The sequence below is a fragment of the Phocoena phocoena genome, chromosome 15, assembly GCF_963924675.1.
Source record: "Phocoena phocoena chromosome 15, mPhoPho1.1, whole genome shotgun sequence".
Lineage (NCBI taxonomy): Eukaryota > Metazoa > Chordata > Mammalia > Artiodactyla > Phocoenidae > Phocoena > Phocoena phocoena.
In genome coordinates, this window is record NC_089233.1 from 34,556,068 (window position 1) to 34,627,770 (window position 71,703).

The 71,703-nt window shown below is 49.5% G+C and overlaps 1 protein-coding gene across 1 annotated transcript; it reads right to left on the bottom strand.

Moving 5' to 3' along the window:
• Positions 1-495: 495 nt before the first annotated feature.
• Positions 496-38,554, bottom strand: C15H16orf96 (chromosome 15 C16orf96 homolog). Its single transcript, XM_065893214.1, is given in 19 exon segments — positions 496-693; positions 1,315-1,616; positions 6,232-6,334; positions 6,429-6,503; positions 6,505-6,612; positions 7,735-7,831; positions 10,094-10,171; positions 10,881-10,999; positions 16,006-16,170; positions 17,181-17,255; positions 21,286-21,396; positions 21,760-21,845; positions 24,194-24,812; positions 24,962-25,210; positions 25,270-25,383; positions 25,508-25,594; positions 25,804-25,884; positions 27,278-27,382; positions 38,138-38,554. Coding segments are annotated over 19 exon segments (3,189 nt in total).
• Between the last annotated feature and the right edge of the window lie 33,149 nt (positions 38,555-71,703).

The window sequence follows — 71,703 nt, forward strand, 5'->3', positions numbered from 1 at the left end:
AAACAATCAGGTTCTTTAAATATCCAACTCATAACAGTAATTACTGGTGGGAACAATCAACAGACAATAAAAAACCATGCATGCAATAAAATTTGGTTCCCATGAGAAAATTGGTCCTGGTAGAAATAATGGTCCCCAAAGAAAATGGACAGTGGCGTTAGCTGTAATTGGAACTGATTCTGATAAAATCATTTCAGCAAAATAAAAAGGAAAGTGATTGTTTTTAAAACCACTTTGTGTTGTATTGAAAATTGGTCAAGGAATTAAATTGGTTTAGTGGGAAATTCAATCTAGAAAGCTGTGTTCTCCATGAAACATAGCATGAGAAGGATTGTGTTACAGGTATTTATATGAGAGTTAAAACAGCTACTGGATCAAAATGAGCTCCTTATGGAGACCCTCCCCTAAGTCCAGGGCCCCTGCACCTTCCCCAGACTAGGCTCAGGGCAGGGTCTCCACCTGCTTGGGGGAGGGGGCGACGCTGGCACTGCAGGCTCACAGCTTGGTGGGCTCCTTGGCTGACTGCATGCCGGCTTGGGACTCAAGGCGCAGAGGCCTTGGGTGCCCGGCAGGCCCTGGGGCCGGCTGGGGATCCTGCAGGGATGGCATCAGCTGTGGCAGCAGTGGCAGGGGAGGCAGAGACGGAGACTGAGCTGGCATGTCGGCTGGGGGCCTGAGGTGGCTGAGCCCATGCTGGTTTGGGGGGGCAGGCTGCTGGGGGGCAAGAGAGACCCATGATGTGTCCCAGGAATATTCTGGAGAGAGGCTGGCCCGATGGGGTCATCTTCTCCACTAAGGAGAAGAGAAGCCCCAAGACTGGAAGTGCTCCACCTCTGCTCACCCAGTCCAGGCACCTGACACTTCCTGGGTTTTGGGGGCGGCCCAAGATAAACGAAACCAGAGGTGGACACAGAAGTGGAGCAGGGCAGCCGAGAGGACACAGGACTTGGAGTCCAGGATCTGGGCTTTGGCCCAGCTCTTGCATTCCCCAGTTCGTGGTCGTGTGCCTCAGCTCCCCCACTTTAAAATGGGCTAGCTGTGCTCACCTCAGCATCCTGGTTAACGGGATAAGGACTGGGTGAGATGAGAAGGGAGGAAGTGCTTTGTATGCTGTAAAGTACTCTCAGATGCCTGGTACGTGGTGATGTGACCAGAGGAGTCATGAGCTCAGTTGCCCCCAACTTGGCTCACGGGCCCTCAACAGAGAGGCCCGAGGGAATGAACAGGCTCCCTCATCCCAGCTCTGCAGCCGGCTGGACCCCAGGGCGCAGACACCTGGCTTGGACCCCAGGGATGGCTCCTGGGCCAGGAAACCTGGCTGAAGGGTAAAGGTGGAGCCCAGGACGGCTGGAGGCCCTGGCCAGGGTGCTGGGTGCCAGGTGGGGGCCACTCGAGGGATCTTCTCTGGCCCAGGTCCGAGCAGGGCAGGTGAGATATGGATGAGGTGGGGTAGGAGAGCCCCAGGCTGGGACTGGGGGCCCAGAGACCCTGCAAGAATCCCAGCTGGGCCAGGGAGTTGGGGGGCAGGTACTCACAGGGGTAGATGGCACCAAATAAGGCACTCGGGCGCGCACCCTCATATGGGCTTCGAGCTGGGGGATGCGGAACCTTAACAGCTTGGTGGAAAAGAAAGGGGAAGAGACAGGAGCTGGTGGGGGGCACTTCCAGGGCTCTGCCCCACCCTGGAGGCCCTTTCGCTCTGGTGGGACCTGCCCTGCTGCCCCCCCCCCAACTACCCCCTGCCGCCTCTTCACATACCCAATCCCCACCCAGTCATGCAAGGAAGACCCTTCCTCCCCCCCCACCTTCGTAAGTCTAGCGCTTCTAGAAGCTGAGATGTCAGAAAAGGCTTTTTGAAAGTAACTCAAGGCCAAGGAGGAGAGAGACATTATTTTAGCATGAAAAGATACAGGTGACGTGCTGGCCAGCCTGACAGTTCTTCAGCTGTTCCCACTAGGACCAGGCTACCACAGTGCCCCACCCCACCTTCCTGGCCTTCATCTTCTGTGCATGCACATTTTTCTGAGGTAAACTTCACATAAAATTAACCATTCAAAGTGAACAATTCAGTGGCATTAAGTGTATTCACAAGGCTTTGCAACTGCCGTCTCCTTCTGGTTCCAGAATACTTCATCACGCCCAAAAGAAACCTGTACCCATAAGGCAGTCACACACACCCCCATTCACCCCTCCTCCGAACACCCAGCAACCGCTAATCTGTTTTCTGTCTCTGTAATTTGCCTGTTCTGGACACATCATGGGGGGGCGGGGTCACACAATATGTGGCCTTTGGAGTCTGGCTCCATCCTTCACTTTTGAACCCAAGGCGTCCCTTTCTCCCCGTCCAGCCAAGAGTCACCATGACCGGCCATCCGGACCAGAGACCGCTGTACGAGGTGGGAACGTGCAGGGAAAAGAGGCCATGAGAGCGAATATACAGGAAGGACGGGGGTGGGGGTGGTGTTGGGGGGTCGCAGACGGCTGAGCAGGGCACCAGGTCTGGAGGGGATGGGCCAGGCCTCCCACCTGGGACAAATTACAGGGGCACGAAGCTCCTTCCCATGCAGGACCCCGACGGTTCCTTCTGCTTGGACGACTGTGTCCTTCCCTGGCTGTCTCCTGACCTTCATTTTCAGAGAGTCCTTCAGACCACATGCTCCACAGGGACACCTCCCGACCCCAGTCATTCTCTCCCTTATTTCCATGTTTCATCTTTTTTTCTTTTGGCCACACTGCACAGCTTGTGGGATCTTAGTTCCCCGACCAGGGATTGAACCCACGCCAGAGGTAGGACCTGCCAACCAGTGAGACTGTCATACTGCTTCCCTCCAAGGTGAAGCACATGAGCCTGGGATACAGATTCAAAACCAAGACCCACTGAGGCCTGGGAACCCAGCTCTGAGCCTGCACTCTCCTTGAAGGCCCACAGACACATTGGATGCAGAGGCCCAAACCGGAACTTGCCACCTGACCCCAATATCTGCTTCTCCCACGATCTCCTCCATGGCTTTCCCACCTCTGCAAGAGCCAAAAGCCAAGCAGCTGGGAGGTTCCCGACGGGAGGGGACATTTGAGCCCTGGCAGATGAGAAAGGTTCCCCAGGGATTCCAGGCAGAGCACATGGCACATGCAGGGGCTCAGACGGGGGTAACAGCCTGGATCGTTGAGAGAGCAAGCAAGCAGTTTTGTTTTGTTTTTTGTTTTTGTGGTACACGGGCCTCTCACTGTTGTGGCCTCTCCCGTTGCTGGGACGCGCAGGCTCAGCGGCCATGGCTCACGGTCCTAGCTGCTCCGTGGCATGTGGGATCCTCCCGGACCGGAGCACGAACCCGTGTCCCCTGCATCAGCAGGCGGACTCTCAACCACTGCGCCACCAGGGAAGCCCAAGTAAGCAGTTCTGGGAGGCTGGAGGCAGGGAGCAGACGAGGCTGGGGCGGGGAGTGGCCAAGGGGCCCTGCAGACCAGCCAAGGAGATCGGACTCTGGGGACAATGCACCCCAAGACATCCCTGTCCTAATCCCCAGAAGCTGTGACTATGTCACCTCACATGGCAGAGGGGGCTTTGTAAATGTTATCAAGTTAAGGATCTTGAGATGGGGAAATGATCTTGGATTAACTGGATGGGTCCAATGTAATTGCAAGATTCTTACGAGGGGAGGCCAGAGGGTCAGAGTCAGAGAAGGAGATGTGAGGACAGACACTGAGGTCAGAGAGATGCACTTTGAAGATGGCAGAAGGGGCCACGAGCCAAGGAATGTGGGAGGCCTCTGGAAGGACACAGAGTCTCCCCTTGAGCCTCAGAAGGAACCAGCCCTGCAGACACCTCGATCTTAGCCCTGTAAGATTCCCTTCTGATTTGATCTCCAGAACTAAGATAAAACAAACTTGGATAGTTTTAAGCCCGTTTGTGGTAATGTTACAGCAGCCATAGGACACTCACCCTGCCAGGTTCTGAGCGGGGGAGGGGCCTGGTCAGGAGCAGGTTTGAGACCATTCACTCAGTGCTGGTAAGGACGGTGAGGCTGGTGAGGCATCTCCCCCTCCATCTGCTCCCCTGCTGCCTCTGCCTACCTGAGCCCTGCCTGTACTTAGCCCCCTTCCATTGAGACCTCTCTGGAAGTCCAGCCTCATGCTGGGGGCACTGCTTACTAGGGATCAAGGGTTCCCCTGCCCGGCCTGAGATCCTGACTACTGTGCAGGCATCAGGAGGGCACAGGCTGGCTGGACGGCCCTTGGTGGCCCTGTGGGCAAAGGATGGATGGATGTATCTGGGATCAGGCTGGACCTGGGAGGGGGGCTCACATCAGCTAGTTTAGGTTTAGATATTGAGTGTGTTTTGGATTAGAAATTTCTTTTGAGTAAAAAAATGAGCAATAAGACAAACTGGTCAAAAGATCCAGCCACAGGTGGGTTTCGAATTGATTCCAATTTCTAGTTAGACTTTGTGGCCCCCAAGCAGGATAAAGCAATTGAGGCATCCTGATCCACTCCTGCTTTGCTGCATGGGTCTGGAGAACAAACAAGCCCTGGGGAGAAGAGCCCCTCGCTCTTGATGACAGCCCTGGGGAGCTGGGTGGGGACGCCATCCGATGGATGACTGGAGACGAAGGGCGGGTCTGTAGATGACCCTGACCCCTCCACCAAGGGTGGGCTCCTGGCAAGAGACCCTCACCCGCTCATTTGTGTAATGCCTCACCAGCTGGTGCAGCGTGAGAGGAGGCAGTGCAGGGCCTGGCAAGAAGTTGAGCTCATTAAATATTGGCCACCATTGCTGTTATCCTGCCTGGTGATCCCAGAGGTCCAGCCTGAGTTTCCTCTCGACAGCATCTGCGTCCGGGGGCATCGTCCAGGTGGAGCCATTAACACTGTAAGGGCCACATCTGTGCCCCAGGGGGAATGCAGGGTTCAAGATGGTGACCTGCCCCCTGGACCAGGGCAGGGGCCTGTAGTGGGTTGAATGGCAGCTGCCCAAAAGATGTGTCCCCCTGGAACCTGTGAATGTGACCTTGTTTAAAGAAAAGGTCTCTGCAGATGTAATTAAGTGAAGGATCTTCAGATGAGGGCATCTGAGTTAAGAGACAGAAGAGAAGACGACACAGGGAGAAGCCACACGAAGAAGGAGGCAGAGACAGGGGTGATGCAGCCACAAACCCAGAAATGCCTGGAGCTCCCAGAAGCTGGAAGAGGCAGAAAGGATCCTCCACTAGGGCTTTCAGAGGGAGCACGGCTCTGCCAACACCTTGATTTTGGATTTCTGGCCTCCTGTACTGTGAGAGTTAATTTCTATTGTCTTAAGCCGCCCAATTGGTGGTCAATTGTTGCAGCCCCCGGACACTAAAGCAGGGTGCTGTCCTCTCTGTCCAGCACACCCAGGAAAAGAGTCTCCTTTCCTTTGCTTAGGGGTCTGGTGGTTGTTCTCAAGTCAATGGAGGCAAAGTGGGGTGAGGAGGGACACCATGGGCGGAATTTAACCCGCTGACCACTTTGTGGCTCCTGAACCAGCCCCAGTAGGGCAGTGTGTGGAACTCCTCTTCCCAGAGCAGGGTAACCTCAAAGGGGCAGGCAGAGAAGGTATTGCTGGCCCAGTGCAGGAGTTGAGTCCCGGGGTCCCTGGTCGGAGCCAGCTGGAGCCAGGGCATCAACACTGCAGTAACCAGAGCAATTCATTCCATGTCTCCCTCTGGCCCAACCCTCCCCAACCCGTGACAATTAGGACACAGGTCTCCAGTCTGTCCTGGCGTCCTCCTCATCATGCTCAACCCCAGCCCGACCTTCCCACTCCAGGTAGACTCACCTTCCCGAGTTCCTAAGTGTGCCTGCCTTCCACCCACCACAGGGCCTTTGCACTGCTATTCCCTTCCCCCAGATCACTCTCCTCCCACCTGATCCCTTTATCCAGCTAAGCCTTATTCCCTTTTCAGAGGCCTCAGGACAGCAGTCTAGGACCTCCTCCTTGAACCAGTGTCCCTTGTCACAACTCTCCCATCACCACCCAGCATTCTTCTTTGGGGAGGCCATCCAGTACCCCTCCCCAGCATCCCTTGTCACAAGCTGTCCCAGTACAGTGCCTGGCATACAGCAGGATCCCATGTTTGTGAGTGGCTGTGTGAGGAGCCCCCAGTCTTGGATGTTGCCGGCTCTGGGCCCCACCTGCATCACACTGGGCCTCACAATGCCCAGCAAAGGCAGGGCACGGGTCAGGGGTGCCCAAGAAGGCCTGATGCTCCTCACCTGCCAGCTCCTTCTCTGTGTCGGTCAGAGGCCGCGCCCTGTCCTTGCTGTTCATTCGGCCCTTGTACAGGATCCCGTCCACTCCCAGGATGTCCACCTCGGCCTGTTGGGCGGCCCGGGGCCCCGGGTAAGGGAGTGTTCACAGAGGCAGCAGGGCCTGGCTTACCCCAGGGCTGCCCACCGCCAGAGGCTGCAGCCTGACTCATGGAATCATAGTCCAACAACTCAGGGTCCCTGTAGGGGTAGATTGTCGACAAGTTACATGATTTTGAAATCAAGGTTGGCATCATTTCCGGGGCCGTCACCCCAGTCCTGCTGGGAGCCCAGTGAGTCCAGGCTGCCCTCCAGGGCTGCAAGGTTCTGGAGCTTCTGCAGCTGCTGCTGTTCCCCGGGGCAGGGCAGGGGGGTCAGCAGCCACTTGCAGACCCCTCCACCCCAGAGGAGCCTCAGGTTGGGTCCAAGGGCCTGGCCAGTAGTGAGGGAAGACTGGAATTTCTTCCAGCTTCAGCTTGGGTAATGCAGCCGGGCAGGCCTGGGGCCTGGTGTGTGGATACAGACAGGCACCGTCGGGGCAGAGGGCAATTGAGACCCATGTTCTCCCAGACCTGGAGCCCTGGTCTGGCTTGTCAAATGCGGGCTTTTAACCTCTTTTTTTTTTTTTTGGCCATGCTGAGCGGCATGTAGGATCTTAGTTCCCTGACCAGGGATCAAACCGGCACCCCCTGCAGTGGAAGCGCAGAGTCTTAACCACTGGACCGCCAGGGAAGTCCCTCTTAACCTCTCATCCCAAGAGGGAGTCAGGCGAGTGAGGGTGGGGGCACCAGGCACAGGGCCCCACGTCCCTCCCCTCTTCATGTGGCTGTGGCTGCTATTCAGCCATCACTCCCCACGTGGCCAGACGTACCCTCAGGCCTGGGGGCCTGGGAGCCAGAAGCACCCATGAAGCTGTGGGGTGTCAGGGGATGAGCGGCAGGGCTGGGGCCCAGGGAGCTAGCCGTGGGCAGAGGAAACCTGCAGGTTTAGGTGCCAGAGCCCGCCACTCACTAGCTGTGAGACCTCGGGTGGGTTGCTCAAGCTCTTTGAGCCTCGGTTTCAACTGTGAAATGGGATGATAGCAGAATGACCTCAGAGATAATGTGTAAGGATTCAACGAGGTCAGGTCTGTCACAGAGGTTGGCACAGTGCCTGCCCGGCCGCAGCAAGCCCCACAGAGGACCCAGGGTCATGAGTCACTTCTTCCAGCTGGAAGCAGGCCCATCAACCCTAGCTCACAGGGGGGTGTGAGCTTTAAATGGGGGGTGTGAGCTCCCTCCCTTAACAGTTCTTGGCCCATGACAGATGCCCAATAACCTGTCCGTTCCTCTCCCCATGAGCACCTCACGTGCCCGTCTGCAGCCCCACCACCCAGGACGGCTCCCCTGCAGACGGCTACAGTGCCCCGGACAGCCTTTGCATCTTGGAACTGGAGTTTGCGTCTCTGTTGGCGCCTGGACCCCCACCTGCTCACCTCACCTGTTGCCGCTGCAGGTACTCGTAGCTGTTGGCGCTGGCCGGCCGCAGCCGCGACAGCAGGCGGGCACTGCGGATGGTGATGAGTTGCCTGTGGAGGACAAGAGCTAAGTGGGAGGCGCACGTGGCCAGCAGAGGGCCCAGCTTCCACCTCTTCCAGGAAGCTCGCCCTCAAACACAGCCTTACCTCTAGAAAGATCCACAGCATGGGGCCACCATCCTCTTCATAAATCATAAAGAACAGCTGTTCTGATAATAAAAGGAAAACCCCCGAACAGGTGAGTCCTAGAAGTGGGATGCAGGTTGGAGGTTGGCAGGGGTGGGTGGAGGGGGATGGGGAATGATTGCTTATGGGCACGGGGTTTCCTTCCGGTGGGTGGAAAGGTTCTGGCACTAGATTGTCCGAGGTGGTGGCGGCACAATATTGTCAATGTATTAAATGCCCCTGAACTGTTAACTTTAAAATGGTTAATTTATATTATGTGTATCTGACCTCAGTACAAGAAATAAAAATAGTAAAACATCAGCCTTCTGAGGAGCTGGAACTGTTCTACTTCTTGATCTGAGTGGTGGTTACCAAGGTGTGTACACATGTTAAAACCCATCAAGTTGTAAAACAAACGTTTACATACTTTACTGTATGCATGTTAAGCCTCAATAAAAATTTAGTCATGCATATTGTCAGCATTTTAGAAAGTATAGAAAAACACAAAGAAATCACTGTAACCACTGTGATCAAATATTTTGATATGTGTCCTTCCAGTATTTTTCCATGTTTATGTTTTTTTTTAACAAAAATAGGATCATAACACACATCCTACTTGTTTTTCTCATTTAAGTTACTGCAAACGTTTTTCCAGGTCATTAAACACTCTTTTGTGACTGTGCCATCCAATATGGCAGCCACTGGCCACATGTGGCTATTTAAATTAACTAGATTTATTTTTAAATTTTTAAATTTTTATTAATTAATTAATTTATTTTTGGCCACGCCATGTGGCATGTGGGATCTTAGTTCCCCAACCAGGAATAGAACCTGTGCCCCCTGCAGTGGAAGCACAGAGTACTAACCAATGGACCACCAGGGAATTCCCCATATTAACTAAATTTAAATAAAATTTAAAATTCAGTTTCTCTGTCTCATTAGCCATCTTTCAAGTGCTCCACAGTCAAATGTGGCCAGTGGCTACTTCACTGGACAGCACAGCTATGGAACATACCCCCCCACATCTCAGAAGGTTCTACGTAAGGCCTTCCTCTACGACTTGCCTTAATGGCTGATGTGAACGTACCGTGACTCACTCACCACTTCAGGTTGTTTCCTTTCCTCTTTTTTTGAAAAATAAAAAATATGGGGCAGGGAGGGATAAATTAGGAGTTTGGGATTAACACATACACACCACTATATATAAAACAGATAACCAACAAGGACCTACTGTATAGCACAGGGAACTCTACTCAATAACTTGTAATAACCTATAAGGGAAAATAATCTGAAAAAGTCTGTGTGTGTATATATATATATATATATATATATATATATATCTGAATCACTTTGCTGTACACCTGAAACTAACACAACATTGTAAATCAACTACACTTCAATAAAAATATTATAAATAATGCTGCGATTTTGAAAGAAAAATTCTGGCTGTATCTCCCAACATGGCCAGGTGTGGGGTGGTGAGCTTCACGGGTCACCAGGAACAGCCTAGCAGCGCAGAGGCCATGGGCACTGCAAGATCCTAGGTGTGTCCACACAGTGGGATATTATTCAGCCATAAAATGGAATGAATCACTGACACAGGCTACAATGCAAATGAACCTTGAAAACATCATGCTCAGTGAAAGAAGCCAGACACACAAAGCCACATATTGTATGATTCCATTTATACGAAACGTCTAGAACAGGCCGATCCGTAGAGAGAGTGAGTAGATTGGTGGTTGTCAGGGGCTGGGGGAGGGGAATGGGAGTAAGTGCTGATGGGTCAGGATTTCCTGGGGGAGATGGAAATATTTTTGAATTAGAGGCGAATGTGCACTAAATCCCACTGAACTGTTCACTTTAAAATGGTTGATCTTATAAGTGAATTTCACCTTGATAAATAAACAAAAGTATTAGACTATAAAAATAAGTGCAAGGAAGTCCCACAAAGTTCAGCTTTTCCCCAGAGTTTCCTTTCATCCTTTTCCTTTTGGAGTTGACCCTGCCCCTGGACACAGCAGGCACCAGACAGGGCTGGTGAAGGGAGGGATGCTAGCACCTTGCCCAGGTCGGAGGCTAATGAAATGATGTGTATAGAACGGTGTACACGGATGTACACGTCACAGAACGGTGTACACGGATGTACACGTCACAGATGATCCCCGGCTGGTCATCATCTTCATGGGCCGGTGGCCGGAGATACATTTCACCTGCTCAAACAATTTCCTGGAAGACACCCAGCTCCGTCAGCTGCTGCGCCAAGCCAGGCCCTACAAGGCCACGCCTGCCCCAGGCAGTGCTTGCGGCGGAGGCTGCAGGTCCATCTGTGCCTCAGGGCCAGGGCTTCCCCCACATCCTACACCCACTGGCCCAGCCCCTGCGCTCAGCTCAGCTCTACTGGCCCCTGCTGACCCCCACGTGCGGCCACTTGGGGCAGCAGCAGGCGTAAAAGCGTGTTTAGTTTCTCTCCTTGCCCCAAACACAAAGGAGGTCTTTAAAACCAGGGAAAGCTACTCTTCACAGTGGACATTTGGGAGCATGAGGGGTGATCTGAGGACAGGAACCCCCCCAGGGACATCAAGTCCCTCTGCCTGGGGCTCTGTCTGGAGGGGGTGGGGGCCTGGCTCTAGTCCCAGATCTGCCCAGGTTCCCTCTGGGGAGCCCCTTCCCTCTCTGAGCCTAGGTTTCTTCACATGAGCACCTGGAGCCCCCTCTGCACTCAAGGGCAGGCCTGCCCACCTCTGAGCCCCTGGGTGCTCGCAGCCCCATCGTCCAACCCAGCAGCTGGGAAGCCCCGCCCCCTCTCTCTGGGTCCACAGGTCTGAAATCCTTCCTCCCAGAGTTCAGAATCCACTGGGATACCCCTCTTGTTTCCTCTCTGGAAAGAGAGACTCCTAGCCTCTGGGAGCTGCACCCCTATCCGGGAGAGGCTCACTTCCTAAAGCCGGCAGCACTGTCGGGGTCAAACCAGAAGCCTTCAATCAGCAGCTTCCTGACTACTTTCCAGACCTCATCCATGTCTTTCTTCAGATCGTCCAAATCACTGGGAACCAGCTGTGAACAGCCAAAGGGAAGAAAAGAGACTTTAGTCAATTAATTCACACTCTGCCTTGCTCCAGAAAAGGATTTGCAGCAACTTGCAAAGTTATGTAGACTGTAACAAGATTAATCAAGATAAGTGAAGTGGTGAAGGAAAGGGAAAATGACAACGCTTGGGTTAAGGCTCAGACCCGTAATGCATGCTCTTCCTGGAGGGGAGCTGCAAAGTGAGCTTCCCAGCAGCCAAGGCAAGGAAACACCATCAGTTACTGCCTCCAAAAGACAAACCAACCCCACTGCTATTCTGAGTGCAGGCCCGAGAAACATTCTCCTGATGGTTCCAAGACACCTGACCTTCACGCATTCAACACCTATTTAATGAGTGTAAAGTGTATATTCAGTGGCTTTTAGTACATTCACAGAGCTGTGCAACCATCACCACAATAAGTTTTAAAATGTTTTCATCATCACAAAAGAAATCTCATACCCCTTAGCAGTCACCTTTCTCTTTTCATCCCAAACCCCCAGGCGTAGGCAACCACTAATCTACTTTCTGTCTCTATGGATTTGCCTATTTGTCTTTCTGTCTCTATGGATTTGTCTATATGTCTATTCTGGACACTCCAGATAAACAGAACCACACAATTTGTGTCCTTCTGTGTCTGGGTTCTTTCATTCAGCATCATGTTTTCAAGGTTCATCCATGTTGTAGTGTGTAGCTGTACTTCATTCCTTTTTATGGCTGAATAATGTTCATTATATGGATATACCACATTGTGTTTATCCATTCATCTGTTGATGGACATTTGGGTTGTTTCCACCTTTTAGCTATTGTAGAAAATGCTGCTGTGAACATTGGTGTGCAAGTTTTTTTTTGTGGGCTGTTTTCATTTCTCTTGGGTATCTACCTAGGAGTGGGAGTGCTGGGTCGTATGGCGACTCTATGCCTAACTTTTAAGAAACTGCCAGACTCTTTTCCATGGCAGGAATTTTGAATTTTTAAAGTGTTCCTTCCAGTGCCCAGATTTTGGTCCCTAAACACCATTCCCCCCAAAGGCACCAAGACTCCACAGAGAAATGGCTGATTCAGGTCTGAGGAAGGGAATGTAGAAGATGAGCCTGGAACATCTTGTCATAAGAAAGCAGGACAGCTATCCAAGACAGAGGGTCACGTCAAGGGGCTCAGGGGCCAGCTTGCAAGCCTAAGACGAGACCATGTGAGCGACAAAACAGTAACTTAACTGATTGAACAAAGTGAATATTTAAAAACTCATGATTCATAGTGACACCCACAAAAAAGAAAAAAAATAGAAACCCTCATTTGCCGCCATGTATCGGAGGTGGCTACCGCACCAATATTTTACCCTGAAAACCGGTAATTAAAGGAAATAATTCACCATTATCTGTCTTTCCTGCAAGAACCCTATTTCAGGGTTATCAGCTCAAGTTGATGAAGGAAAGTTCTTCTTTACAGATTTCTAGCTGATATAGAAGCAATGCTAGGATTAGAAAAATCACCATTTTGTAACCCTTAATGAAATAATGGGTTCAGGCAACAATCCTCAACTTAGGAGGAAACTATCAATACCAGGAGAATGGCCAACGAGGCAATGGCCATTCCCAGAGTGACAGAGAGTCACCCCCAAATTACTTGCTACTTATAAGGGGAGAATATACGTTTACACTGGTGGTATCAGCTGGGCTAGCACCGCTGGGCCCTGACGAATCTTCACTCCGGAAGGGACCACCTGCCAGCATCGACTTACCTGCTAATCAAACACTACAGGAAGCGCATGGCATACCAAGAAGATTCTTTTCCCCAACATTCTAAACTTAAAAAAACTCAAAAACTTAAAAAAAATTATTTAGTTTTGGCTGCGTTGGGTCTTAGTTGCAGCATGAGGGATCTTTTGTTGCAGGGCATGGGCTCTTCGTTGTGGCATGCGGACTTCTCTGTAGTTGTGGCATATGGGCTCCAGAGCACACAGGCTCTGTAGCTGCGGCACGTGAGCTCTCTAGTTGTGGCATGCAGGCTCAGTATTTGTGGCACACAGGCTTAGTTGCCCCGCGGCATGTGGGACCTTAGTTCCCAGACCAGGGATTGCACTCACGTCCCCTGCATTGGAAGGCGGATTCTTAACCAGTGGACCACCAGGGAAGTCCCTCAAAAACTTTTTTTTTAATTTATTTATTTTATTTATCTATTTTTGGCTGCATTGGGTCTTCGTTGCTGCACACGGGCTTTCTCTAGTTGTGGCAAGCGGGGGCTACTCTTCGTTGCGGTGCGCGGGCCTCTCATTGCGGTGGCTTCTCTTGTTGTGGAGCACGGGCTCTAGCCACACAGGCTTCAGTAGCTGTGGCTCGCGGGCTCTAGAGTGCAGGCTCAGTAGTTGTGGCACACGGGCTTAGTTGCTCCGCGGCACATGGGATCTTCCTGGACCAGGGATCAAACCCGTGTCCCCTGCATTGGCAGGTGGATTCTTAACTACTGCGCCACCAGGGAAGCCCTCCCTCAAAAGCTTTTAAACCTACAGAAAAGTTGCAAGAATAGTCCAAAGGACACTCCTATATCCACTGAAATTCACCAATTTTTAACATTTTGTCATGTTTTCTTTTTCTATACATATGTATGTGTGTTTTTGTTTTTTTCTGAGCCATTTGAGAGTTAATTGCAGACATCACTATATATCACTCCCACAAAAACTTAAGCACAGAATTACCATACGACCCAGCAATTCCACTCCTGGGTATCTACCCAAAGTAGCTGAAAACAGGTGTTCAAACAGAAATTTGTATGTGAATGCTCATAACAGCATTATTCAAAAGGTGGAAATAACCCAAGTGTCCATCAACAGAGAACAAACAAACAAAATGTGGTCTATCCATTTGACGGAATATTATTCAGCCTAGAAAGAAATGAAGTTCTGGGACTTCCCTGGTGGTCCAGTGGTTAAGACTCTGCCTTCCAATGCAGGGGGCACAGGTTCAATCCCTGACTGGAGAACTAAGATCCCACACGCCATGCAGTGTGGCCAAAAAAATTAAAAAAAGAAAAGAAAAGAAAAGAAGTTCTGGTTCATGTTACAACATGAATAAACCTTGAAAACATGATGCTGAGTGCAAGAAGCCAGACACAAAAGGTCACATACTGTGATTCATTTACATGAAATGTCCAAAATAGGGTAATCCAGAGACAGAGAGTAGATTAGTGGTTGCCAGGGGCTGGGGGAGGGAGGAATGAGGAGTGACTGCTTGATGGACCTGGGGTTTCCTTTGGGGGGATGGAAATGCTCTGGAACTAGATAGAAATGGTGCCCACACAACACTGTGAATGTAACAAATGCCACAGCATTAGTCACTTTATAATAGTTAATGGTTAATTTTATGTCATGTGAATTTTACCACAATTAAAATACACAAAGAAAAGAAGAGCAATGAGGATAGGATCATTTCAACCAACAAACAACAAAAAAGCTTTCAATCAGGAAAAGAATTCAGACACATAGAGAGGAGAAAAGACTAGAATCATGAACCCTGATATACCCACCATGTAGATTTAATCATTATTAACATGTTGCTACATTTGCCTTTTTTTCTTTTCTTTTTTTTTTTTCCATGCCATGCAGCTTGTGGGATCTTAGTTCCCCAACCAGGGATCGAACCCGTGCCCCCTGCAGTGGAAGCACAGACTCCTAACCACTGGACCACCAGGGAATTGATGGAGTGTTTTTTTTAAAAGTTACAGAAATCATAACATTTCACTCAAATATTTTAGTTAATTTTATTACATGCCTGCAATACCATTATCCCATCTAACATAATGAGCAGTCATTCTTGACGTTGATCTAATTCCCAGCCCATTTTCAGAGTTGGAGCAACTGAACCAGGAAACAAAGTAAGTCTCCTCGTGTGTTGCGTTTGGTTGTTGTGCCCCTTGAGACTCTCTTAATCTAGAACAGTCTCTGTCCTACTTTTTTTCACCCTGCCATTGAATTATGGAAGAAAAACAGGTCAGTTGTTCTGTAGATAACTGAGTTACCCCGGCTGTAATCCTGCATTGATTTGTATGATTTCTATGACAAGTGTGTTCCATATCTGTTTTGCTTATCGTCATATCCTCACTAACCAGCATCAGAGGTACCCAATAGGTGGATGATGAGTGAATAAATCCTCATTTTACAGATGAGAAAACTGAGGCTCGAAGAGGTTCTATAACTCAAGGCATACTGCCAATCATGGTGGGGCTGCAACTCGGACCCAGAGCTGCCTGATTCTAAACCCAAGCTCTTTTGTCCTCACCAGCCACCCCAGCTGCAGGAACCACACAACACTGAAATGGCTGGCCTGACTGTTCCTGTCTCTCTATTGGATGGTACACATTAAGGCTATGACTTCTTATCAACATTTCCCCAGGGTCTGGCTCAACACAGGTGATCATTAAATGATGAATAAACGAATGACCAGCAGGACACCCCCTCTGCCCGCCATGTCCCTTTGCTTGCGTTATGGTGGTCAGCCTCCAAGATGCTCCACAACTATACCTCTTGGTAATCACACCCCCATATGGTCCCCTCTCGCACTGAACAGGGCTGACCTGTGTAACCAACAGGATACTACAGAAATGATGGAGTGTGACTTCTGTGGCTAAGTCATCAAAGATGTTGCAGCTTCTGTCTTGCTCTCTTGGACCATGTGCTCTGGGTGGCCCACTGGCTGCCATGTTGTGAGGCCAGTCAAGCAGCCCTAAGGAGGATCCGTGTGATAAGGAAGTGAGGAGTCTTGCCCACAGCCATGTGAAGGCGCCATCTTGGAAGCAGCTCTTCCAGCTCCAGTCAAGCCTTCATATGACAGCAGCCCTGGATGACATCCTGACTACAGCCTCGTGGGAGACCCTGAGCTACTCAGCTAAGCTGTTCCCAAACTCTTAACCCTCAGAAACTCTGAACGTTTGCTGTCTTAAGGGACTAAATTTCAGGATAGTTTGTTACGCAGAAGGTGGTGACTAATACAGGGGTCCTCACCTTGGTGCGTAGGTCTTTGTCCAGCTGCTCCATAGTCTTCTTCCAGTCATCCTCATTGGCCATAACCCTGAAGAGCATGCCCTGAATTGTCTCATTTAGCTCCATCGCCACTGCGTCCAGGTCAGCCCGGCTTCCCTTGCCTGCCAGGGAGCGCCTGTCGGCTTTCTAGAGAGAGATGGGACTCAGGGAGGCAGGGCTGCTGGGGTGGGAGCAGGAAGAGTGGGGGAGATCAGACCACTTTGGTCAGTTTTTCTAGTTTGGGACCCTAGATACCCAGCCTTGGCTTAAATTCAACCTTGGGGTCTCTGTTGGCTCAAACACAACCATTAGATTGAAGCAAAGGTTTTCTGTGATGGAGAAGTTGGGGCATGGTTTTTAAATTCACATAAATTGTCACAAACTCTAATTCAAAAAGATACATGCACTCTATGTTCATAGCAGCACTACTCACAATAGCCAAGACATGGAAACAACCTAAATGTCCATCAACAGATGAATGGATAAAGAAGATGTGGTACATATATACAATGGAATATTACTCAGCATTAAAAAGAACAAAATAATGCCATTTGCAGCAACATGGATGCAACTAGAGATTGTCATACTAAGTGAAGTCAGAAAGAGAAAGACAAATACCATATGATATCACTTATATGTGGAATCTAAAATATGACACAAATGAACCTATATATGAAACAGAAACAGAATCATGGACATAGAGAACAGACTAGTGGTTGCGAAGGGGGAGGGGGTTGGGGGATGGATGGAATGGGATGTAACTATTATATATAGGATGGATAAACAAGAAGGTCCTATTGTATAGCACAGAGAACTATATTCACTATCCTATGATAAACTATAATGGAAAACAATGTTAAAAAAAGAATGTATATGTATATGTATAACTGAATCACTTTACTGTACAACAGTAATTAACATTGTAAATCGACTATACTTCAATTTTAAAAAATTGTCACTAATCCTGAGTTAACTGAAAAAAGGACTTGATGGAACAACTTTTGAGAACTTCCCCCAAAATTTCTATATGATAAAGGTGGAAGGAGACTCCGGAAGTCTGCCTGCCTTTGTCTTGGCTGGATGATTCTATTATCCTGGTGGGAAAGCTGGGCTCAGGATAGGGGAGGGGGTAGGGAGAGGAATCTCTGCTCACTCACCTCTTTCAGCTCCTGCTCCATCGCACTTTTGTCTGCCTTGTACATTTCTAGGTTTTTAATCTGAGAATGGACAACCTAAGAACAGAAGCAGAGGGCATGTCAGCTATCCTCAGAAGTCCTGAGGATAGCCTCTACCTCCCAGGTCCACCCTAGGAAGGGACAATGGGGCCAGGTGGACAGCAGGCGGGTGGCACATTGGAAGGCTTGGGCTCCAGGTGCCCAGATCAGAAGAGAAGGAACGTGGGACTTGGCACAAGAAGTCCCCTTGGAGGTGGCCTCACAGAACTACAGGTGGCTACACAGGAAAGGAAGGAAGACCTGAGGAAGGAAAGCATAAACAAACGCTGATGCTTTGGGTCCCTAGATGTTTAAGACAAGTGCATCTCTTCTGATCTGTAATGGGATCCCCGTGAGAATGAGAGTCAATTCATCCACCAAGCACTTATATGCCACACATGCTGTGCCCCAGGGTCAGGGGAAAACCTTATTTCCCATCCCCATGACTCCATGAAAAAACAACTCCCTGCATTAATTCTGCCCTCTCTCCACTTATTGGGCCCTCCCTATGACAGCAGCAGCCAGCTAACGTGCTTGGAAAGAGCCTCACATCCAATGGGCCATGTCCCGAGGGTAGGGTCACTCCTCCTCCAAAGCTGGCAGCAGGCTTCTACTTCTCCCTACATACCTGGTCTCCCTTTTACCCTCAGAAACAGAACCCCCAACTTTTAGCTGGCATCTGGCAGACCAGAATCATGACTATGTTTCGCAGCCTCTCATATAGATTGATGTGACCACTGAGGTGTAAATGGAAGTGGGTCAGTGTCCTCTTCACTGCTGGCTTGGAAGCAGAGTTAATGACTGGAGTGCCAGCAGCTGTCTTGGACCATGTGGTGACCTTGTGAATGGAAGTGACACACCATGGAGTTCAATACCAGCTCTGAGTTTCTTGAATGTAAAAGAGAGATACACTTATGCCTTAAGTCAGTTATTTGGGAGTTTTATGTTATTCAAAGATGAACCTAATTCTTTTTTTTTTTAATATTTATTTATTTATTTTGGCTGCGCAGGGTCTCAGTTGCGGCATGCGGTCTCAGTTCTTAGTTGCAGCATGCATGCAGGATCTAGTTCCCTGACCAGGGATCGAACCCAGTTCCCCTGCATTGGGAGCGTGGAGTCTTTACCCACTGGACCACCAGGGAGGGCCCAAGATGAACCTAATTCTAATTAATGCAAAGCTCCTTCGCATCCACCTTGCCCCAGATGGGTCTCAAGGTCTAGGATGGACGGCGGAGGTAATGGAAGGGAGATCCTGCTTCAGCCTCGTGTCAGGCTGCTTCCTCCAACACCACATTAGCAGGGAGCTGACCTTTTGGAGTCATCAGGCCCAACATTAACACTTAGATCCCCACTTGGCTCTTCCTAGTTAAAATCTAGAAATAAAGAGGAGCCGGGAGCCTCTAACTTCCACTGCCACAGTAACCTGCATACTGGGTTGACTAATGTCCTCCCCAGAATTCATGCCGGCCCAGAACCTGTGGACATGGTCTTATTTGGAAATAGATCTTTGCAGATGTAATTAGTTAAGATGAGGTCATACTGGATTAGGGCAGCCCACATGGATGAGGAGGCCACGTGAAGACACAGATATACACACAGAGAAGAAGGCCACGTGACAACGGAGGCAGAGATTGGAGTGATGCGTCTATAAGCCAAGGAACACCTGGAGCCACCAGAAGCTGGGAGAGGCCAGGAAGGATCCTCCCCTAGAGGCTTCAGACAGAGCAAGGCCCTGCCAGCACCCTGATTTGGGGCTTTTAGCCTCCAGAACTGTGAACGAGTACATGTCTTGTTTTAAGCCATCCAGTTTGTGGTCATCTGTTACAGCAGCCGCAGGAAACTGGTACACCCACTAAGTGGCAGAATCGGGATTGAAACCCAGGCCTACCCAACCACAATAGCAGGCTGCCTCCCAACTGGCTGGTTATTCTGCCTGAATCTGTTTCCTCCTAGTTCAAGTGGCATTAATACCACTCCTGTCCCAAAGATGCTGAGGGGACTAGAAATGGCACTTTCCTAGGAGAGTTGGCATTTGATACACAACAGCTGTCTTATCCGTCCCCTCCTGCACCAAGCCAGAGCCTTGGATATAATAGTTTGTTCCAAGAATGGCTTTGGAATGCAGCCTCTGGCTTATAAAAGACACCTGTCCACTTGCAAAGGGCAAATAATGTTTTCACATTATTTGGGTCAGTAAGAAAGAGTTCTATCCTCACTTATTTTCCTGCTGGGTTCTTAGTGGGAAACACTCCAAGAGGAACACTCTAAGGTGATGGAAACATTTCCATCTTGATTGGGTGGTGCTGACATGGGTGTACCAAGAGGCAAAAATTAATCTAGCTCTTACACTTCAGGCCTGGGCATTTTACTGTGCGTAAAGCATACTTTCATTGAAAGCAAACAAATATTACCGCTCCCCCGCAAAAAACACGTAAGGGCTTTGGTGCTGTCCATCTTGTTGACTGCTGTATCGCTGGGCCCTGGAAGGGCGCCTGGCACACAGTGAAGGCTCAATGACGTTGGCTGAATGACTCAGGGAATGAATGGGGATTTCTCGTGCCACCTGTTACGTCCAGAACATTTTCTCCCAGGCACCCAGGTAACACAGTAACAGCGGTGTTTCCTCTCTAGTCCCGATGTTGCGACAGAACCAGGGCAGAGGTGTCTGCCCTCTCTCCTTCCTCTACTGGAAGGGCTCCATGAGGCTGCTGATCTCTTGCAGCCCATGTTCATTTAAGAACTATTTAATGAAGCGTGCTGGTACAAAGCCCAGCTCCTGATCCTTCCAGGGTTCACTTTTATAAGCAACTAGTTCTTGCTGGCACAACAGGCAGGAAGGAAGTCTGGACAAAGGCTGACTTGATCCATTTGGTTTGTTTGGCCAAACTCCTCTTGACTTTCTCTCAATGAGTGACGAGTGACAGCTCCTTGGAGGCAGATCCTACGCCCACCCCCGCCACCCCGAGCAGGGCAGGACATGGTGCTGGACACACATCAGAAGTGCTGAAAGAACTGGCCCCAGTCTCCGACCAGGAAGGACACCAATAGGTCCCTAGGACACGGCATCCCAGTCTCTCTGAAAAGCAGTGGCTAAATGAGGGCGCAGAGTTGGCAGGAGACTACGTAGTTCCTGATCCTGGTGCTCACAAAAGTCTGGGCCTGAAACCATGTATTGGGAGCCCACACACGGCCCAGGCACTCCCTTCTTTCCCCACTTGGGCTGGGCATCGGCTCACCTTCAATGAACTCCTCTCCCATCCAAGTTGTCCTGTGCACGCTAGCCTGGTCACTCTGTGTGACCGCCTTGGGAGAGGGATCTGTGCCCTCCCCTTTCGCTCCCCACACCCTAGTGCATCCCACCAACAGCCCCCTGACTTGGAATCAGAAGCCCTCTATGGAAATCACCTCAGGTGGATCTGTTTGGGATTTTGTCTCTTTATACCCTGGGGTCATCTCCTCCCACTGGGAATAACTTTGATCCTTTCCCCAAGGGTCTGGGATGCCTCTGGGACAAGGCACAGATGGGACTGGTCCCGAGGTCATCAGGGCAGGGTCATCAGGCCAGCTCAGTGAGCCCAAGGGAGAAGGTGTCTGGTTGAATGACCCCTGGGAGGTGCTCTGCATCGTCCTCACATTTCTCATGTCAGACTCTGCTGTTCCAGACAGGCCCCATGGTGTGAGAACTCGGGAACAAGCCAGTTTAGGGGAAAGGTTATGAACATGAACAGCTGGCCCAAGAAATCCTCTTATCCACTCACCGATTTATTCAGCACATTCTGAGCCTTCACTTTGTGCCAGGCACCCTTCTGGCGTGGGTGACCCAAGCGGTGAACGAGACAGATCCTGTTCAGGCCCTCTTGTTTATGTGTTGGGGGTGCAGGTGGCGGGATTTGTTTGCTTTTCATGGAAGTATAACTTACACACAGTAAAATGCCAGGAAAGTGTCCCTGGTTCCCCTGCCTTCAGGGTGTCTGTGAAATTTTTGGGGAGAATCTGAATGTCCCAATGAGGAATCCTCCCTCCTCTGGGCCCTTCCAGACCTCCGAACCTTAAACTCATCCAGGCGAATCTGGAGCTTGTCCACTGCCCTGTCCAGCACGAGGTGGTGGTCCTTTATCATCTCTATCTGGTGGCCCCAAATTCTCTCAAGTTCCTCCTCCTACAAGGGGGAGACATAGACACAAGAGGCCTCTGTTTCTGAGGTCGCCATGGCTGGGAAGGGACTTCAAGAGAGTACCAGACCAGGGCATCCCCAGCCTGCCAGCCAACTGCCACTTTAGACACTTGTCAGAGGGAACCATGTGGCCGCCCACCACTGGGAGCCTTGCACCAGCCGGGGCAGACCTGCTTCCGTGGGGCTGCACCTCCCTTCTGGGCCCCACTCCCTCCCCAGGGCTCCTTTCAGCTCCAGGACAAACGCTGCATCCAGGAGGGCAGGGCCTCCACCTGGCTCTGGCCATGGAGTCTGCCATCACCTCAAGCCATCGTCTTCTCAAATGCCTTTTCTGCCCGGGACACTGACCCTCATTCTGGATTTCTGGAGGCTGCCAATCTTTTCTTGCAATACGTCCGCCGTTGTCCCAAGCTTGAAAGAGGCTCCCATATTAGCTGAAAGCAAAGGAGGGGGTGGCTGTTGGGGGCAGGGATGGGGGAAGATGCTTCATCTAGAGTTCCACCTGTTTCTGTTATACTTAAGGCAGTGCTTTCCAACAAAGAGATGCTGTGAGCTTGGGGACCTTTGAGATCATCTAAAATTTTCTTGTGAAAATTAAAAAAAAAAATCTAAAAATAAGCAGGTGAAATTAATTTTTTTAAAGATTTTTTTTTGATGTGGACCATTTTTAAAGTCTTTATTGAATTTGTTATAATATAGCCTCTGTTTTATGTTTTGGTTTTTTGACCCCGAGGCAGTTGGGAGCTTAGCTCCCTGATCAGGGATCAAACCCACACCCCCTGCATTGGAAGGTGAAGTCTTAACCACTGGACCACCAGGGAAGTCCCAGGTGAAATTAATTTTAAGAAAATATTTTGTTTAACCCAATATAATCCATGTGGGTTTTGGGGGGGGCCACACTGTGGGGCATGCAGTATCTTAGTTCCCCAACCAGGGACTGAACCCGTGCCCCCTGCATTGGGAGCTTGGAGTCAACCACTGGACCGCCAGGGAAGTCCATAACCCAATATAATCCAAAATAGCATCATTTTGGGAATTCCCTGGCAGTCCAGTGGTTGGGACTCCACGTTTTCACTGACGAGGGCCCGGGTTCAATCCCTGGTCAGGGAACTAAGATCCCACAAGCTGCGCAGCCAAAAAAAAAAAAAAGCATCATTTTAATATGTGATCAACAAAATGATTAACGAGATATTTCACATTCTTGTTTTCGTATTAAGCCCTCAATATCTGGTGTGCACTTTGTGCTTGGACCATATGGGAACTTGAACTTGCCCTATTTCAGATGTTTGACAGCCTCGTGGTTATCCTATTAGGGAAACCTCTCTGGAATTTATTGCCCTCCCAGAAATGGTCCTGAGAAAAACTATGGAGTATTTACTTGTGAGAGTTTATGAAATGTATTATCTCATAACAAGATGCAAAGGGGGATTTAACATAAAAGGAGAGGGGTGAAAAAAAAAAGTGCCCTATATCCAGTTTTGGATGAGAGGCCAAAAAGTGATGTACATGACACAGCTAGGAGGGTAGGAAACACTGCAGCCAAGACACATTCACAACCTATTTTTAGTTTTCTTAACAAAAATGGCAACTAGTCAGAAGTAGAGTTTGGGCTATTATGGCTTTATGTTTTATATTTAAATTCATGACTATCATGACCTAAGCTGTGCCCCAGAATTCACAGAGATCGGTGTGGTTCTTTTTAGCTGCTCGAAGTTCTTTTTCAAGATCTGTGGAATGGCACTGCCCATCAGGGGTGGCACCATGTATGGATTTGACTTAGGCTAATTCAACTATTACACCTGGCAGAGAGCGAAAAAGCAAGATAATGATTCAAAGAGGGGAGGACAGTGGATCTGAAAGTGGGTTCCCTGAGCCAACAGCAGCATAAGCAGCATCCCCCAGAATGGGTTAGAAAGAGAAATTCTAGGGCCCCACTCACACCAACAGGTCAGATCTGGGGTCGGGCCCAGCAGCCTGTGCCTTACCGAGTGCCCCAGGGATGCTGAGGTGAGCTTAAGGTTGAGAACCACTAGGGTAGGCCATTCTCCTCTCCACTCCCCACAGTGAACATATGCCCATCATGGGCATGAACTGGGATCATAAGTCTATTGGTCCTACTGCCACCTAGAACATGACTGTGGTTTTTTTGTTTTTTTTTTGTGGTATACGGGCCTCTGACTGTTGTGGCCTCTCCCGTTGCGGAGCACAGGCTCTGGACGCGCAGGCTCAGCGGCCATGGCTCACGGGCCCAGCCACTCCACGGCATGTGGGATCTTCCCGGACCGGGGCATGAACCCATGTCCCCTGCATTGGCAGGCGGACTCTCAACCACTGCGCCACCAGGGAAGCCTGACTGTGGTCTTTAAGAAAACATATGTTTGCCCAGCTGTTGTTCCTAATCCCAAATTGACCACTTCATCTGGGGTCTGTTCAGTGCTATTAGACACTCTGGTTGATCTGGACTTATCAAAATACTGTACAGCAGTACTATTTTATGGGCTATTGAAAGGGAATTTCCAAGAGTAATTTTGACTTGATTTTCCTTCTTGAACACCAACTTTAGACCCTAACCACCGTTCTTCCCTAAGATAAGACCTCACTGTACATTCATTGTAAAATAATAGACTAGTAAGAGGCTAATGCTTAAGCCAAAGGAATGAATGGCTAATGGTTGAATGCACATTTTGTTGGGGCAGCTAAATGTAGGAGAGGAGGTGCTTTTCAAAGGCCACAGGGAGGGCCTGAGCCCTTGTTACCCTTCCAGAAGCCAGGCCGGGCCTACCTAGATAAGTCATACGCTGATGCACGTTGGATGACACCTGGGCAAACTCTTCTTTCAGGGAGTCATGTCTAATAGGCATCTGGGCTATGTGGCTCATGGAATACCTGACGGCCTTCTACTTGTCTTCAGGGGTCATGGCCTGTTTGGCAGCCAGCATGGCCTGGGACAGGGCCATGTTGGGAGGGACATGGGCAGAAGAGAATGAAGGAAAGAGGATGTCTTCACAGTCCACCTCCTGCAAGTCTTCCATCTTGCCATCCTTGGTGAAGGCCCCGCGGGAGGTCCCTGTGCCCAGGATGTCTGCAAGGACCCCTAAGGGCCCGGATGCGGCCACGGCTGTTGCTATGGTGGCCAATTTGGTGGCCGGGGTGTCCCTGACCAGCCTGGCAGCCGCTTTAGCTGCCTGGGCTGCCGATGTTGCTGCAGCTGTGAAGGTGGCTGCGGCAGCAGCTGCAATGGCAGCATTGGATTTTATCTGCTGAACCGCAGACGGGGATCCCTTAGGGAGTACTTCCGTGGAGGCCTCAGCCCTTGGGGCTCCATCCTGAGGGACTCCTACTTCCACGGAGGAATATTCCTCCTCCTTTTCTGAGAGAGCTGAGAGCTTGGACGTGTCTCCCTGGCGAGACCATGACTGCAGTAAATGAGGCTAAGCTGAGCCTAGTTCCATGGCTGGGGGTAGGGTCCTAGAGCCCAGGAGCTGGGCAGACAGGGAGCCCGACAGGCCTAGGCCAGGCTGGAAATAGCCCAAGCTAGTCCCGGGCAAGCCTCTGGGAGGAGGCCAGCCTCGTGGTGGTACAGGCCAGGATCCTGATTGTGTGGGCTGAGGACCTGGGGCAGGCCCCAGTCCAGGGGCAGGCCCAGGTCCAAACGCAGGCCCAGGTCCAAACGCAGGCCCAGGTCCAAACGCAGGCCCAGATCCAGGCGCAGGCCCAGGTTCGAGCACTTGGGCCTGGTCCGGTCCCTGGGCCCTGGGAAGCGGAGCTGCTTGGGCAGACTCCTCCTCCTGTAGCTGCCCTGGACTTGGTAATGCCAGATGGTCTCTAGGAACTGGGGCGCTGGATGGCCTCCACGACCTGGCCGTGGCTAACTTCTTCGTGGTACTCAGCCGTCTGAGGAAGGTCGATCTCTGCAACATGTTCCGCAATCTGCCACCGCTTGGAATCATCCAGCAGTTGTGGAGCAGTTCCCTGCGGAAGAGGGGGCTGGGCTGGCCAGGGCTGCTCCAGACCGGCTCAGCGATCACCCTGCCCACTCCTCACTCCGCCTTCCCCGATGCTCAGATGCTGCCTCTCCGCTTCCTCCTTCACTTACTGGGGTGAACATGGCCTCATGGAGGCTGCTCCAGAGCACCATGTCCTCAGTTTTGGGCATGGTGGTTATCTTGTTCTGGAGAGAAATCTGGGGGGGTGGGAAGGAGACTGGGAATAAGGGTCATGAACCCAGAGGGTGTGGTACCCTCAGTGGCTCCCTCCTCCATGCTGCCCTCTACACTTGCAAATAAATGGGCCTTTCCAGATTGTGTTCTCCTCCTACCCCTCCTTGCCCCCAGCACCCCTGGGCCTGGAGGGCGGGGGTCTGGCGTGGCAGGATGGGCCCCAGACCCTCACCACTTCCCACTGCAGTGCACTCATCTTCCAGTTCTGCCCTTTCAAATCTTCAGAGAAAGCATCTATTCTTTCCAGATGCACCTGTCAAATGAGCCGAGCCTGTGAGCCAGCGGGTGCAGGTTCTGGTTCCAGCCCTGCTTCTCCCCCAGCTCAAATGCAAAGCCTTAGCTCTAGGTAACTAAGAGATGGAGAAGGAAGAACAGATTCCAAAACAACTGTTTCCCACTGAGTGGGAGAGGGTTCCCTGGGCAAATAAGTTTGGGAAATGCTAGGCTTAAAAAACATTCAGGGCTTCCCTGGTGGCGCAGTGGTTGAGAGTCCGCCTGCTGATGCAGCAGATGCGGGTTCGTGCCCCGGTCCAGGAAGATCCCACATGCCACGGAGCGGCTGGGCCCGTGAGCCATGGCCACTGAGCCTGCGCGTCCGGAGCCTGTGCTCCGCAGCGGGAGAGGCCACAACAGTGAGAGGCCCGCGTACCGCAAAAAAAACCCCAAAAAAACATTCAATGGGTTTTTATACTGAAGGACTTTTCAGAGCCTTTAATGGGCCAAAGTACCTTAAGAATCTCCAAGAGGTAAGCTGAGAAGGCATTGTTTCCCAAACAGATTTGGCCAACTGTCTGTTTTAGTGTTTCATGACAGTTTCCTGGCAGTGCCCTTTCTGCTCAGATGGGAGCTACACAGCCCAAGACTGAAGTTCTCACAGTTGCCATCATGATCAAATACGTACACTGACCTGTGTATTAGGGATGATACAATAAATCATGTTATTTGGGGACAAGTTGTAAAACCTCAGCCATAACACCATCCTGGGGTGTTGAGGCCTGGCTTTGGAGCCCAGCTCTCACCAGCTGTGACCTTACACTTCAGGGATTCCATATCCTTTCCCATCACGGTAAGGAGTTAGAACATGTCTGGGTTGATATTCTTGTGGCTACAGAGGGAGCTAGAATGTATGCCTATGCTAGGTTTACTCCACTTTTCAGTGTTAACAAAGTTTTCTAGACAAGGAATAAGTATTCTCTTTCTGCTAAGTTGATGGACTATAAGCCTGGAGTTACCAGGACTTGGGGAGTACCTGTGTGAGAATGAAGCCAACCCAGAGGAAAGCATCACTGAGGGAGAGATGTTGAGCACCTTGGTATGTGGTATGAACATCTTGATCTGGCTGTAACTGAAGGCATTCCTGACTTTTTAGTAAATGAGACAATAAATTCTCTTCTTTTGCCTAAGCCAGGATGAACTAGGTTTCTGTCACTTACAAATGATGTCTTAACACAGCAGGGTGAGGATCATTGTGTAAGCTGCAGAGTTCAGTGGGATGGACCAAGTGGCTCAGCCATGTCAGACCCCTTCTCCTGCCCCCAAAGCTGTGTTCTTTGACTAAGAACAGGCTTCTTGGATTTACCCTGTTACCCCAACCACCAGATGTCCAAGCAGCATGGCCAGTATGAAGGATGCTGGGGAGGGTCTACCTTGTCAAACATGTCCTTCAGCATGGCCACATCCTTCCTGAGGGTTTCAACAGTGACCCTGAGTGCATAAATGTCAGTGAGCAAATCCTGCAGGGTCTCCATGGACTGAAGAGGGAGAAAGGAAAGGAAAGTGTGAAGTTAGGTGCAGCTGGGGGAAAAGGCAAGTAAAGTGTGGAAGCTCTCTGGTGATGGCCATGGTTCAAGAAGTCTTTTGGGCTCTTCAAAGGCTTAGGCTAGAACATATTCAGAGGCCAGAAAATGACACTGAAGTGAATTGTGCTCTGAGCTCTCAGGTGGCCTAAGTGGGAAGGAGGCAACCCTCGGTTTGAATGTGTTCAGTAAGCAGGAGTCACTCATCATGAAGCATCTCATGCCCTTTGGTAGGAGCCACTGGAAGATCAACAAGGAATTTATTGGATTTATGTTTTTAAAGGGTACTTCTGGCCGCATGTGCAGATTGGCCCTTGGAGGGTAAGGGGGAAGCCAGAGGAGCAGGGAGGAAACTTCAAGGCAAGAGCTGATGGGTGCAATGTTGGTCTCACAGCTCAGCTCCACCAATGACTGGGGCTGTTACTGCATCTTCCCAGATTTTAGACTCCTCAGTAATTAAATGGGTATGAAAAAACTGTGATAATTTATATAAAGGGTCTAGTGCATAGTTAGGCATTCAGGTAACAAAAATAACAAATAGTGAAATGGCAGAAGTCCTTCTTCTCTGTAATTACATTAAATGTAAATGGCTGAAATTTCAGTTAAAAGGCAGAGATTGGCAGAATAGATAAGAAAACATGATCCAACCTCATGCTGTCTATAGGAGACACATATTAGATTCAAAGATACAAATAGGCTGAAAACAAAAGGATAGAAAAAGATATACTATGCAAGCAGTAACCAACAGAGAAGCAGAGTGGCTACACTAATATCAGACAAAATAGACTTTAAGATAAAAATTGTTACTAAAACACAGAGGTACATTTATAATGATAAGAGGGTCAATCCATCAGGAAGATATGATAATTATAAACATACATGCACCTAGCAATGAAGTCCCAAAACTAAATGAAGCAAAAACTGAAATAACTTAAAGGAGAAATAGTTGAAGACTTCAATACCCGATTTTCAATAATGGATAAAACAACTAGATAGAAGATCATCAAGGAAACAGAAGATATGAAGATCACTATAAACCAAATGGATATAACAGACATCTATAGAACACTCCACTCAACAATGGCAGAATATACATATTGGGTTGGCCAAGAAGTTCGTTTGGGTTTTTCCATAAGATGTTACGGAAAAACTGAACAAACTTCTTGGCCAACCCAATAGAACATTCTACCGGATAGACCATATGTTAGGCCATAAGACAAGACTCAATAAATTTAAAAAGGACTGAAATCATACAAAATGTGTATTCTCGACCACAATGGAGTTAAATTAGAAATCAATAACAGGGGCTTCCCTGGTGGCACAGTGGTTAAGAATCTGCTTGCCAACGCAGGGGACAAGGGTTCGAGCCCTGGTCCAGGAAGATCCCACATGCCGCTGAGCAACTAAGCCTGTGTGCCACAACTACTGAGCCTGTGCTCTAGAGCCTGCGAGCCACAACTACTGAAGCCTGGGCTCCTAGAGCCCGTGCTCTGCAACAAGAGAAGCCACCGCAATGAGAAGCCCACGCACGGCAACAAAGAGTAGCCCCTGCTCACCGCAACTAGAGAAAGCCCACAGGCAGCAATGAAGACCCAATGCAGCCAAAAATAAATAAATAAAATTTATTTAAAAAAAATCAATAACAGAAGAAACTTTTGGAAGTTCACAAATATATGGAAATTAAACAACATTCTCCTAAATAACCAATGGGTCAAAGAAGAAATTGCAAAGGAAATTAGAAACACTTTGAGATGAATTAAAATGAAAACACAAACACACCAAAACTTACAGGATGCAGCTAAAGCAGTGCTTAGAGAGAAATTTTAGCTGGAAGTGACAATATTAATAAAGAAGAAAGATCTCAAATCAATAGCCTAATCTTCTACCTGAAGGCACTGGAAAAGACAGATCAAAATAAAACTAAAGAAGGCAGAAAAACTGAAACAATAAAGATTAGAGTGGAAACTAATGAAATAGAGCAGGGGTCCCCAACCCCTGGTCCACGGACAGCAGGAGGTGAGCAGCGGGCAAGCAAGCAAGCTTCATCTGTATTTATAGCCGCTCCCCATTGCTCACATTACCACCTGAGCTCCACCTCCTGTCAGCATTATGGTGAGTTGTACAGTTATTTAATTATATACTACAATGTAATAATAATAGAAATAAAGTGCATGATAAATATAATGCTCTTGAATCATCCTGAAACCACCTCACCCCCTGGTTCGTGGAAAAACTGTCTTCCACGAAACCAGTCCCTGGTGCCAAAAAGGTTAGGGACCACTGAAATAAAGAACAGAAAAATAATAGAGGAAATCAATGAAACTAAAAGCTGGTTCTTTGAAAAGATCAACAAAATTAGCAAACCTTTAGCTGGATTGACCAAGAAAAAAAGAGAAGACTCAAATTACTAGAATGAGAAATCAAAGAGGGAACATTGCTATTGACCCTACAGAAATAAAAAGAATTATAAAGGAATACTATGAACAGTTGTATGCCAACAAATCAGATAAGGTGGATGAAATGGACAAATTCCTAGAAAGACATAAACTGCCAAGACTGACTCAAGACAAAATAATCTGAATAGACCTAAAACAAGTAAAATGACTGAATTAGCAAAACAAAAACAAAAACAACACGTGAAAAAAGGCCCAAGCCCAGATGGCTTCACCAATGACTTTTATCAAAAATTTAAAGGACAATTAATACCAATTCTTTTTTTTTTTTTTTTTTGTGCTACGCGGGCCTCTCACTGTTGTGGCCTCTCCCGTTGTGGAGCACAGGCTCCGGACGCGCAGGCTTAGCGGCCATGGCTCACGGGCCCAGCCGCTCCGCAGCACGTGGGATCTTCCCGGACTGGGGCACGAACCCGCATCCTCTGCATCGGCAGGCGGACTCTCAACCACTGCGCCACCAGGGAAGCCCTTAATACCAATTCTTAACAAACTTTTCCAAAAACCAGAAGAATTCCTAACTCATTCTATGAGGCCAATATTGCCCTGATAAAAATCAAAGATATCACAGGAAAACTAGAATATGGATGCAAAAATCCTCAACAAAATACTACCAAACTGAATCCAGCTACATATAAGAAAAATAATCCAATTAAAAATGAGCAAGGGGCTTCCCTGGTGGCGCAGTGGTTGAGAGTCCGCCTGCTGATGCAGGGGACGCGGGTTCGTGCTCCGGTCTGGGAAGATCCCACATGCTGCAGAGTGGCTGGGCCCGTGAGCCATGGCCGCTGGGCCTGCGTGTCCAGAACCTGTGCTCCACAACGGGAGAGGCCGCAGCAGTGAGAGGCCCGTGTAGCGCAAAAAAAAAAAAAAAAAAAAAAAATGAGCAAGGACTTCCCTGGGGGTCCAGTGGATAAGACTCCACACTCCCAATGCAGGGGGCCTGGGTTCGATCCCTGGCCAGGGAACTAGATCCTGCATGCATGCCACAACTAAGAGTTCGCATGCCACAACTAAAGAGTCCACATGTCACAACTAAAAGATCCTGTGTGCCTCAAGGAAGATCCTGCATGCCACAACTAAGACCCAGCGTGGCCAAAATAAATAAATAAATAGTTTTAAAAATGGGCAAAGATCTGAACAGACATTTTTCCAAAGATGATATACAAATGGGCAATAAGCACAAGAAAAGATGCTCAACATCATTAGTCACCAGGAAAATAAAAATCAAAACCACAGTGAGATATGCTAGGATGGCTATCATCAAAAAGACAGAAAATAAGAAGTGTTGGTGAGGATGTGGAGAAATTGGAATCCTTATACACTGCTGGCAGGAATATAAAATGGTGCACCTCTTTGGAAAACAGGCTGACAGTTCCCCAGGATTGAAACACAGAGTTACCATGTGGTCCAGCAATTCCACCTTTAGGTATATAGAAATGAAAGCCTATGGGCTTCCCTGGTGGTGCAGAGGTTGAGAGTCCGCCTGCCGATGCAGGAGACACGGGTTCGTGCCCCGGTCCGGGAAGATCCCACATCCCACATCCCACATCCCACATGCCGCAGAGCGGCTGGGCCCATGAGCCATGGCCGCTGAGCGTGCGCGCCCGGAGCCTGTGCTCCGCAACAGGAGAGGCCACAACAGTGAGAGGCCCGCGTACCGCAAAAAAAAAAAAAAAAAAGAAATGAAAGCCTATGTTCACAGAAAATCTTGTACAGCAATGTTCATAGTGGCATTATTCCTAATAGCCAAAAGGTGGAAACAACCCAAATACCCATCAACTGATAAACAAAATCTGGTCTACCCATACAATGGAATATTATATGGCCAAAAAATAAAGTACTGATACATGCTACAGATAAGCCTGAAGACATTACGGTAAGGGACTTCCCTGGTGGTCCAGGGATCCCGTTGAGGCACATGGGATCTTTCATTGCAGCGTGGGCTCTTCACTGTGGTGCATGGACTTCTCCCTAGTTGTGGTATATGGATTTTCTCTTTCTAGTTGTGGAGCCCAGGCTCCAGGGTGCATGGGCTCTGTAGTTGTGGCCTGCAGGCTCCAGGGCGCATGGGCTCTGTAGTTTGCGGCATGCGGGCTCTCTCGTTGAGATGCACAAGCTCAGTAGTTGCGGCATGCAAGCTTAGTTGCCCTGTGGCATGTGGGATCTTAGTTCCCCGATCAGGGATCGAACCTGCGTCTCCTGCATTGGGAGGTGGATTCTTAACCACTGTGCCACCAGGGAAGCCCCCAGTATACTTTAAATGGATGAACTTCCTGGTATGTGGAATATATCTCAATAAAGCTTTAAACAATAGCATTTTTGTTTTAACTGGGGGAAACTGCAACACTGTCTATTGGATGGTATTCATGAGTTACTGTTAATTTTTCTGGGAGTGATAATAGTATTAAGAGACCAGTTTTCCAAGGCCTTATCTGCTGTAGATAGAAAAATGCTTTTCAGAGAAATCTACAAGGTCCAGATCCCCCACCTATGCAGGGATGCTTCCCCCTCCCCTTGTATCTCTGGGTACCAACCAGGGGACCAAATCATCTGAGCAGGAATCATACCCCTCTCCCATGGGTAACTACAGGGCAAACCCAGAAACGATGGCCTGGTGGGCTGCTCCATGGGTAGGGGCTGCACAGGAGAGGAGGAAGATGCTTTTCTCGTGGGTCTCCTAGGACATGCAGTTAAAGGTTTCCCACAGCAGATCTAGCCTGCTTCTCACCAGGGGGGTCACGCCCCGAACTCTGGACTGTGTTGGTGGGAGAACAGCCAGGAAGATCCCACTTGGCCCCTCAGGCCACAATCAGGGCTGGGATGGAGCCAAGTTCAGGGAAGCGAATTCTAGAAAGCTGCCCTTCTTGGAAGCAGAATGTCCAGACATTCATTCTCCCTCTGTCTTTCTGTCTCTTTCTCTCTGTCTGAGGATGGCTTCAAGAATGTAGGTTCGACCTGGGGTCCAAGTGCTTCCAGAAGCTTTCAAGGGCTGATAAGGGGGTCCAAGACAAACATCCCCTTGAACAATCAGCTAGACTGGTCTACAAGGCCTCAGAGCCAGAACTTTGGGAAATGGGAATGCTAACATCACTTCCTTCCCAGGGAAGGAGGAATGCAATAGCTCTTCCCGGCACCCTGGGAAGAGCACTGCCAACGCAGGAAGTTCATTACTATTAGTGCAATGACTTTCACCTTGATTCTCTAAAACCCCAAAGGGTCTTCCGTGCCCTTAAGCTTTGCTTTGGAATTCTCAAAAACCAATTTAAATTTAAAATCATTTTAATTGTGGGATACACAGCAGATTTTGGTTGGGGGAGTAAAATGGGGAGGGAGTTTTGAAATTTCAAAACAAAAGCAGCAACAGGTTGTTACAATCCCCTAGTGGGACACACAAGTTTACTTATGGAAACGGGGTTAGCCAGAACAATCTTAATAACAGACAGTGGACATGGCCCCTGATTTTCCCCTGTGACGCCAGCAGGGGTTATCATAACAGATGAGATAACCTGAGATAACCGAGGCCTCGAAGAGACAGCCAGGGGCTTCTGAGCAGCTTTCTAAAACTCCTGTTCAGGGCTGCCTGGGAGATGCAGGCAGGGCCTGGGAACTTGCAATTCTGGAAATGCTCCCTGGCGCCAGGAGCCTGGGTGGGTGCCCCCCTGGAGGTTGCACAGCAAGCAGGGAGCCCAGGTTTTCTAAGCAGTTCTCAATGGGGCGATTTGGCCCCCAGTGGGCATTTGGCAAGTCTGGAGACATTTCTGGTTGTCATGACTATGGGGTGTTCCTGGCATCTAGTGGGTAGAGGCCAAGGATGCTGCTCAGCATCCTTCAGTGCACAGGACAATCTCCACCACAAAGAATTATCCGGCCCCAAATGTCAGTCATGCTGAGGGTTAGAAACTGCAATCTAAGCTTGCTTAGTGAGGACCTGCTGCCCTACCCGAGCCCCCAAATCCAGCGGTGTGCTGACCAAGAGCACCACCCCTTGTGCTGCACCTGTGGGTCCTCCCAAACCTCTCCAGAAGCCCCCTTTGTGCCTGCCCTAGTTTCCAGGGCACCATTCACCCCATCTGGGGTAAGTGCTGGGGCTGGGAGGCTTGTCTTCCCCATGAAGGGTGGCATTTGGTCTGCCAGCCTGGCTGACGTGGGCCGGAGTTGGGGGTACGGTGGGAGTGGGTTGTAGATTCTTAGCTAAGCAGCTTGCACCGCCCTAGAACCAGCTACCATGGCAACCCCGACAATGGGTCAGCTTCGTGGTAACCCTGGCAACCTCAGCCATTCTGGGACTTGGCGACATTCTCTAACGGTGGTGGGGACATTCCTAGGTACACAAACAGTCCTCTGAGGGCGGTATGACCAGTTCCGAACCTGTCCACCAGCCCCCTGTATGAGCTGGCTGGGCCACTCTGGGTACTCGTGCATTCTAGGAGACTTCATCCATCAAGGCAGGCCGGGGGCAGGCTGCTCCGGAGGGGCTGGCACCTCGGACATCGTGTCCACCTCTCCAGCTTTGAGGTCCCTGTAACCTGCCCTCAGCCACCCCTGCAGCCTTCTGTTGTCTCTAGTAACACTTCTTGTCTTAAAGTCTATCCTGTCTGATGTTAGTACAGTAACTCCAGCTCTCTTCTGGCTACTGCTTGTGTGGAATATCTTTTTCTATCCTTTAACTTCCAACCTATTTGTCTTTGAATCAGTGTGTCTCTTGGAGACAGCATATAGTTAGATGATCTCTGCTTTTTGTGCGTGTGGTAAAACACACATAACAATACTAAAGTGAACAATTCGGTGGCAGTCGGTACATTCACAGGTTTGTGCAGCCGTCACCACTATCTAGTTCCAGAACATTTTCATCGCCCCAGAAAAAACCCATACCCACCAGCACTCAACTCCCAGCCCCCGGCAACTGACATTTTCTGTTGCTACGGACTTTCCTATTCTGGGCGTTGTCTATGAACAGAATCATGCAGTGTGGTTCTCTGTGCCCGGCTGCTTCCACTGAGCACGAAGATTTATGGCTCACACCGTGTCGCTTTGCCTCTCGCCTGCATCAGCCCATCTCGGCCAGAACGGACGTCCAGCTCTGTGCTAAGCAGTTCCCATGCTTTATCTTGTTTGGTTTTAATTGTTGTTAACAATCCTGGGAGGAGGAGGCCGTGGCCATCCCTCACCCCTTCCAGGGGGTAAGTGGCATCTCAGCACCCACAATCCTATGCCTTCCAGCTACCCACTCGGCTCAAGTTGGCACTGGCTCCCCATTTTCTAACTCTGTGACCTCGAGTGGGTTACTTAACCTCTCTGTGCCTCCATTTCCTCATCTGTAAGCACGGGATAATGACAGCACTTTCCTCTTAGAGTCGTTAAGAAGATTAAAGGAGTGAACAGATGGAGCATCCAGCTCACCTGGCATGCAGTGAGCGCTTGTTCTCAAGATCATTCCCCTGGGGAGGGAGCCAGTGGAGGAGTGAGGGTGAAGGGGACAGTGAGGAGAAGAGGCACAAGGCCCAGGAAAGTCAGGCTGGTGGACTCTGCTCTGTGCTTCTCATGGCCTATAGAGTCTCTGAGTTCTAGGAAGGGATCTTGCATTGTCTGTTTCTGTCACCTCTACAAACACCTGCACCAGGGCTCCCACCTTTTTCAGCCCCCAGGTTGGATGTAAAGCCTGGTGGTCCCTGTGTATTGATAGCTTTGGGGTGCCTGCCAGTCCAGGCAGTGGGAATGGGCCTCCAGGAGCTCTAATTCTTAGGCACGACCCTGCCTGCCTGGCCAGGAGTGGACACCTGACCCTAGGTGTGCCATCTCATTCTCTTACCCAAAAATTATAACCAGAAGACCTGGAGACTGGCAGCTGGAAGCTGAGACAAGTTAAGGGCTGTTTTTAAGATGCAGGAGATCTACGAACACTTCCTCCCTTTGAGGCCTGTCCACCCACTTCTTCCTTGGTGCCAATGAGAAACCCCAGCGTCCTTCAAATAATACACTGCTTTTGTTTAAAAAGAGTCTCAACCCAGGATTCCCTAGTGGTCCAGTGGTTAAGACTGGGTGCTTTCACTGCAGGGACCCCGGGTTCAATCCCTGGTTTGGGAACTACAATCCTGCAAGCTGCACGATGAGGCCAAAAAAAAGAGTCTCAAGCCAAATGCCCAGCAACAGGTGAATGGTTAAACCCAATGTGGTGTGTCCCTACGATAGAATACTATTCAGCCATAAAAGGGAGTGAAGCACAGACACAGGCTACAATGTGGATGAACCTGGGAAACATGACGCTCAGTGAGAGAAGCCAGACACAAAAAGCCATATATTGTATGATTCTATTTCTATGAAATGCCCAGAATTGGTAAATCTTTAGAGCCAGAAAGCAGATTAGCATTGTTGGGGTGGAGGGAGGAGGAGTGGGGAGTGATGAGGACACAGGGTTTCCTTTTCGAACCATGGAAATGGTTTAGAAGGGGATAGAGGTGGTGCTTGCACTACACTATCAATGTACCAAATGCCACCCAGCTGTTCACTTTATGTTATGTGACTCGCACCTCAATTTAAATAAGAGCAGTGTTAACCTAAGACATCCTGGAATGACTCCTCCGTGTGATGGACGTTCTCTGTTGCCCCCGCACATCCATCCTCTGCCCCTACTCACTGCCCTCAGAGGCTGACCCACAGGCACTGCGCTCTCCACTCCCCTGGTGCTCTGACTTCTGGCCCTCTTGTTTGGCCAATGGGAGGAAGGGAGGAGAGAGAGGCTGGGGTATTTATTCTTCAAAATCCAACTCTTCCCCAAGGCTACAGCTCCTGATGGATAACTGTGTGCTGGGTGGGGAGGCAGGGGAGCAAGAGTTCCAAGGTGGGTCCTGAATCAGAAGGCCTCAGCTCATCCCTGTTCCCCGGTCACTGGCTGCTGCACCCGCAGCAAATCAATATTTCTTTTCTTTTCTTTTTTTTAAATTGGGGTATAGTTGCTTTACAATGTTGTGTTAGTTTCTGCTGTACAATAAAGTAACTCAGCTATATGTATACATATATCCCCTCCCTCTTGGACCTCCCCCCCATCCCACCCATCTAGGTCATCACAGAGCACTGAGCTGAGCTCCCTGTGCTATACAGCAGGTTCCCACTAGCTACCTATTTTACACATGGTAGTGTACTTATGTCAATCCTAATCTCCCACTTCGTCCCACCCTCCCCTTGCCTCCTATGTCCCCATGTCCGTTCTCTACATCTGCATCTCTATTCCTGCCCTGCAAATAAGTTTGTCTGTACCATTTTTCTAGATTCCACATATATGTGTTAAGATGTGATATTTTTCTCTTTCTTACTTCACTCTGTATGAGAGTCTAGGTCCATCCACATCTCTACAAATGACCCAATTTTGTTCCTTTTTATGGATGAGTAATATTCCATTGTATATAGGTACAACATCTTCTTTATCCATTCACCTGTCGATGGGCATTTAGGTTGCTTCCACATCCTGGCTATTGTAAATAGTGCTGCAGTGAACATTGGTGTGCATGTGCCTTTTTGAATTATGGTTTTCTCAGGGTATATGCCCAGTAGTGGGATTGCTGGGTCATATGGTAGTTCTATTTTCTGAGTGTCAGTTTCCTCACCTACAGGTCCTCAATTATTTTTTTTTCATTGAGGTGAGATTCACATAACATACCATTTGAGGGCTTCCCTGGTGGTGCAGTGGTTGAGAGTCCGCCTGCTGATGCAGGGGACACGGGTTCGTGCCCCAGTCTGGGAAGATCCCACATGCCGTGGAGCGGCTAGGCCCGTGAGCCATGGCCGCTAAGCCTGCGCGTCCAGAGCCGGTGCTCCGCAACGGGAGAGGCCACAACAGTGAGAGGCCCACGTACCGCAAAAACAAAAAAATACCATTTGAAAGTGTATAGTTCAGTAGCATTTACTGCTTTAATAGTGTTGTTCTCTATTTAGTTCTAAAACCTCATCACCACCCCAAAAGGAAACCCTGTAACCACTAAGCAGTCCTTCCCCATTTCCTCTCCCTCCAGCCCCTGGCAACCACCCATCTGCTTTCTGTCTCTACGAATGTGCCCACTCTGGACATTTCACACAGTGTATGGGCTTCTTTCCCCTACACTGATGAAGGATGGAAACTTGGAGCTTCGGTTCTGCCTGAGTCCAAAGCCAAATTCCTCTCCTGGTTAAGGGCAGGGCCCTTCATCAGGGGCACCAGGTAGGGGTGAACAGCCTGGCAGGAGAGCCAAGGGGGACGGCAGCTTCTGGAGTCCAGGCGGCTTACCTTGGCCATGGCTTCCTCGTTGCCCTCCAATATCCGGAGCTTTATCAGGTTCCATAAGTCCTGGGCACGCTGGCCAGTGCCCTGGCTGCCCTCCAGCAGCTGGGAGGTGGAGGGCAGTTCCTGCAGCACAGCCAGCTGGTTCTCCATCTTGTCCACATGGCTCACCAGGTGGTCGAAGATGTTGCCGAGCCTCTTCATGGCGTTAAGGATGGGCTGGGCGTCTCCTTCCCGGGGCATGAACATGGCTGGCGAGGTGTGGAGGAAGTCCTCATCCACCGAGAGGACCTTCTCAAGGTCAGCCATGTGGATGTGCTCCAGGATACCCTGGAGTAGGAGGTGCAGGGCCTTGAAGTTCACCACCCTGCACTGTGGGATGGCGATGTTGACCAGCTCTGAGAACGTGAGCGAGAAGCTCATTCTGCCGGGGTTAGGGGCCGGCTGGGCTGGCCTTCTGGGAGTCCATGGGGACAAACGGTGGCTTTCAGTGGACCCGCAAGCTGTACGGACAGGTCCTCAGGGGCCCGGGGAGGCTGCAAGTCACAGTGGTCAGGGAGAAAATGGCCTCTGTCCCTGCTGGAGCTCAGATGAGTTTCCGGTTGCTAGGACACCAGAGAACGTGGGCGAGCGGGCAAGCTTCTGAGAGCCTGGGGTGGGCAGAGCAGCTGCCCAGTTAATTGTTGAGGAATGTTCCAACAGACCAAGAGGCCGCCTTTTAATTCAAGCCCTTCAGTTTTGTAAGACCAATGACCCCTTCCAAGAAGCGTGCAGGGGGCGTCATGGAGAGGCAGCTCGCTCCTCGGAAGCCTCCAGAATCAGGACAGAAGACAGGGTTCTCGGAGTTAGGAAACCCCAGCTTCCCATAATGGAAGCCCAATGAACCTGGCGGATGTAAATTTGCTAGCGGATCCCAAAGCCCTGAATTTCTCCTTGTCTAACCAACAGGAATTTGTATTGGAACAGACACTTCTTGCAGCATCAGTATAAATACCACGGGTCAAGTACACAGCTCATAACTGGCCTCCAAAAAAAAGTCAATGGGGTCAAGTACACAGCTCATGACTGGCCTCCAAAAAAAAGTCAATGGGGTCTCTAGGGAAAGATGAGCCCGACTCTGGGGCGGTTTTCAGGGCCTGGGTTTGGTAGTCGAGGTCTCTGTCTTCAGGATCTGGTACCACAACCAACAGCCAGTTTTGTTTCTGACATCTGCCTGTGTTGTGGTGGCTGATGTCTGCTGTCCAGAGCCTTAAGTGCAGCAACTGCCCCATGAGAGGACTGGACAGCTCACATGCACAAAAGTGGGAGGTCTAATCACACACAGTCCAGCTACAAACCTCCTGACCTGCATGCTTTGTCAAGGGCAGAGTTCTGGGTATCGAAATGAGCGGCCTGAGGGCTGACCTCGTCTGCCCTCAGCTAGAAGGGGCACGGGGGAGGAGAGAGGCAGTGTGGATGGGAAACTGGCCCAGCTGGGGGGGCCTTGGTCCACTTCAGTGAAGGTGACTTCCCAGAAGCCCCAACCGACAGGGCCGCTCTGCCTGTGATGGGCTCAAGACCAAACAAGGCCAGTAACAGTCATGTCTGAACTCAGACAAGAACAGAACGTCATCCAAACTACAAATATGACCATGTGGCCCCCGTCCTGGCTGAGCCAAGTGACTGATGCTTCTCGACCAGCTAGACCGTTAGCTTTGCTTCATTCCTCCGGCCTTCGAGATAAGACTGGTTAAAATACCATAGAACTACCCCTGCTTCCTGACAGCACCAACCCAGAATGCCCCCCACATCGCCTGACAAGGGCCAAATCCCAGAACAAGTCCTTCTACCTTAACCCTCTTGTGAGATGTCCCTGGGATCCCCACTGCGTTGTTAGACTAAAATTTCCTTTTTCTTTTTCTTTTGGTGTACTGTGTGGCTTACTGGATCTCAGTTCCCTGACCAGGGACTAAACCCAGGCCCTGGCAGTGAAAGCACCGAATCCTAACCACTAGACCACCAGGGAACTCCCCATAGACTAAAATTTCAACTGCTACCTTGACATCTTTGGGTCTCACAGGCCCTCTTGGTTTCCCCTGCTCTTGTCAGAGGTGCCCCCCACCCTGCTAGTTCCCCCAACAGCCAGACCAGCTGCACTCCACTCCGTCCTCATCCTGAGGGGCTTCGGTTCCCGGCCAGCCTGTGAAATTATTCAAGCAAGTCCATCATATCCTCCTGTGGGAACCAGGGGAGACCCCCACCCCCATTACTACAAAGACTGCACCCACAGCCCTTGCTGGTTCCCTCTGCTTCCTAACTCCAAGAACTCTGTCTTCTGTCCTGATTCTAGAGGCTTCCACCAGGTGGCCCTCAGTGTCCTCTTCCCCCAGCTGTGAGTATATGCGTGGATCTCATCTGTCCAGGGCCAGGTGTGGTACTATTGAGGGTGGGGTCCCTTCCTACCAAGGGGTGAGCGAGAGGTGATCAGAACAGACACGCTGTATGTTCTCCCTTATGGCAACAAGTCCATGAGGCCAACTTTGCTCAACTACAGCTGGGTTCCTGGTGGTCTCGGCTGGAAGGACAAGACCTTAGAGGAAACCTTCAGTGGCTGGAGCTTTTTGGACTTCCGACCGGCAGACTGGGGACTGTGGCACTGTATTATTATGGAACTAGAAGCAAGACCTGCCCAGGTGGGTGAGGGAAGGTAAGGGGGGGTGAGTGAAATGGGTTGCTTAGTGTAGCAGCAAGGCTGGAGGGGAGAGCATGGGGCCAGACTACACGCCCCACAGGCCTTACAAAGAAATGTGAGAGACAGAATCTGAAGCAATTCTCAGTCACTGGGGGCTAGGCTGGGCAAGCTGGTGTAATGACAAAGTGGCTCTTTGTCATTTTGGGGGGGATGCCTGGCATATGAAACCATTCCTGTGTCTGGGGAAGTCTCCACTGTAGGAGTCCTGGTGGGCAGTGGAGTGTTACTAGGCCCCAGCTTACTCTGAGGCTAGGACACCAGCATTTAGGGAAACGTCACAGTCGGTGCTGGCAGCTCCTGCAATCTCAAAGAAACTCACCTCACAGAGCCCAATCTGGTCTCAGACTTTCAAGATAAGGGCTGCAAGCCCACCACAGAGATGCTGATATACTTCTCAGAACCCGGCACTGGACCTGACACTGATTCTTCATTCTCTCCTTCAACCAATATTTATTGAGCACCTACTGTGTGCCAGATGCTGCTCTTAATCATGGAGGAGACCTCAGTGAGGCCTGAGGAGGTCTCTGATCTCACAGAGCGTACAGGTTAGTGGGGGAGATGGACACTTATTTTACAACAAAGAAATAACTTCAGGTAGTGAAAAGAGTTATAAACATAATAAAACAGGGCAGGGAATACCCTGGTGGTCCAGTGGTTAGGACTTGGCACTTTCACTAATATGGCCTGGGTTTAATCCCTGGTCGGAGAACTAAGATCCCACAAGATGCACAGCACAGCCAAAAAAAAAATTTTTTTTAATTAAAAAAAAAAGGGACTTCCCTGGTGGCGCAGTGGTTGAGAATCCGCCTGCAAACGCAGGGGACATGGGTTCGAGCCCTGGTCTGGGAAGATCCCACATGCCGCGGAGCACCTAAGCCTGTGCGCCACAACTACTGAGCCTGTGCTCTAGAGCCCGCGAGCCACAACTACTGAGCCCACGTGCCACAACTACTGAAGCTCACGCGCCTAGAGCCTGAGCTCTGCAACAAGAGAAGCCACCGCAATGAGAAACCCATGCACCACAACGAAGAGTAGCCCCCGCTCACCGCAACTAGAGAAAGCCTGCTTGCAGCAATGAAGACCCAACAACAAAGACCCAGTGCAGCCAAAAACAAACAAATAAATAACTAAATCTATAAAAATACAATAAAAGAGGGAAAAATGAGAGTGGGGGATGGGCATTAGTAGGCTTATTGGAGTAGCCAGCCTCCAACATATACTCCAAAGATAGCCCCTGGGATTCACACCCAGTGGTCTCCCCAAGCACTGTACCAGCTAACCTGGTCCTGGTCCCACCAGCCTGCATCTTGTACACACATGCATTTGCTCATTTCACATTGCAGAATGGCAAGACCTGGGAAAGCCGTGTATGTTACAGGTGATTTGATGCTGCTAAATCGAAACACTGATGATGAAAATGCAAAAAAAAGTCAATGTGTTAGACTTGAAAGGATCCATAAACTTTAAAAATTGTGTCGTTCACCATAAAACTAGAAGAGAATGTAGGCAAAACGCTCTCTGGCATAAACTGTAGCAATGTTTTCTTAGGTCAGTCTCCCAAGGCAATAGAAATAAGAAAAATAAACAAATGGAACCTAATCAAATTTACAAGCTTTTGGAAAGCAAAGGAAACCATAAACAAAACAAAAAGACAACCTATGGACTGGGAGAAAATATTTGCAAATGATGCAACTGACAAGGGCTTATACAAAATATACAAACAGTTCCTACAACTCAAGAACATAAAACAAACAACCCCATCGAAAAATGGGCAGAAGACCTAAATAGATATTTCTCCAAAGAAAACACACAGACGGCCAATAGGCACATGAAAAGATGCTCAACATTGCTAATTATTAGAGAAATGCAAATCAAAACTATAGTGAGGTACCACCTCACACCAGTCAGAATGGTTGTCATCAAAAAGTCTACAAATAATAAATGCTGGAGAGGGTGTGGAGAAAAGAGAACTCTCCTACACTGCTGGTGGGAATGTACATTGGTGTAGCCACTATGGAAACCAGCATGGAGGTTCCTCAAAAAACTAAAAAAAGAGTTGCCATATGATCCAGCAATCCCACTCCTAGGCATACATCCAGACAAAACTCTAATTCGAAAAGATACATGCACCCCTGTGTTCACAGTAGCACTATTTACAATAGCCAAGACATGGAAACAACCTACATGTCCATGGACAGAGGAATGGGTAAAGAAGATGTAGTCTATATATACAATGGAATACTACTCAGCCATAAAAAAGAATGAAATAATGCCATTTGCATCAACGTGGATGGACCTAGAGACTATCATACTAGGTGAAGTAAGTCAGAAAGAGAAAGACAAATACTATATGATATCACTTATATGTGGAATGTAAAATATGACACAAATTAACTTATCTACAAAACAGAAACAGACTCACAGATATAGAGAACTTGTGGTTGCCAAGGGGGGGGTGGGGGAGGGAAGGACTGGGAGTTTTGGATTAGCAGATGCAAACTATTATATATAGGATATATAGCACAGGGAACTATATTCAATATCCTGTGATTATCGATAATGCAAAACAATATGAAAAAGAATATATATATGTATGTGTAACTGAACACTTTGCTGTACAGCAGAAATTAACACAACATTGTAAATCAACTATACTTCAAAAAAATTTTTTTAAATTGTGTCACTTTAGGTCTTAAAATAAAATGTATGTTATAAAAATGAAAGACCCAAAGAGCTGGCTGCTTGTATGGAAGAGGTCACCTCACAGGGTTTTCCCAGCTTCCTGGAGGGTCTGCTGTCGCTGGGGAGGGACCCTGCCCTTAGGTCAGCAGAGAGCAGCTGTGAGCTGGCACCACTCAGTTCTGATGGCAGAACCCTAATTTAGACAATTTCAGGACAAACTTGTCACTGGGAACTTCTTTGAATGGCTGGTCAGAGCCAGAAGCCAATTAACATGATTGGAAACAAGCAGTAGCATTTTTTTTCCTCCCAAATAAATTGAGGTCAACGATCAAATCAGTTCTGTAAAGTGCCATTCTTCTGCTTCACCCAGACAAACCATTTTTCTCGCTGGATAAGTAGCTAAGAATGATAACCAGGCAACCTTTCCTCTCTTGCTCTGGGAAGAACTGAGAGGTGGAAGGCTCAGGCAGCTGGTGGAGGATTAGAGCTTGTGGTGAATGTCTGCACTTTCTGGCTGCCCAGTATCTGGACTTTCTGCTCATCCAGGGTGGGGGTAGAGGTGAGGGATCTCACAGCAGGTGCAGGCGACCTGTCCACTCCTCAGAAGCTGAAGGTCTGGGAGTTCCTTGGTGGGCTAGTGGTTAGGATTTGGGCTGTCACTGCCGTGGCCCAGGTTCAATTCCTGGATGGAGAACTGAGAAGATCCCGCAAGCCACACGGTATGGCCAAAAAAAAAAAAAAAAAAGAACAAGAAGAAGCTGAAGATCCCACCCTCCCCACCAAGGACTCGTTTGTAGTTAGATGTGAAAATTCAACAAGGCAACTGCTGTCCCTGGTTCTGAATTTTGAGACCGATATTTTTAAAAACCTGTTTCAACACGTCAGCTCTGGACTAACCCACAGGAAGCTGTGGGGCTGTGGGGTAAGCATTAGTCTGGGATGGTCTATGGAATTGCAGTGACTCAGCCCCTTCTTACCATGTTGGGCAAGATACCTGATCTTAGGGAGGCTACTTACCTCCCTGAGCCTCAGCTTTCTCATCCCATCCTTATCTCACTAGGATGAAGGGCAGATGGAAAGGGAAGGGAATTTTCAGGACGAGAGCAGTGCAGTTGAAGGTCCAGTGACTAGATCACTGGGTAATGGCGCACTAAACTTCCCTGCCAGGCTGTCTGGGGTGGCATCTTGGCCAGGCCCAGCTTCCTGGTTCCCATCCAAGCTAGGTTTCCCAGCCAGGAACATAATTCTGTGAGCTACTGTGACCTTCCAATCAAGCCTTTTTCTGCTCAGGTAACCTGAGTCAGTTTCTGTTGCTTGCACCCAAGAACCTCCAACCAGTCCGAAATGCTCATTTGTGAGGCTGGCTAAACGAAAGGAAAATGCAAACAGAACCCTTACAAGTGCTAAGGGGCAGCTGGGTGTTCTGGGGAGGCTACAGCCAATTAGAGCCTGCATTTGTTGGGTTCCCTGATGCCCACCTCTCAGGAGAGTGTGTCCAGGTGGGAGTAGGAGCTGCAGGGCCCACATTTCTCCAGGGGGAGGGATAAAATATAAGTTTACATTGTACTGGGACCCGGACAAGGCACTGTCCAGCTCCCTTAAAAAGACCTCAGACCACAGGTTTCCAGGGACTCGTGAGAGATGCCCAGGGATCTTCCAGATGCCTTGCTCCCAGCAATCACCCACATCACAACCTTCATCAGTCCCTACTGACTTTTCTTCCTAAATATCTCCAAATTCCATCTACTTCCCTCCTTGTCCACGGCCAGCCCTGCAGCCCCGTGCTTAGGACAAAGACCAAAGCACTTGACGTGGTCTACAGGGTGCATGGCTGGATACCTCCTCACCTCTTTTTTCTTTTTTTTATTTATTATTTTGTTTTTAGCTGCATTGGGTCTTTGTTGCTGTGCATGGGCTTTCCCTAGTTGCAGCGAGTGGGGGCTACTCTTCATTGCAGTGCACAGGCTTCTCATTGCGGTGGCTTCTTTTGTTGTGGAGCATGGGCTCTAGGTACGTGGATTTCAGTTGTTGTAGCATGCAGGCTCAGTAGTTGTGGCACACAGGCTTAGTTGCTCCGCAGCATGTGGGATCTTCCCGGACCAGGGCTCAAACGTGTATCCCCTGCACTGGCAGGTGGATTCTTAACCACTGCGCTACCAGGGAAGTCCCTAATGTTTTTTTTTTTTTTAAGTATATTTGGGAAGTTTTCAGGCATTATTTCTTTGACTATCTTTCCTGTTCCCTTCTCTCTCTCCTCTCCTTCTGATACTTCCATTACATGTACGTTGGTGCACATTTCTCTGAGGCTCTGTTCAATTTTCATTTTATTTTCTATTTTTCAGATTGTATAGATACAAATCTCTATCGATCTAGCTTCAAGCTCACTAGTTCTTTCTTCTGCCAGTTCAAAGCACTTCTGTTTTATAGATGAGGAAAAGAGGATCAGAAAACTTAATTTACTAAAGGTCACACATAGCTAATAAGTGGCAGGGCCAGGACTTGAATCTAAGATCTCAGCTCTCATCCTGCCAATCACTTATTCAATCATTCATTCAATCACTTCTTTCAATAAATAATATTTACTGAAAGTCAACTATGTGCCAGAAACTATTCCCAGGGCTGGAGAACACCAAAAAGACAAGATTCCTGCCCTCATGAAGACAGCAATAAGTAAACAGATAAATAAGGTAATAGATGATGTATGTGCTATGAAGAAAGTGAAGCAGGCAATGAGATAATGGGGGTAGGTGCTCAGGGAAGCCTGTTTGCAGAGGTGACATCTGAGCTGAGACCTGAAGAGAGGGAGTTCCTGGGGTTCCTTTGACAGAGACCTTTCTCCTCCTCTGTGTCTCTGTCCCCAGAACACACAGCCCAGCACATAGGAAGGACTCAGTAAATGTTTGCTAAACTGGATGACAGGTGCAAAGGAGTTGTTAACTCTCATGGGCCATATTAATGATAGAGAAATGTTAACATTGAAATCGTTCATGTTTCCATTTAGAATCATTCAGCATTTAGATTTGAAGGTTTGGTAATACCAAGTGTTGGCAAGGATGCGACTACAGAACTCTCATATGCTTTGGTGGAGTGTGAGTTGGCAGAAGCACACTGGGAAACTTTGTGGCACAGTCTACAAAACTGAACATAGGAGCACCCTGTGACCCAGCCACTCCACCCCTTGGAGGGCACCTGACAGAAATATGCTCATGCCATACACCAGAAAGTCTGTGACAGCAATATCAGAATAGCTAAAAATTCCTACCTGGGAATTACCCAGATGCCCATGAACAGCAAAACAGACAAACTGTGGTCTGTTCACAAAATGGACTATCACATGACAATGAGAATGAACACTGACAACTATATACAACAATGTGGATTCCTTTCTTTTTTAAAATTAAAAATTTTTTTTTAATTTTTTAGGCTGTGCCACACAACATGTGGGATCTTAGTTCCCTGACCAGGGATCGAACCCATGCCCCCTGCATTGGGAGCGCAGAGCCTTAACCACTGGACAGCTAGGGAAGTCCCTGGATGACTTTTGTAGGTGTAAGACTGAGCCAAAGAAGTCATATACAAAAGAACTCATACTATATGGTTCCATTTCTGTAAAAACTACAAAAAGGGAGAAAACTAATCTTTGTTGCTAGACGTCAGGAGCGTGGTGACCCCGGGGTGACCTCATGCTTGGAAGGGAGCGTGAGGCAGGTTGCTGGGAGGTGGGTACAACAGAGTGTTTGGTTTGTGAAAATGCATCATGCTGTAGCTGCTCTTTTCTGTGTCAAAGGTCTGAGAATCTGCAACAATTCAAACAAATCAATCATCCAATCATGTGGATTCTGCAGGGGTGGCAGGCTCCCCTCCTGTCCTGTGCAACGTGAGGGCCTGAGTCTGACAGCTTCCTCTCTTACCTCGTTCATGCTGGCTAGCACCGCCTCTGGAGAGCAGTGTGGGTGATGAGGAATCAGTCCAGGGTCACAGGAGCTGGGTCTGCTGGCCGCTGGCTCTGCAACTCCTAGCACATTACCTCTCTGCTCAGCTTTAGGTAAATGCACACAGGCTCCCTGTGGGAATGCAGAGAGGGGTGAGTGTAAAGAGCTTAGCATGGCACCTGGCACAAAGCAAGTGCTCAGTGATGTTAGCTGCATCTCCCCAAATGATCACAAGGTTGTGTTTGAGGCTTTCAAGCCAGTAACGCATCAGCCTGGTGGGTGGAAGGGGGTTGAGGACACAGAGGACTGTGGGAGGAGAGCAGCACCCAGAGGGGCTCAGGCTCTGCTCCAATGCGCAGAACCCTTTAGTTACCTGGAGTGTTGCATTACAGAGCTGTACACGTTATGCTCCAACTGGCTCCAACTGGCTCCAGCTTGTAATAGAAGACACAAAAACAGGCAAAACAAATCTATTCGTAGAAGTCGGGCTAGTGGCTTCCTCGTGGGGGGACAGTGAGTGGAAGGGGGCACAGAGGAGGTTGCTGGGGAGAGGAGGTCTCACTCTGTGTCTTGACCTGGTGCATTAACGAGTGAGGTTCATGAAAATGCATCAAGCTCAACACTTAAGACATGCACTTTTCCTTTGGGTCTCAATGTAAGAATCAGGCCCAATTTTAGCTCTGGCCTGACAGAACTAAACAAAGAAGGTTGAATATTACCCCGGCCCCCATGTTCTGTAACTCAGGCTCCAAGTCAGGAAGGAAAGGTCAGCGGGGAGGCCACCTCCACATGTGCGCCATCGTTTTGCCAGCAGATGGCACTGGTTTAGAGAGGATGGAGGAGTTCTGACTTTTCCCACTCTGGGCCATTTTCTGCACAACCTGGGAGGCAAACGGTTGGATGAAAGTTGTTGGGAATCCAGTGGGCCAGCTCCACTGAAGGCCAACATGTGTTCATCCAGCGGCAGGAGGATGATCTAGTGGCAGGGGCCCAAAGGCACCCGTCACCAAAGGCATGCTGGGCCTGAGGTGCTCCAGCTGGCCCAGTTAGGGTCAAATCTGCACTGAAAATAAAGGGCGGCTGGCTTTGCAGTTCACGTCGGTGGGCAGAGGAGAAGGCAGGTAACACGGAAGGAGCCGTGGGTGTGTGTTCATGAGGATGGAGGTGTCTGCAGAAAGTGAATGCTCCCCAGGAAAAGGTGAGACAAGCAGTTATCCTGCAGGATGGCCAATGACTCCTGCCACCTCCTGGGATGGCTGGTCATGGGCTCCTGGTCTCACATACGCCCCTATGGATTCTATAGCAAATAACACGGAAAACATCTCTCTCTCTGCACAGAGGGGGTGGGGGCTTGCCTTTATTTTGTTGTTTCATTATGTGTCTGAATTCTTCTGAGTTGCTTTGGGTAGTATCTTTCTATCTCTCTCTCTCTCTCTCTCTGGTAACTGCTTTAAGGTATAATTCACATTCACCCATTTAAGTGTACAATTCAATGGCTTTCAGTACACCCACAGAGTTGCGCAACCACTGTGACACCCCCCAAGATAAAACCTGTACCCATTAGCAGTCACCTCCACTTCCCCTGAACTCTCCCAGCCCTAGGCAATTGCTAATCTTTCCGTCTCTACAGATCTGCCTATTCTGAACATTTTACATAAACGGAATCATAAAATACATGATATTATGCAATAATATTTTGCATATATTGGGTCCTGTGTGATTGACTTCTTTCAACTCGCACGATGTTTTCAAGGTTTATCCATGTTGTAGTCTGCATCAGAATTTCAGTCCTTTTTATGGCCGAATAATAATGCATTGTATGAACACAACACATTCTGTTGATCTACTTATTAGTTGATGGGTTGTTTCCACTCTCTTGGCTATAGTGAATGTGAACATTCATGCTATGAATATGAACAAATGCTGTGGACATTAGTGTATGTGTTTCTGTGTGGACATATGTTTTCATTTCTCTTGGGTGTATTCTTAGGAGTAGAATTGCTAGTGATCCCATGTTTCATCTTTTGATGAACATTTGCCTTTGTTTTTATTTATTTTTTAAAATATTTATTTATTTTTGGCTGCGTCGGGTCTTAGTTGTGGCATGCAGGATCTTTTCGTTGCAGCACAAGGGCTTCTCTCTAGTTGTGGCATGGGGGCTCTCTAGTTGTGGCACACGGGCTCAGTAGATGTGGCGCACAGGTTTAGTTGTCCCGCAGCATGTGGGATCTTAGTTCCCCAACCAGGGATCGAACCCTTGTCCCCTGCATTGGAAGGCGGATTCTTAACCACTGGACTACCAGGGAAGTCCTACCCTTAGTTTTAAGTGCAAATACAACTCAATCATCTCATTTATTCCTTGATTTCTTTAACAGCAAGTGGTAGATGGCAATTCCATTTTTGTTAAGTGAGGGAACTGAGGCCCAGAGCATTGAAAGGATAGCAAATAGTAACAGCTACTATTTGTATCGAGTGTCAGTAAGTGCCAAGATCCGTGCAAAGTGACCTAACTGCAGTAAGCCAATCCATCCTCACAACAGCCCCCTGAAGCTGGTCTTTTTTTTTTTTTTGGCCATGCCACACGGCTTGCAGCATCTTAATTCCCTGACAAGGGATTGAACCTGGGCCACAGCAGTGAAAGCGCCAAGTCCTAACCACTGGACTGCCAGGGAATTCCCGAAGCTGGTTTTATATTTAATCTCATTTTGTGGTTAGAAAAACTTAGTACTTTGAGGACTTCCCTGGTGGCGCAGTGGTTAAGAATCCCCCTGCTAATGCAGAGGACACAGGTTCAAGCCCTGGTCCAGGAAGATCCCACATGCCACGGAGCAACTAAGCCCGTGCACCACAACTGAGCCTGCGCTCCAGAGCCTGTAAGCCACAACTACTGAGCCTGTGTGCCACAACTACTGAAGCCCGTGCACCCTAGGGTCCATGCTCCGCAACAAAAGAAGCCACCGCAATAAGAAGCCTGTGCACCGCAACGAAGAGTAGCCCCCGCTTGCTGCAACTAGAGAAAGCCCGCGCACAGCAACGAAGACCCAACACAGCCAAAAATAAAGAAAGAAAAACTTAGTACTTTGAACAAGGCCACACAGTGGTATAGTCCAAGACTTGAACCCAGTTCGATCTTACTAAATTGTAGGTTCTCACTGGTGCTCAATCCCTCTGCCATTTCATGGACTCTGGAGGGTCAGCAAATCCCCACCAGCCTCTGGCATAGTAAGATTTGCCTGTTCTTTTCTACTGCACAGAACACTCTGGACCACCCTTTGCCCTCCCTCCTCTCTGACCCTTCTCAGTCTCCACAGGGCTTTCTTCTCCATCCATCCTAGGGTCCTTTCCCTTCCTAATGGGTCTTTCTGTCTCTGGTTTCCACCCCTTCCCCGCTGCCAGAATGATCTGTCTAAAGCACAGATCTGATCACATCACTTAGCTTAAAATTCTCACTATTCCCCATTACTACTGAACAGGGTAAGTTCTACATTCCATATATTGGTCTATAAGACCCTCTTGTTTCCTTACCCACCACCCTCACATTTCATACCCTACACTCCAGCCATAAAGAACTGCTTGCATTTCCCCAGAGATGCTCGGCATCATTTCTCTGGGACTTCGCATAAGCAGTTCTCACTGATAGGAGTGCCCTTCCCTACTTCTTCCACCTGGGGATCTCCTACACATCCTTCAAGTCCCAACTTCAATGTCTATCTCCTCTCTGAAGCTTTCCCTATCTGGGTGCTCCCTCCCTGACCTCTCAAAGCACTTTGTCTTGCGGTCTTCAACACAAGCTGTTACATTAGTCTCCGTAGCTGGAGTGTGCACTTCAAGAACAGAGATGGGGCTTTATTACATTCTGTATATTTCCAGGCCTACAACAAGATCTTGCTTGGTTGAATGAGTAAATGGATAAATGTTCAATATCTGCACTGTCTCATATAATAGCTACAAGACACATGTGGCTCTTGAGCCCATGAGATGTAGCTGAACCAAACTGAGATGTGCTGTAAGTATAAAATACACACTGGATTTCGAAGACTTGGTGTGGGAAAAATAAGAATGTAAAATATCTCATTGATAATTTTTTATACTGATTAAATATTGAAACAATAATGTTTTGCATATATTGGGTTAATTAGTACAAATCAATCTCACCTGTTTCTTTTTACTTTTTTAATATGATTAGTAGAAACTTTAAAAACTGCATGTGCGCTGGTTTCCCAGCTTCCTAATTGCTTCTCTTGGTCTAAACCACGTTCCACACAGCAATCAGAATGATTCTTTAAAATGTCAGTCGATGGCTTCCCTGGTGGCACAGTGGTTGAGAGTCCGCCTGCCGATGCAGGGGACACGGGTTCGTGCTCCGGTCTGGGAAGATCCCACATGCTGCGGGGCGGCTTGGCCCGTGAGCCATGGCCACTGAGCCTGCGCGTCCGGAGCCTGTGCTCCGCAACGGGAGAGGCCACAACAGTGAGAGGCCCGCGTACCAAAAAAAAAAAGGTCAATCGAGAGACTGCCCTGCTGGTGCAGTGGTTGGGAGTCCGCCTGCTAATACATGGGACACGGGTTCAAGCCCTGGTCCAGGAAGATCCCACATGCCACGGAGCGACTAAGCCCGTGTGCCACAACTACTTTGCCTGTGCTCTAGAGCCCGCGAGCCACAACTGCTGAAGCCCACATGCCTGGGGGCTGTGCTCCGCAACAAGAGAAGCCATCGCAGTGAGAAGCCCCTGCACCGCATAAAATCGAATCATACGCAGTTGAGTCCCATTATTAGTGGTATATATGTTCTATAAAGTCGCTGCAACTTCTCAGCCATAAAAAAGAATGAAATATTGCCATTTGCAGCAACATGGATGGACCTAGAGATTGTCATATTAAGTGAAGTAAGTCAGAAAGAGAAAAACAAATAGATGATATCACTTATATGTGGAATCTAAATTATGACATAAATTGGGAACTCCCTGGTGGTCCAGGGGTTAGAACTCCGTGCTTTCACTGCCAAGGGCGTGGTTTCAATCACTGGCCAGGGAACTAAGATCCTGCAAGCCGCATGGCACGGCCAAAAATAAATAAATAACTAGTTAAAAAATAAAATAAAATATGACACAAATGAACTTACAAAGCAGAAATAGACTTACAGACATAGATAACTCAGACTCATGGTTACTAAAGGGTAAAGGAGTGGGGAGGATAAATTAGGAGCTTGGGATTAGCATATAAAAACTACTATATATATTGAATAAAACAGATAACAAGGTTCTATAGCACAGGGAACTATATTCAATATCTTGTAATAAACCATAATGGGAAAGAATATGAAAAAGAAAAAATATATATGTATAACTAAATCACTTTGTCGTACACCAGAAACAAACACAAGATTATAAATCAAGTACACTTCAATTAAAAAAAAAAAAGTTGTGGGTTTCCCCGGTGGCGCAGCGGTTGAGAGTCCGCCTGCCGATGCAGGGTACGCGGCTTCATGCCCCGGTCCGGGAAGATTCCCACCTGCCGCGGAGCGGCTGGGCCCGTGAGCCATGGCCGCTGAGCCTGCGCGTCCGGAGCCTGTGCTCCGCAACGGGAGAGGCCACAACAGTGAAAGGCCCACGGCGGTCCAGTGGTTAGGATTTAGCGCTTTCACTGTGGTGGCCTGGGTTCAATCCTTGGTCGGGAAACTAAGATCCTGCGAGCCACACGTTGTGGCCTTAAAAAAAAAAAAAAAAAAGGAAAGGAGGAATATCATTTGGATAAATTAAAAAATGACCAAAGGCTTAAATGTTAACAATAAACTATAACTAAATCCCTTACTAGGCTGATTAAGAAAAAATAAAAAATATTTTAAAAAAAAAGTCACTGCAAACACTGAAATAGTGAACAGTGAACCACTCACTGCTCCAGGGGAAATGCAGGGTAAGGTTCCTGCCAGCCACTGGTCATAACATTTGTTATCAACTAATTAATACATAACCATATTTGAGTGTTTCTGTTTAAAAACAACTTATTTAATATATATTATTGGTTCAGTAACATTGAACTCAAGGCCAAGGGCACTATAACTCACACAGGCACAGTTGATCTAACACAGGTACTTTCTGTGTAAGGCACATCACAGCTTTCTCATGCTCATTGAACGCTGGACAGCGCTTCAACACCATGCTTGGGGGCCATTTTAAACAGCAAAACCAACCAAAGGAACAAAACTGCAAAAAACATGGCATTAAAAATGCCCACTAACACTTGTTAACAGTATGAGAGCTGAAAGGAAAAGGCGGAGTGTTGTCTCATTTAAGCTCTGCTTGGAACCGCCACATCAGGCAACTAAAATCTTTCCACCTGGTCATGTCCACATAATGTCCAGCGCCTAAACCCAATAGATATTTGTGGAATAAACGAACAAATGCGCCTGAAAGTATGAAAGGTGCGCCTAGCTCTGGTGGATACCCGGGGTCTGGCGAGCCGGGAGGGAAACCTAGCAGGGCCTCCCTTGATTGCTCCCTCACCTGACAAAGACCCCACGCCCTGTCACGTGCCTCGCGTGGGCCAAAGGGCTCCCGCTCTCGTGAAGTCACCAGGGATAGTCACGTGCCGCCTCGAGGCCCCGCCCCTGCACTGACCTCATGGCACCTCCTCTGACCGCATGGTTCCACCCCTCGCTGTGACGCCACGGGCCTCGGCCCTGCTCCAAAGTCTACCCGCCTCCTTCTGACAGACGCGCGACTGCAAGCTGCGGAGGCGACTGTTCGTGCTGCTGCGGCCGCCGCGGCGACGGTGAGTCGTCTCGACCATTCTAGACGGCTTCCCGCGGAGACTCCTGGGAGCAGGGCTGGGTACTGGCGGCCAGTGCGGGGACGGGTAAGACCTCGTACCGCGCAGCCCCCTCCCTGCCTCCGCCTGCGGCGCCCGCGCGGTGCACGCCGGGCACTGTGGTCCCGCTGGCTCGCGGAGCGCGTTTCGGGCACCCGGACGGACTACATCTCCCAGAGGCGTTTGGGCGGACGGGGGGGTGGTGTGTGCGCAAAGCCCCGCGGGGCTGAGGGTCTTATCCTCCGAGCGCTTGGACCCGGGTTGTCTCGGCGTTCGCTCAGCCTGGGGCTGCCGGCCTCTCGAGGTAAAGGGACCACGGGGGCGGCGCAGCGGGCCGGTCGCCTCCTCCCAGGATGCTGATGCGATCCAGAGCAGCCTTGGGGTTTTGACGTCGTACCGTCGCTGGGTTGGCCAGCCACCCGCGGGGCTGCGGTGACAGCTTAGCCAGGCTTCGGCAGGCGGGGGGCTCGGTGCCCCGAGGGCTGCCGGTCCGCTCGTCGGATCCCGCTATCACGCCTCCCACATCCTCTGCAGGGAAGGTTGGGGAAGTACCATCCCCGGTCTTCCGCAGGGGCTGTTTCCTCAAGGAGGGGGCGTCGGGAGGAGGGTCCTGGCGCCAAAGAAGCTTCTGCTGAGCTCCGTGGTGACCTTGGCAGGCCAGGCGGGCCCTGCGCGGCTCTCCCTCCCCCGCCCGCCCTGGTTTGCCTACATCTGTAAATCTCTGCGCCCGCTCTCGACCGCACACGCCGGTGCCGGGGGTGGAGGCAGTGACTTGGCCTATCTTTGGGCCCCACCTCATACCATCGAGGACTTTGGTGTAGTTGAACTCACGGCGTCATGCGAACCCGGGTTTGGGCACTTGACTTATTTAAGGGTATGCGTGTTTTTGCTTTCCTCTAAATGTTCCCAGGAGGCCTTTCAACAGGTGTCAGGTAAGGAGCAAGAGGCTATAAGTTTCTCCAGTTATGGGCCTAAGATCCTCTGCATCAGAGACATCGGGGCCCTCGTTAAAAGGGCCGATTCCGGGGACCCACCCCCAGAGGTTCAGATGTAGCAGTTATGAGATGTGCCCCAGGAGTTTACTTAATAAGTTCCACAGATAATTCTCGGGCTCATTTGGGGTTGAGAACCTTGGTCTTAGTGTGAGGAGGATGGAAGACCTTGAGCATAGCGTTTATACCAGCTTCATGTGTGTCCTGTGGGCTGCTGGGCAGGGCAGTGCCTAGCAAGTGTGACCTTGCTCCTCCTTGCTTTGTTTCTTCCCTCAGGGCTGATCTAAGAGTCTGGTGGGGAGAGGCACGCCAGCTCTGCCTTGCCCTCTGCCAAACGTTTAATTATGAAAAGTTTCAAACGTACAGGAAAGTTGAAGAAATTCTACAGTGAATGCCACCTAGAAAGTCCAAAATTTTATTGTACTTTATCACAAGTCTAACCATCCAGCAGTCCATCTGATTATTTTGTTTTTATGTGTGTCGGAGTAAGTTGCAGATATCGGTCTATTCCCCCCTAAATAGTTAAACATACATATTATTAATTAGTCTTAGAATTCTTGTTTTTTAACTGACTGCATATTTGAGAGTCATTCTCTCTGTCTCTCATCCCTGAGGAGCTGAGGACTTTGGAGGTTTTTCTATAGGATGGGCCTCTGGAACCAAGAAAGAGCTTTATATGTGCTCTTGCAAAGATTTGAAAACAGCAGGCCATGGTTCTAGAATCACCCTAAGAGCAAAAACATGGACTGTGTGACATAGAATGATACTTCAGGGAACAAAATTGTTTTGAGGGGGAACTGATGGGATGTGTCCCGATGGCCAGGTCGCCCCACATATTGCGTTGGCAGGGACTGATGTAAGTCGTCAGCTTGCAAGCCATTCCTATAAGCTTTCCCAGTTTGAATCTGCTGGTTTGGTGTGTTTTCTAAAGCCCTAAGGGCACAGGGCTTCGTAGCCCAGTGAACAAGTTCTGAGTCCCTTGGGCCCAGGTACTTTATTCCATAGCCACAGATACTAACCCTGACCCTCTTCAGTGGTCTGAAGGGGAGCGAAGAGACAGGTCCTGTGAAAATTCGTCTCCACTTTCAGAAACACTATTCAAAGGGCACGAACGTATTTGTACTCATATAGGACACAGGGAAGTGTGGCAGTTAAAGTCATGGCATCTTATATTGATGTCTCTACCCTTACGAGGAGGAAGGCAGTTGTGCCAGTGAGAAGGCAGCATGCAGTGGGAGCTCGGCCCTTAGTGGGGAGGAGAGAGGAGGAGAGCCAGGCTGGCAGTGGTGGCATGAGGCTTATTGTGCCCCACAAAGGGACTTGGAAGTGGAGTGCACAGAATGGAAATGTGCCAGTTTCTAGGATCCCACAAAGGTCTTCGTTCTCTCTTCTCTGCATAGTCAGGACTCTCCCAGACACATCTCCCCTGGAGGTGGTAGAGGCTGCAATGCAACTTAGTGCTGCAGGGGACAGGGGGCACCTGGCCTGGGACCTGTGGCAGGCAGAGCCTCTCGCCCTGAGAGGGCCCTGCAGACCACGCTAGAGGCCTTTTTGTCGCTTCCAAGCTGTGTGACAAGTCATTTGCCCTTCCAGACCCTCAATTGCTGCATCTGTGGTAGGTGAGGAGCAACACCCAGATGAAGGTCTGTCTCTGCTGTAAGCACTGAGAAGATTAGGGGCCCCTAATATTAGACGGAAGACAGCACGAAACCATATAGTGCAGGGTAAGGAAGGCCAATGACGTTCTGATTCTTTCCATGAAAGCAGTTGTGATGTGTTTTTGGTAATGTTTGATCATTTTTCTAGAAAACATTTCTCATCACCTTTTTGGTACTCCTGATCTGTGGCTGCTGTGAGCTCCTGCGTGGTCTGTCCACTGGGTGATCCAGACCATCAATTCTTACCACGAGGAGGTGTCCAGTAAAAATTGTGAAGGTGCTGGATACATAATGTGTTCAATAAGTGTTGATTCAGTCTAAACTCAGATCTGTTTCAGTGTCTGTGCTTTTCCTTCAAGGAGAAACAGAGACCAGGAAAGGTGGAAGTAGGTAGGGAATGGCGGAAGGGTCTCCCTGGGTGGGGCTTGAGGAGAATTCTAACCTGTTATTACTTCAGGAAGACGTGAAACGGTTGTCACAGTTCTAATTAACATTAAGAGCAATAGTCTTAAAAGTTGGGGAAACAGCAGGGAATGAAGTTTTGTCTGCAGTGTGTGCCTTTTGTATGTGCTTTGTTCCCACCAGACAGAACTCTCACCTGTGTTTTGTCATTGCATGCAGTGTCAGCTCTGCAGATGCAGCTCAGGCACCTCTGAGTCTCACGGCTGAGGAAGCAGCCAGAATACCAAATGACGTGTCCAGGGTTGCCAAATAATGGCAGAGCAGAGCCCCAAACCCAGCTCTCCTGAGACAGCAGGGTTGAAGGGAAATGGGGGCTCCCCCGGCCCCCTTGTGCAGACTGCTCCCTGGACTCGACAGTAACTCAAGAAAGGGTTTCTTTTCTTGTCTGGATTTTTGGCACTCTCATCGGGAAGCCAGCACACTGCTTCTCGGCTGAGGCTGTGCTCTGGCCCAGTGGCTGTGGGTTAGGGACAGCATGGGAAGCCTTCCCTCACCGACCTGCTTATTCAACACACCTGTGCCAGGGACTGAGCTGGGTCCCAGGAAAATGAGGGGGAGAGTTCCAGTGTTCTCCAGTGGGGTGACAAGAGTGAGGGACAGAGGATCCCCACCGCAGGGAATTACACGAGAGGCTCCATCTTCTGGAAAGAGGGTTTGGAGGCTGAAGGAAGGGTCGGTGGAAAGGTTCTTTGGTTGGGGCGGGATTTGGTTTGTTTGGGAAAGGGCGAGTTACACTCTTGGGTAGAGAGATCTGGAACACACGGCCAAGTCCAGACTTTTCCCCTTGAACCTTGACCAGTAAACCTTGACCTTGAACCTTGACCAGTAGATGAGTTCTGAGAGCTTTGTGAACCATGGCATTCGCAAGGCTTGCTGACAGGTCAGATTTTAAGGGGCAGAGACAATTCTGGAACATCTCTCAGACGTCCATCTTGGGGACAGGGGTACTGCTAACTGAAGCAGGGCCTGTGGGCTGGGGGACAGAGCTCCTGCCAGGGAGTATCAGCCAGGCTGTGTTATCATCCAACTGGTCAGCTGATATTTGATGTACTGCCTGGGGCTGTGGAGAGACTGGCCCCAAACACCACCCCTGCCCTCTGGGAGCTGCCGGTCTACCTGGGGAGGCTGGGCCTTTGACCACAGTTCTTTCCCCCTTTCTCCTAGTGACTCTTGCTCCAGTTTTGGAACCCCTGCCCACCTCCTTGCAGGGCCTACCTAGGGCCCACCTGGTCCCTGAAGCCTTCCCAGGGCCCCCACCCACAGACCACCCTCTCTCTCACCTGGAGCACCTGTTGTCACGTATTCTCATTTGGGTTTTGCTGAGTATCTTTTGCAAAATTTTTTCAAGTGTGAGCTGGCTTTCCAGCTGGATCTGCAGCTGCCTGAGGGCAGGGACCAGGGAGGTGAGTGACCTCTGTAGAGGGCCTATGAGATGTTGACTGAATGAAAGAGTCAGGAATCAAGTCTTTTCAAACAGGTAGTCACTTGAAAGAAAGAATAAGCAAAAAAACTTGGGTAGTGATGGCTCTGCTGAATAAAATTGGCTAATCCCAGAGCTAGAGGAATTCTGTGTTGCTCACGTGACCACTTCTCAGCTCTGGCACTCGGGGCAGGCCTCGGTTTCTGTCCCCATGGAGGCAAGCTTAGGTGAGCTCAGGTCACCTGTCTACCTGCTTTGCCTGGGGAGTATGGGGGCCACACGGGGGCCCATTTCTCTGTGGTCCCAGTCACACTGGCCAAAAAGAACCTGTGCCCGCCAGAGGTGGGGGCCAAGCACTGTAGGGTTCAGGACTCTCAGGGACCCACGTTAGTGCCCAGGCACAGCACGGGAAGCCCTCCATCTCACTCCTGCCCCAACTCTGCCCAGCTGCCTGCCCAGCCACGGGCGTGTGGACATGCTCCAGGCCTCTGCGCGGAACTGCACTTCCCCAGGGCCTTTCCCCAGCCGTGTACATGGCTCGTGGCTCTCGCCTCACCTCTGTCCTGTTTTGCCTGAAGGTCCCCCACTCAGAGAAGCCCTCGCTTCCCTGCTCCTCCTTCCTCCGTGGTACGCCTCACTGGCTGACATACAATGTATTTTACTAGTTTCTGTGTTTTACAGCCCCTCTCCCACTGGATTGTGACATGAAAACTGCTGTTTCCCCCATCTTCAGGGCCTAGATGCGTGCTGGCTGTTTGTGTGTTGAATAAAATCATGTATGTGTCTGCCCTTCAGCTGTCCCATCTCTCTACTGGCTGGTAAAGCCTTGAGGTGTAGGGCCCGTGGTCTGTGTGTGCTCCATCCTCCCTGGGGCGGGGAACACAGATCTGCGTAGAGTTGAATTCCCTAGTGAACGTGCAGTGGTCAGGGCTGCAGTCAGCCAGCAGGGCAGAGGCCTCCGGTCCTGGTGCCCTGTGGAGGCCTTGGGTGGCACCAGGGGAGGCATGCAGGAGCCCTTGTTCTGTTCCAGGAGAAAGGGAGGGACTGGTCAGCTCACTTCACTTGTTTCTCCTTTTGTCCTGGGTACAGTGAAATCCATGTACGCTCACACAATGGCATTCCACTACGTGAAGCACTTTGTTGGGTGTTCAAGATTCTGCTTAAGCAAAATTTTGAGAAACATTTTGGAAAATGTGTGAGATAAGAGATGGGGCTGAGCCAGCTGCAGTGGGAAGGAGCACTGGTTTGAGACTCGACTCTTGTCTGAGCAGCTGGGCCAGGCTCCCTGTCAGGGAGCAGCCGGAGGGCAGGCGCGGCCATCTTGCCCACTGTTAAATGCAGCACGGCGCCCAGGCCTGCCTTCATGGGTGCTTAGTAGTGTCTGAAGACCAAACGTATGTCAGCTGAGACCTTGGACTTGGTGATCCCTAGAGACACTTGTGGCCTGAAAGGTGGCCTCTAGATGTACGAAACATAGAGAAATACGCACAGGGCCGAAAATAAGGCAACCCCAGATACAGCGTGAGCTCTCATTTCCTCAAAGAGAAGATCCAAAATAATTCTGTCCCAAATGGCACAAGCCAGCTCTGTGGGTCAGATGTCCATTTAGAGTGATATGAATTTACTTCAACTTCCATATACTGTTTCATGGAGTGTAATTTCACATGCTGATTAGATTTGTTACCCACTCAGGTTTCCCAGGGCACTTTTCCGGCTCTTCCCCTTCCCCTTTGTGGACATCGTGTCCTTGTCCTGGACGCTAGCTCCTCTGGATTGTCAGTGTCAGTCGTGTGAGTGCCCCTTGCTACACGTAGGGGCGTTTCCACTGGAGAGTATCCCTGTACTGTTGTGTGTTCTTGGTTTTTTTCGTCAGTTCTGTACGCAGCTTACCGTGTGCCCCTTCACAGGGTGTTTACGGCACATCTAAGCATTGCAATTGTGAGGTCCTACCCCAGGAATAATTACTGGTCTGCTAGGTGTCTGCTGGCTTTGGGCTTCTTTCTTTTCACTGATTCCATCCAAGTGACCTCTAGAAGCGTGCCACACTGGACTGACTGCAGCTGCTGTTCTTCACCCAGCAGTGCTTAGTGTAAAAGAATTGAGACACTGCCTGCAACAGGAGGGACTTAAATGATGCAGAGGCGCTCCCTCCTTGTGCTCACGGAAAATGAGCAGTACCTACGGGACTTGGAGTTCATGAGGGCAGAAAGGCAAAGCCATTCTCTTGGGAGCATAGAGGTTCCCCCACCCCCAACGGAATGGGGGGACTTGGGCAAGGCTCAGCTGCAGGCTGAGTTCCTCTCCTGGGCCAGCAAGGCCAGCAGGCCTTTGTGTCCAAAATAAGACTCTTACAGCTGAATGGGGACCTTGTAGTGGCCACGTGGCTTGGCTGCACTTAAGGCCCTAGAGCTTTTTCCTGGATCAAGATGGTGTATCTTGATCTCAGATAACCAGTTAAAGTAGAGTCAATCCAAAGACTGTCCATTTGTGTCAGCTCGCGTAGGTGGTGTAGTGGTGAGCATAGCTGCCTTCCATTTTGTGTCAGCTCAACAAAGGCAGAGTTAAGGAGTTTTTCTTTTCAGGGTTCCACTTTGATTGCCTAAGGGATGGTTCTTTAGATTCAGTGCATTTCTAAAATTAGTCAGCCTTCTGGTTACCAAGCCCTGCCTGTCCAGCAGGTGCAGATGACTTGTTTATCCACTCGTGGTTGCAGCTGCATCTGTTTTCGGCCCTTTGCTCCTCATCCTCCTCCTGTCTGTACTTCCTTCTTCTGTGTCAACGGTAAAACATGCAGAATCCAAGCTCCTGAGCTTGGTCCTGCCTGGGAGGTGGCTCAGAGGGCAGGAGGAGACCTGTGTTCCCAGCGCCAGCTCCAGCTAGTGACCTCGGTCAAGCCCTGTGATGCTGTCCGTCTCAGTTCTGTCATGTGTCTATTGGGATTTTCTCACCTGCCTCCTCTGCCAGGTGACTTCCTGCTGGCTCTCCAGGCAGCGTCTCTGAGGCTAGAACTACCTTGGATGGCCTTTATGTCCCAGCTTCACAGGTCTAGACCCTCAATTTTACTGGAGCACTGGGAAGTGACTTGGTATAGAGAACTGACTTGTGTTACCAAATTCCTACAAAACTGAAGCAAAGACCACTCCAACTCATGAGAGGGGAACAGCCCAGTCCTTGGGTTTGCTCCTTGGAGCATTTCTTTCCCTACAGACAGAACTAGATTATGGTCAGAGGCACCTTTTCTGGACTGAGGAGGAATATACAGAAATATAACACACTTACAGTGAGCATTTTGAGGAAGGAACCAACCAAAGGAGCTGCCTACCCTATAAAAACTAGAAACTACACAGAAATAAAAAGTTTCTGTATATGTGTGTCTGTGTGTGTGTGTGTGTGTGTGTGTGTGTGTGTAAACAAATCATCCAAAATCTCACTATCCAGAAAAAACCACCCTTAACATTTGGTGTGTAATCTACATGTAAATACACACGTCTCTCTGAGATGGGATCGCACTGTACATGCTATGTGGTGCTCTATCAAGTCCATCTTCCTATGTCAGTAAAGGTAGATCCACATCATTTTGAGGGAGTGAATATAGTTACATCGTATATGTTAACCAGATGGGTAACTAGTCCCTTTGGTTGAACATCAAAACGTTGATATATAGAAACATTTTTACATGTGAACCTTTGCTCATGTGTTCATTTATTTCTAGGACAAATGCCTTGAAATGGAATTAATGTGTTAAAAAGAATGTACAGGAGTGAGATTGTCCTCCAGAAAAGTTGCATGAACCCACTCTGCTGTGGCCCAGGTGCCCTTGCCTCTGTCACGGGGAGTCAGAGTGGTTTGCCACGGCTCTGACCAGAATTCAGCATGATGTAAATTGTGCATTTATGATTGTCATCATCATCACAGTTCCTAGAAGCCTTACTACTTTTTAGCTTAGAACCATTCTTTGAGTCCTGTCTGCCTTTTGATTTTGCTTCTGATTAAGAGCAACCAGTGTATTCTCTTTTCTGTTTTATTGTATACTTCCTTTTCCCACACTCTGCTTGCGTCTCCATAAATACAGCTATTTGTATTTATGCAAACCATGATTTGTGTTTATTGAACACTATGTGACAGGCTCTGAGCTGCGTGCTCTTCATCCATGACCTCATTTACGCCTCATCACAACTCGGTGGGTCAAGGACGGCTGCTGCCATTTCACAGATGAGAAAACTGAGACTCTGGAACATTAGGTGGCCAAATGGGTGGGACCTAGTGCCTGGGTGCCAGCAGGTGAGGAGTCTGCCCTTCCTGCTTGGCCTGTGACATCAGGACTCAAGCCTCCCCGGGGAAGGGCGTAGGCTGTGGTATTTGGGGCCATTGGCTTAGGCTGATGTATCAGCTCTGTTGAGCCATGATACTCATCAGGGAGAAGAGTGTAGGGCTGGGTGGGAGGAGAGCAGCCAGATGGGAGAACCAGATCTACTTTCTGGTCCTTTCCATGTCTTTAGCTTGTTTTGAAGTGTTTAGAATTCCCAAGTAATCAGATACACCCAGGTTCGAGAGTTAAAATAAATGGTTTGCAGCCACCAGTGATGCTATCTGAGGGAGGGATTGTCTCTCTTGTCCTGCCTGCATCTTTAAGGACAATGGAAAAGGGGCTGAGTTCAGGATTTCCAGTCCGCCAGGGCTGAACTTGGCCTCCTAGGGGCCTGCTCGGCAAGGCATTGTGAGCTAGAAGAAGCCAAGGCATGGGGAAGTCCTAATGGGAGCTTTTCAATGATGGACCATTTGTTTACATACCTTCAGGCCCAAGGAGCACTATTTGTTTTTAATGGTACTTGTTTTCCTTTCTTGTTAATAACTAACTGGAAATTTACCAATCACAAGTAGATTCTGGCTACCTTGGATTTGAGAATTACTGGAAAACTAGCTTCTCTGTTTCTCTTTGATATTGAGGTCTGGCTGCATTTACTAGGAAACTCACAGTAACCCCAGGGAAAACAAGTTAGTTTGTTTCTCTCTCACTACAAGATAGGTGAGAGAAGTGGTCCATTCAGTGCTGGAATGGTGGTATCTCCATGGTCATCCAGGGCCTGGGCACCTTCAGTTGTCCTTAGCATGGCTTCCATTCCCAAGGTCACCTCATGGTCAAGCATGGCTGCTAGGGCTGTGACATCCATCTTCCTGGCAGCAGGCAGGAGGAGGGCCTGAGGACATGGGCTCCATCTCCCTGCCGAGGTGGCTCCCTTTTAGCACCTTCCAACAAGAACATATGTCACTCTACTGTGACTCATTTGCCAGAACTTAGCCACATGGTCACATGACTGTAAGAAGGGCTGAGAACATCTTAGCAAAGATACTGCTGCCCTGAATAAAAATGGAGTTCTGTGGTCCAGGTGGGGAAACCGAGGCATGGAGAGATTATATAGGGTCATACAATCCATCGGTGGCGCTCTTCAAATTTTACTGCCGGTCTAGAAAGGAAGTCAGTATCTTTGTTCCTGAAGGCTGAGTTGAGGGGGTGGTGCATGGGGTGGGGGGTGGCTGCTCAGAGGAGAAGGGCTGGGGTGCTGCTGTGGGCTGCGTGGCCTGAGGTCCTTATCCTGCCTACTGGCCCAGGTCCTCTGTGGGGATCTGAGGTCTGTGCGCTGCAGGGCAGCCCCTGCACCTCGTACCTCTGAAACAGTCCTGAGGCTCGATGGCTCCAGGCTGCTGTCTGGCCACCCACACCGGGCGCAGCCTCCTTCCTGAGGCCTTGTGACTCACTGTCCTGCCACTGTCCTGTCCTCTCCTTTGCCTGCTAGTCTCATTGACCCCACCTCCTCCCCCCGGCTTACTTGGAGAGTTGCTCCCTGACCCCCAGAACGGGTCTGATCTTTCCGTACTTTCTTGTACACCACTGGTTTCACTGTGTACTTAGGTTTGGTGTTTCTGGTGTGTATTTGACTCCTGTCTCCCCCACTCAGTTGTGAGCTTCTGGAAGGCAGGGACCGAGCCACTCACTCCCTGACACTTCCCAGCCTGTGCCCAGCGCAAAGTAGCGCAAACACAATGATCAGCACCAACAGACGGTTGGTTATTCCCAGAGGAAGTGCCGTCCCCCTCCAAGGGCCTCTGTTAAGTGGCCACCAAACAGACTGTCCTTAAGCCCACCCCTGGGAACTTGGGAGAACAGGACGGTACGTGGCGTCGCCCAGGGAGTCAGTGGCCATCCCTGGTGAATAAGCCCCCAGCCACAGGGACGCCTCACGCTGCCTGGTCCTTCATGGTCCACGCAGCCTCTACAGTGGGCAGGCGGGGTGTGGACGATGTGGGCCAGGCCCCCTTGCTCAGCAGGGGCTGAGTGTGCTCCCCTTCCCCCATCCTCTGGGTGGGCCCTAGGGGACCCCCCCAGGGCACTTGGCTTTCACCCCGGGCCTCCACCCTTTCTGGAGCAGTGGGCGCCTCCTTGGTTCAGCAGATGCAAGGCTGTGGGCAAGGCGGAAAGCTGCCTTTCAGTTTCCCCAGCAAAGCCCAAAGCCCCCTCTGGGCAGACGCCTGGAACCTGCCTCCTGGGGACAGAGGAGCCCCTCTGAGGCCAGCTGGCATCCTGGTGCAATGGCTGCCGGAGGGTGGGGGGTGACTTCCTCTGGCGGGAGGCAGTGGGCAGGCCAGCCTGGCTGTGGGAAACTCGGCCCTGCAGCTGCTGCCACTAGGGTCTCCGGTGGATGCCAGGGTCTGGGCAGAGTGCCCTTCCCGGGGCATTGTAGCCCATGGAGCTCCAGGGCAGTCGCCTGGAAGGAGCGATGGCCCTTTAGAATGATTGCTGGTACCTCTTCCTTTCCAGAACTTGTCTTAGGGGCTCACAGAGCAGTTGGCCGCCACTTGGCCATGCTGCAGTGACCTCTTCTGGGCTGAGCCGCTCAGGCTGGGCTTGATTACGAGTACCCCGGGATCCTGGGGGAATGCACACCAGGATCCCCGCTCCTGTGGGAGCAGAAGTTGCCATAGCAGAGGCATCAGTGCCTGTTTTGTTTTCCTTCCCGTTGGAAGTTGTTCACAATAATTGACCACAATAGCAGGTGCCATTTATTCAGTGTTCTTGTGTGCTCGGTCTCAAGCTACTGCTCTGGGTGTTTTGCTTATTACGCTGTTTATTATAAAACTAGCTCCAACCCTGAGAGGTAGGCATGATTATCCCCATTTACAAACAAGAAACTGAGGCTCAGTGAGGTCACACAGCTGGAAAGTGGTGGAGCTGAGTCTGAACTAGTCTGATGCCTCCTTAAAGCCTTGCACGTTACAGCAAGCATGTTCCTCGGGTGGGGCCTCAGTGTGATAAACAGCTCAGAGACTCACCGGCGCAGTCCACTCTCGGTCCTGGGACTCTTGGTCCCTCTGGCCCTGACCATGCTCTGCCTGCAGGTACCCTCTTACCGGCTTGGGGGTTCCTCTAGCCCGGCAGCTCTCAAAAGGTGATGTGCAGTCTCCTGGAGGCTTCCTGAGACCTTCCAGGGGCTGAAGGTCAGAACTATGTTTATAAGGACACCAAGACGTTATTGGTTATATTGCCTTTTTCATTGTGTTGGCATTAGCATTGGCGGTGCAACAGTAGCAGAACTTAGCTCTGCTCCAGGTGTGGCACCCAGCTGTGCTAGTCATTGTTGTGGTTGTGTTCATGCCAGTTTCATTTAAGAAAAAGCAGTAAAAATTACTGAGTTTATTATCTGGACCCTTGAGTACACATTTTTTTAATGTTTTGTGTTGTGATGAAAGGACGCACATGAAGCATGCTGGAGACCTCAAGGGGAAGCATGTGTGCAGCTGTTTGAGCTGTGAGCTGAACTAGCGTTTTCATGGAGCTCCATATTTATTTAAAACAACAACTGACACACAGACTATGGTTATTCAGACTTAGGGATTTAGCAGACATTTTCTTGAAAATGAACAAAGTGCGCCTGCTAATTCAAGGAAAACAACTGACCTTTTATTTTTGTATAAGTTGCCAATGATAAATTTGTTACTGTTTCTAATGATAAGATTTGAGCTTTCAAGTGAAAATGTCAGAATTTTGGAAAACTTGTATCTGCCACCGTGAGGTTGACAGCTTCCCAGTAGTTAAAGACTTTTCTGAGGGGGTTGGTGGTGATAGTAACAATGTGATTTTTTGGAGGGAGGCATATCTTATAATGAGATGTGTTAACATTGCTAGATCTACATAATCAGGGCTCATAATCGTGGACCATTATTTTCCAAATGACCTATGCATGCTGTTATAAAATGGGGCATGTGTAAAAGATCCATTCCAAATACAAGGTAGCCCAATGATTTTCAATATAATAGGAAAAGTTTGTTGTTAAAGATTCAGATTCCATATTGCAACTAACCTTTAAGAAGCTACTACCACCTGTCAGGTTTGGGTGTAGTGTTGAAGAATATCCACAATTAGCTGAGAAGACTATTCAGATACCTTTCCCTTTTCCAGCTACTTACTGTGGGAGGCTGGATTTTCTCATACTTTAACCAAAACATCACAACAGATTGGATGGAGAAGAAGATATGAGCATCCAGCTGCCTTCTCTTAAGCCAGACTTTTTTATTTTATTGAAGTATAGTTGATTTACAATGTTGTGTTAATTTCTGCTATACAACAGTTTCAGTTATACATATATATTAATTATATTAATTCTTTTTCATATTCTTTTCTATTATGGTTTATGACAGGATATTGAATATAGTTCCCCATGCCATACAGCAGGACCTTGTTGTTGATCCATCCTTTATATAATAGTTTGCATCTGCTAATCCCAAACTCTCAGTCCTTCCCTCCCCACCCCGGCCCCCACCCTGCTTGGCAACCACAAGTGTTCTCTATGTCTATGAGTCTGTGTTTCATAGGTAAGTTCATTTGTGTCATATTTTAGGTTCCACATATAATTGATATCATATAGTGTTTGTCTTTCTATTTGACTTAGTATGATAATCTCTAGGTCCTTCCATGTTGCTGCAAATGGCATTATTTCATTTTTTTAAAAAATTTAATTTATTTTTGGCTGCATTGGGACTTCGTTGCTGTGCACAGGCTTTCTCTAGTTGTGGCGAGTGGGGACTACTCTTCATTGCGGTGCACGGGCTTCTCATTGTGGTGGCTTCTCTTCTTGCAGAGCACAAGCTCTAGGTGTGCAGGCTTTAGTAGTGTGGCACGTGGGCTCAGTAGTTGTGGCTTGCAGGCTCTAGAGCACAGGCTCAGTAGTTGTGGCAAGCGGGCTTAGTTGCTCCGTGGCATGTGCGATCTTCCCGGACCAGGGCTCGAACCTGTGTACCCTGCATTGGCAGGCAGGTTCTTAACCACTGCGCCACCAGGGAAGTTCCTCATTCTTTTTTATGGCTGAGTAATATTCCATTGTGTATATGTACCACATCTTCTTTATCCATTCATCTGCTGATGGACATTTAGGTTGTTTCCATGTCTTGGCTGTTGTGAATAGTGCTATGAACATAGGCGTGCATGTATTGTTTTGAATTATAGTTTTGTCCAGATATATACCCACGAATGGAATTGCTGGATCATATGGCAGTTCTATTTTTTGTTTTTTGAGGAACCTCCGTATTATTTTCCATAGTGGCTGCACCAATTTACATTCCCACCAGCAGTGTAGGAGGGCTCCCTTTTCTCCACATCCTCTCTAGCATTTGTTATTTATAGACTTTTTAACGATAAGCCAGACTTTAAAGGGTTTGCAAAAATGTAAAACAATGTCCATCTTCTTATTAAATTTGTTTTGGAAAGTAGTTATTTTAAAATTTTATTTATGTTAACATGTAATAAGTTAATCTTTTTAATGAATAAATACTTTTAACAATTCCTTATTTTTTATTTCTAGTAAGGTAAGTATTGATATATATAACTCACATAATCTTTTTGGAGTCCTCAATAATTGAGTGTAAAGGGGTTCTGAGACCAAAAAGTTTGAGAACCGCTGCTCTAGCAGACCCTGGGGGAAAACTGATGTCAGAAAGTCCTCCTTCTGGGTGCGTCCTCTCCCTTCATCTCTGTCTTGTCCCCCACATCTGTCCTCAATCCTCCAGGAACCTGCACTCATGTACAGATGCGTCTCAGCTCCACACTGCCCTCCCTGCCCTCCCAGTCCTCCTCCAGAAGGCAGTGTGGGTGTGTTTCCTCAGCAGAGACTGTCTGGGGTGGGGGGACCGGGGACAGGGTTGGCACCCCCATGGTGGTGTGCAGGACAGCTTAGACTGACTGCAGAATGGAGTTTGCAGCAGCGGCTGAGCCAGTGAGGGGTGTATCCTGCTGGCCCGGGCCCAGGCCCTCCCAGCTCCCCCGGGGAGCCACCTGGGCCACCTCAGGCTGCTGCCAGTTGGTCAGGCTTTGGCCCTCGATCAACAGCAGCGCTCTCCACAGGGCACAGTGAGTAGCTGGGAGCAGAGCAGAACGCCAGAGCCGTTTCCCAGGGCCGGGAGGTCTTGTGCTTTTAACTCCACTAGGGGACATGGGGAGACCTGGCTTTGCAGAAAGTGCCCAGCCCTGTGTCCTACCCCAGAGGCCCAGTGCCTGCTGCTCTGGGGAAGGTGAGATGAGATTGCAGCAGGGAGTGGGTCCAAAGACAGACAGACGTGGAGACAGGCTTCATCTCACTTTAGGGTGACCGGAATAATTCCCTCCTACATAAGAGCACAGGGGGTGCTAGACTGTGTTGGTTGTGGGGGCAGAGGCCAGATGTGGCTTTTAAGTGGCCCCATTCCATCCCCTGGTGGAACAGGGTGCAGGCCCTCCCTCTCCTCTTTCCCATGTAGGGGATGATGGTCCCAGAGCTTCTGAACACCCCCTTGTCCCTTGGTCCGTCCTTGGCTCCTGAGGAAGCTGTGGGCTCATGGCGTGGATCAGAGTCCCAACAGCGCCTTCTCAGCTTGCCAGCCACGCGCCCCACGCTGCCTCCCTGCCCTGTGGCCAAAGTCAAGACATTCCTTTCAGGCTAGGCCTCAACCTGAAAATGCAGTGGAGGGGACACTGATCTCCTTTGTCAGTTCCATCTTCGGGGCCCCGTGACAGGTGCCCTAGGAATCCAGCCTCTGCCGTGCACACATTTCCAGCTCCTGCTTAGTTCCAGCCCAGACTTCAGCTTTTCGAAAGTGCTCTGTCTCCCAAGGCCGGTGGCTTCTAAAGTAGGAGCCGTCAGGGCTGGGGCAGCAGCACTTTGCTTTCATCCAGGGTGAAGTGGAAATTCCCCAGCATCCCCAAAACTGCCAGAAATCAGGTAAGCAGGAATTTAAGGCTCCTTAAATAGGAAATCCATGAAGCCTGTGGCAGAGTAGAGTCAGCTCCCAGGTCTTGGGCACCCTGCTCTGCACCTTACACCCACGTGCTGCTGGGGTCAGCGCCTTGGCTGACCAGCTGCTAAGCGGTCAGCTGGATCTCTAGCTCTCTTCTCAGAGAATCTGTATTTTATCAGTACTATGACTGGGTAATACCTCTGCATCCACCAAGTCCAGAGGGCATAAAGGGGTGTGCTGTGTAACGTCCTCTGGGCCCCCTGGGAGCTCCTGTTTGGTTTATGATAGACTCGTGACGGCTTTCAGACAACTCTGTTTCTTCACAGTCTGTAGCTACAATATCTAAACAGGAGGCTGAGAGGCCTGTCTCGGGGTTCAGGGGCTGCACGTTGGCTTCATCAAGCTCCCAGGATCATGGGCCTCCCTCTCCTCTGTTGGGAACTTGCTGCCCTTCCTGAGCCTCTTTTAACGGATGCTCCAGCACCTGCCCAACAGTGAAGTTGCCGGGGCTGTGATATCAGATTCCACGCTTGCACTTGTAGCTTAACTTGAGCAGTGTGCATTTTTATTGGAAAACTGTTCTTTTGGACATGTGCCTTTTTTTTTTTTAAGATTATTGCATTCTTGAGGTTTTTGATTACACCTTGGACAATGCAGTTTTGTGGGAACACACACATTTGATTTTATATTGGGAAGCACTAGGGGAACTGGAGTTTGAATTCCTGAAATCTTCATGAGCCATTTTTCAGAAACCTCTCTTGCGTATTGGAGGGGCCTGCCCCCCAGTCTCTGCCACAGTTAAGGAAGGCAGCTGCATCGTGGGTGTAGGTGTGGAGGGGAGGAGAGGAGACAGGAGCAGCTGGGCCGTGGTGTAGTCCGGGCCTGGAGTGTAATGAGTGTCCTGCAGCAGTGCCTGCTCTAGGTTCTGCTGGACACCAGGGGAGGCCTCTGCCCTGTGTGCAGGGCTTATGCCATCATTATGATGGTGGGATTCCAGAGTGAATTCTTGCGCTCTAGATGATGGAATTAGATCCAGAGATTTTGGTGACAAGGCAGGCCACGCCTGCATCCTCTGAAGTGTGTGTGTGTGCCTGCTCCCCAGACATGGAGGGGCTAGTTCCTCCCTCTTAAACCCAAAGGTGCTCAAGCGCCTTGCCAAGCACAGTGCAGCTCTTCCCGGCCTGCTTAGCGACCCAGGACCCGCCAGTTTCCTGGTAAGCCACCCCCACAGGCATCCCTGATGGATGGAGCATGGCAGTTTGCAGCAGGTGCCAGCCCAGGTTCTAACAGACTCAGCATATTAGAGTTTTCTGCAGACTCGAGTCAAGCTCCTTAAGGAAAGCTGCCTTTTTCTCCCATCAGGGTGGCTGTGGCCACTGGCAGTGGCCTGGGCAAGGGACCTCAGGCCCAGCATGCACAGCCAGTGCCCCTGGACAGGGACCTTCTGTGACGTCCTCTAGAGGCTCTGCTGTTTACTGTTCTTGACCCTGTGCTATGAGGAGTCACCTGCAGGTGGAGGTGGAAGAGTCACACCAGGGTCCTAGGCTTGGCTCAGCCTCTAATAAGCCATGGGACCTCAGACAGGTCCTGTCTTTCCTTGGCCTCCATGTCTTCAAAGGATAATTA